This window comes from Mustelus asterias, chromosome 13 (assembly GCF_964213995.1).
Source record: "Mustelus asterias chromosome 13, sMusAst1.hap1.1, whole genome shotgun sequence".
Lineage (NCBI taxonomy): Eukaryota > Metazoa > Chordata > Chondrichthyes > Carcharhiniformes > Triakidae > Mustelus > Mustelus asterias.
In genome coordinates this window covers 41,989,349-42,061,437 of record NC_135813.1, presented here as the reverse complement: position 1 = coordinate 42,061,437, position 72,089 = coordinate 41,989,349, and the positions used below count along the sequence as shown (strand labels likewise).

Here is a 72,089-nt window from a genome sequence, read left to right as displayed (position 1 = left end):
AAATCTTGAGTGGATGAGCTTGTTCTCAGATGCAACATTAAACTGAAGCTCAACCAGATTGAGAAAAATAGGTGCCCTCCCGCTTCCATCCCCACCCCCCCATCCCCTCACCTCCTCAACCTCCCCCCCAAACCCCTTGTCCTGAACAATACAAGCCCCTCAGCCAGCATCATTAACACACTATATTAATGATCTGCCCATTATCACATTGCTTGTTGTGAAGAGCGCAAATTGGCTGCTGTTTTTCCCATATTACAATAGTTACACTTGAAAAAAGCACTTTAAGTTTAATGTTTATTTATTAGACGAAGATGATTGATGAGGGTAGGACAGTGGATGTTGTCTACATGGACCTCAGTAAGGTCTTTGACAAGGTCCCTCATGGCAGACTGGTGCAGAAGGTGAAGTCGCATGGGATCAGAGGTGAGCTGGCAAGGTGGATACAAAACTGGCTCGGTCAAAGAAGACAGAGGGTAGCAGTGGAAGGGTGCGTTTCTGAATAGAGGGCTGTGACAAGTGGTGTTCCTCAGGGATCAGTGCTGGGACCTTTGCTGTTTGTAATATATATAAATGATTTGGAGGAAAATGTAACTGGATTGATTAGTAAGTTTGCGGGCGACACAAAGGTTGGTGGATTTGCGGATAGCGATGAGGACCATCAGAGGATACAGCAGGATATAGATCAGTTGGAGACTTGGACGGAGAGATGGCAGATGGAGTTTAATCCGGACAAATGTGAGGTAATGCATTTTGAAAGGTCCAATACAGATAGGAAATATACAGTAAATGGCAGAACCCTTAAGAGTATTGATAGGCAAAGGGATCTGTGTGTACAGGCACACAGGTCACTGAAAGTGGCAATGCAGGTGGAGAAGGTAGTCAAGAAAGCATACGGCATCATAGAAATCATAGAAACCCTACAGTACAGAAAGAGGCCATTCGGCCCATCGAGTCTGCACCGACCACAATCCCACCCAGGCCCTACCCCTATATCCCTACATATTTTACCCACTAATCCCTCTAATCTACGCATCCCAGGACACTAAGGGGCAATTTTAGCATGGCCAATCAACCTAACCCGCACATCTTTGGACTGCTTGCCTTCATCGGCCGGGGCATTGAGTTTAAAAATTGGCAAGTCATGTTGCAGGTTTATAGAACCTTAGTTAGGCCGCACTTGGAATATAGTGTTCAATTCTGGTCGCCACACTACCAGAAGGATGTGGAGGCTTTGGAGAGGGTACAGAAAAGATTTACCAGGATGTTGCCTGGTATGGAGGGCATTAGCTATGAGGAGAGGTTGGAGAAGGTTGGTTTGTTCTCACTGCAGCGACAGAGGTTGAGGAGAGACCTGATGGTAGTCTACAAGATTATGAGAGGCATGGACAGAGTGGATAGTCAGAAGCTTTTCCCAGGGTGGAAGAGTCAATTACTAAGGGGGCATAGGTTTAAGATGCGAGGGGCAAGGTGTAAAGGAGATGTACATGGCTTTTTGTACAGAGAGTGGTGGGTGCCTGGAACGCGTTGCCGGGGGAGGTAGTGGAAGCGGATACTGTAGTGACTTTCAAGGGGCATCTTGACAAGTACATGAATAGGATGGGAGTAGAGGGATATGGTCCCGGAAGGGTAGGGGGCTTTAGTTAAGTCAGGCAGCATGGTCGGTGCAGGCTTGGAGGGCTGAAGGGCCTGTTCCTGTGCTGTAATTTTTTTGTTCTTTGTTCTAGTGTCATAAATAGACTTACATTCACACTGCAATGAAGTTACAGTGAAAATCCCCGAGTCGCCACACTCCGGCGCCTGTTCACGGGTTACACTGAGGGAGTATTTAGCATGGCCAATGCACCTAAACAGCACATTTTTCAGACTGTGGGAGGAAACCGGAGCACCCGGAGGAAACCCATGCAGACACGGGGAGAATGTGCAAACTCCACACAGACAGCAGCCCAAGCCGGGGATCGAACCCGGGTCCCTGGCGCAGTGAGGCAGCAGTGCTAAACACTGTGCCACCCCATCGTATGTGAGGTTACGAGGATAGGGCGTGGGTGGAATGCCCTGTCGGAGAGTCGGTGCAAGTGGTCTCCTTCTGCACTGTAGGATTATATTCTGTGATTTTATTACATAGCCGCTCATTTTAATCTCATTTTCTAGCTCCTGCTCTATGGCCTTGCAGATTACAGCATTTCTGATAGAGATCCAGGTACCTTTTAAATGAGCATTTCAACCAGCAATTCAGGCAGTGAATGCCCTCTAACCTTTCAGAGCTGTGTGATTCTTTATCGGATTTAGGGTTTTGTGATATTCCTGATTTCAGTTAAGGTCCTCTTAGTCACCTGTTCTATCATCAGCAGAAATTTGACAAGAACTGCACCAATGACCAATCTCCCCAAACTCCCACTGGCATCACCGACGGAGATCCAGAGGAAATTCACCCTAAAATGGGTTCTGGCTGTAACAATTTTTTAAAAATTAATTCATTGGACCTGGGTATCGCTGGCTGGCCACCATTTATTGCCCATCCCTAGCCGCCCAAAGGCAGTTGAGAGTCAACCACATTGCTGTGGCTCTGGAGTCACATTAGGCCAGACCAGGTAAGGGCAGCAGATTTCCTTCCCGAAAGGACATTAGTGAACCAGATGGGTTTTTCCGACAATTGACAATGGTTTCATGGTCATCAGTAGACTCTTAATTCCAGATATAATTTTTATTGAATTCAAATTCCACCATCTGCCGTGGTGGGATTTAAACCCGGGTCCCCAGAACATTAGCTGAGTTCTGGATTAATAGTCTCACGATAATACCACCAGGCCATCGCCTCTCCAATGATCTCATTTTGTAAAGAAAGGGTTGATTGGCAGGCTAAGAACAGTTGGAAAGAGAGCCTGGCATTTATGTACTGCCGGCACAATAGATCAGTTAGGACAACTAGTGTGTTTTCAATGCTGTGATCTCAGAACATCGATACAGCCAGTTCAGTGTATTTTGAAGTGTGGTCACTGCTATAATAAAGGAAACTTGGCAGCCAGTTTGCACACAGCAAGATCCCAGATACAGCAATGCACCCAGATAATTACTTTTTTTGATGTTGATTGAGGGACCAATATTGGGCAGGATAGCAGGTAAACTCATCTGGTCTTTGAAACAGTGCCATACAATCCATCAGAGATCAGGGGCCTCAGTTTGCCACCTCATCCAAAAGGAGGTACCTCCAACAGTGCCACACTGCCTCAGTACTGCATGGTGCTATCTGACTTGACTTTTGTGTTCAGCTACTGGATTGGAGCCAGTTGGCAACCGCGACAGTGCTGACACATCTGATACAATGCCTCTGCTGCAGGATCAATCCTTCTTCCAGTTCCAGATGTCTGATTTAATGAATTCTGTCAGACTAAAGACGTTGGTGCTTATCTGTGAAGACTTTTATAAAGACTTCTGTTTTTTTCTTCATAGCAGCTTACGTGACTTTTAAACTCATGTGATTATTAACCCTTTCAGAGGGAATTGGACACTCTCAGTCCAACTGTGCTGTAGTTCCTCCCGCGTTCCCCCCACCCCACCCCCCCCCGCGCCCCAAGATCTTTCTCCTCGGTTGCACTCTGTGATGCCCAGGGGATTAACCTTCAGTTCCCTGAGACCTGCTATCGTAGTGCTGGCTTCATTAATTGAACGGCTGTCGGGGAGGGTGTTTTGCATCAGACTATCAGTTTCAAACTGCAAGAAACCGCAATGGCAAACATTAAAGTTGTCAATCTTGTTCCACCACCCCCCCCCCCCGCCCCCCCTTCCCCCAACAGAGGCAGTCATACCAAGAGAGGAACAAGAGAGGAACACCCAGCAAGCAATCTCGATTGCAAAGCAGTGATTCAGACAAATAGATCGCAGCATCAATAAATCAACCGTTTGGCAAATCTGTTTCAGTTTCATATGCAAAATACACCATCTAAACGATCCAATTACAACAATGCCAGCATTGAAAGAATGGCTGTGCTTTATAAAATAGTTTGATGTTGCGATTGAAATGTTTCTCTGTGTGTTATGTGGAACGGAATCAGGAAATCAAACTGTGCAACAAACACATAAAGCACACAGACCTCTCGACCGAGAAGCACAGGATTAGTATGAGCTGCTGGGCACTTAGCACACTTGCATCATATTTCCTTATTCCATCATAGAATTCCTACAGTGCAGAAGAGACCATTCAGCCCATCAAGCCTGCACCAACAACAATCCCACCCAGCCTCTCGCCCTATCTTTGACACCCCACAGGTTTACCATCAGCAAGCTTTTTAAAATTCATTCATGGGACCTGGGTGTCATTGGGTGGCCAGCACTTATTGCCCATCTTGAGTTGCCCTTGTTCAGAGAGCGGTTGACAGGCAATCACATTGCTGTGGCTCAGGAGTCACATGTAGGCCAGGCCAGGTAAGGACGGCAGATTTCCTTTCCCAAAAGACAGTGGTGAACCAGATGAGTTTTTCCAACAACCGACAATGGTTTCATGATCATCAGAAGATTCTTAATTCCAGTTTTTTAAAATTGAATTCAAATTGCACCATCTGTTGTGACGGGATTCGAACCCGGGTCCCCAGAACAGTAGTGGAATTTCTGGATTAATAGTCTAGTGATAATACATACCACTAGGCCATCACCTCCCTGGCCCTGCCTGATGAAATAAAACAGGTGAGAGTGAGCTGGCTGCCCTTGTTACATGGAATGGGATGGAGATAACACTGGAGAGGGTAAAGCTGCTGATGTAGTGTCTATAGATTTCCAAAAGGTATTTGATACAGTGCCACACAACAGAATCTGGAGAAAATTCTAGCTCATAGAATAAAGAGGACATTAGGCACTTGGATAAGAAACTGGCTGAGTGACAGGAAACAGAGAATAGTGATGAATGTTGTTTTTCAGCTTGGAGGAGGGTTTATAGTGGAGTTCCTCAGGGGTCAGTGTTGGGACTCTTGCTCTTCCTGATGTATATTAATGACCTGGACTGTAGTGTTCAGGGCATGATTTCAAAATCTGCAGATGGTACAAATATTGGAATCATTGCCAACTGAATTGAGGATAGTCCTGAACTTCAAAAGGACATAGACATGTTGCTGGTTGGGCAGACAAGTGGCAGAAGAAGTTCAATGCACAGGAGTGTGAGATGATTCATTTTGACAGGAAGGATATGGAGTGACAGTACAAAATAAACGGAAAGTCTCTAAAGGAGGTGCAGGAACAGAAGAAGCTCAGTGTATATGTACATATGTCATTGAAGGGAGCAGTTGAGAGAGCAGTTAAAGCATATAGTACCCAAGGTTTTATTAATTGGGGCACTGAGTACAAGAGTAAGGAGATCACATTGAACTTGTATAAGACAATAGCTTAGGTCTCATCTGGAGTACTGCGTTCAGTTCTGGGCATCATATTAGAGGAAGGATGTGAAGGCATTGGAGAGAGTACAAAGGAAATTCACAAAAACGATTCCAGGGATAAAGCACTGTAACTATGAGGGTAAATTGGAGAGGTTGGGTCTGTTTTCCTTGGAGAAAAGAAGGCTAAGAGGAAATTTGATAGAAGGATTCAAGATCTTGAGGAGTATGGACCGGATAAATAGTGAGGAACTGTTCCCTCTCAAGAGAGCTAGAGGGCACAGAGTCAAAATAACCGGCAAAAGGAGTAAAAGTGATCTGAGGAAAAATTCTTTCACCCAGAGGGTGATTGGATTCGGGAAGGAACTTCCTGAGAAGGGGGTGGAGGCAGTTTCGATCAAAGTGTTCAAAAAGGAATTGGATTGCTGTCTGAAAAGAAAGAATACGTAGAGTTATGGGGATAAAGCAGGGGAGCGGGATTAGGTAGAATGCTCTTTCAATAAGCCAGTGCAGTTTTGATGGACCGAGTGGTCTCCTTCTGCACAGTAAAGATTCTGTGGTTCTGAGAGAATTGTAAAACGGGCAGGCAAGATCGACCTTAACACCTCTGCTAAAGTAAATGATAGAAAAATGCCACATAAATAAATGAACAGTGGATCCTATTATCAGCATCACTGTAGGCAAAATTATCTTACATGACCTTAATGCCCTGTCCTTCTGAGGAAAAATGACAGAATATATTTCAGTTACCAGTTGCTTGGGGTTAGGTAAGAAGCACCGTAATTTTGAGCTGATATTTTTGCAAATTCATTGAGTGTGAAGCCACATTGTTTTGAGAATCTCACTTGGAAAGAAGAAAAAATTGTACTTGGGGTAAGCAGCTTCATTCCGAGAAATCACTTTGCTTGCTGTAATACTGCTTTCTCAAGATGCTATGTTTTGAAACCACAAACTGAAGAGCTTCTGTCTTTACCTTTGCTTAATGCCTTTGGCAGGGTGTTCCCATCTCCATGGAGACTGGGAATGGTTCAAAAGAGAAATTTGTACTTCCAGTTATTAGCTAAAAGGATGCAATATCAAGATTTCACATTTCAAAACAACTTTTACTGCAATGACTAAACAGCAAATATTATTAACGAAGAATTATTTTTTTGACGGCAACTTATTTTTAGAAACATTGTTTTAGAGTCCCTACAGTGCTGAAGGAGGCCATTTGGCCCATCGAGCCTGCACCGACAACAATCTCACCCTGGCCTTGTCCCCATAACCCCATGTATTTACCCTGCTAATCCCCCTGACACTATGGGGCAATTTACCATAGCCAATCAACCTAACCCGCACATCTTTGGACTGTGGGAGGAAACTGGAATACCCGGAGGAAACCCACGCAGACACGGGGAGGATGTGCAAACTCCACACAGACAGTCACCGAGACTGGAATTGAACCCGGGTCCCTGGCACTTTGAGGCAGCAATGCTAACTACTGTGCCACCGTGCCACCCAAACTTATGATTTAAACTACCGAATAACACATACCCCTTTCTACTCTACAAACAAACAAAGATGCCAATTGTGTTCCGTTACTCTGTCTAGATGTTGGCTTGATCTTCACGCCTGTGTGAGGTGGATGTGGAATCCGTTCCTGGTAATGTTGCATTAACAAAGTGATTTCACACTGGCTGGCTAATTAGGGTCCACTCAGAGTGAGCGGTTGGGGTGCCTGGGCAGAGGTGGAGGCTGGTTGGGCGCCGGGATCAATGGTGACATGGCAGGGGTGTTTTAAAAAGCTCTCAACTCCCTGAAGGATGGTTGGAGTTGGGGAGGAGCCTGGGGGGGGTGGGGTCGGCTGTCCGGGAGGAGAATACCCTTCTCAGTAATCATGGCATCAGCACTCGGTGGGCATGGCAGGCGGGAGGGCAAGTTCGGTGGGCACCCTCTCTCCCATTCTTCAGATGAATTCCACTGAGGGCTGGTGGAGGGCATTTTGATGCCATGGAATGGCAGGAAGAGGGCACCACACCCGATCAATAAGGCCTGAGCTAATGCGGCAACCCAGGTCAGTGGCCAAGGTGTGGTCCAAGTGGCTCCGCACAGCTGCCAGTGATGGTGGGGGTGGGGATGGGGGCACTAAGACACAGCACTCGCAAATCTAAGTTTAAATTGCTGTGAGCACAAGAGGGACTTTTCACGGTTAATCTTCCATTCTGCAATAATTCATTACGTTGTTTACTGGTGTGACAGTTAACACCTTACAATGTTAAGTGTCATGTTCATTGTCTCTAAGTGCCAAGAGCTTATACATTTTGCTTTTGTGTTCACAGCCCGAGTATGTTTTCTCAGTGTAAGACACACCAGTGTCTCATGCTGGATGTGAAGGGCTGTAAACTTTATTGCACGGGGACTTCGGGCTCATTGGAATGAGGTCATTGGAAATGCCTGGTAGGGAGCTGGTGGCGAAAGCAGTGCCCTGGCAGCCGAGCTGAAGGTGCATTGAATCCAGTCCTCTCTGATGTCCCTGCTTCCCTAATGGTTCCACAAGACTGCCTCCACACCATCATCATGTTCTTCCCCAGGCCTCTCTTCTGATCCACAACTGCAGTCTTCTCCTATAGGGCTTGTGGAGCTGCTTCAATATCCACATCCTGTTGTGGGACCCCCTCATAGAGTCATAGAGTCATAGAGGTTTACAGCATGGAAACAGGCCCTTCGGCCTAACTTGTCCATGCAGACCTTTTTTTTTTATAAACCCGTAAGATAATCCCAATTGCCTGCATTTGACCCATATCCCTCTCTACCTATCTTACCCATGTGACTGTCTAAATGCTTTTTAAAAGACAAAATTGTACCCGCCTCTACTACTACCTCTGGCAGCTTGTTCCAGACACCACCCTCTGTGTGAAAAAATTGCCCCTCTGGACCATTTTGTATCTCTCCCCTCTCACTTTAAACCTATGCCCTCTAGTTTTAGACTCCCCTACCTTTGGGAAAAGATGTTGACTATCTAGCTGATCTATACCCCTCATTATTTTATAGACCTCTATAAGATCACCCCTCAGCCTTCTACACTCCAGAGAAAAAAAGTCCCAGTCTATCCAGCCTCTCCTTATAACTTAAACCATCAAGTCCGGATAGCATCCTAGTAAATCTTTTCTGCACTCGTTCTAGGTTAATAATATCCTTTCTATAATAGGGTGACCAGAATTGTGCACAGTATTCCAAGTGTGGCCTTACCAATGTCTTGTCAACTTCAACAAGACGTCCCAACTCCTGTATTCAATGTTCTGACCGATGAAACCAAGCATGCTGAATGCCTTCTTCACCACTCTGTTCACCTGTGACTCCACTTTCAAGGAGCTATGAACATATACCCCTAGATCTCTTTGTTCTGTAACTCTCCCCAACACCCTACCATTAACTGAGTTAAGTCCTGCCCTGGTTCAATCTACCAAAATGCATCACCTCACATTTATCTAAATTAAACTCCATCTGCCATTCGTCAGCCCACTAGCCCAACTGATCAAGATCCTGTTGCAATCGGAGATAACTTTCTTCACTGTCCACTATGCCACCACACTATGCTCACCACAGCTTGCCACAATTACCCTTAGGGGGGCATTTAAGAATCAACCAGATTGTTGTGGATATGGAGTCACATATAGGTCAGACCAGATATGATAGCAGATTTCCTTCCCTAAAGAACATTAGTGAACCAGATGGGTTTTTATGACAATGATTCATCGAGACTTTTAATTCCAGATAGTTTTTATTCAATTCAAATTTCACCATCTGCCGTGGTGGGATTCGAACCTAGGTCGCGGGAATACTCGTTGAGTGACAGTACCACTACACCTCTACCTCCCCAGCAGACTCTTTGGTCCACTGCACAGACATAGCTGTACTCAAATTTACCCACTAAATGGATCAAAAGGCCTCACCTCCCTCGGTTGTGTGTGCTATTGCCCTGAGATGAATTGTACCTGGTGCCTCAGGCTGTTGGTCACATTGGGGTGAATTTTTCTGTTCCGCCCGCCATGGGAATCGTAGTGGGAGAGGGGTGGGCCATGGAGAGGTCCGTTTTCCTCGGGTGGGAATTTCTGGTTTCATAATTGGCTTAGCGATAGGAGACAGAAGGTGGTGACAGACGTCTGCTTTAGTGACTGGAGGCCAGTGACCAATGATGTACCCCAGGGATCCGTGCTGGGCCCCCTATTATTTGTCATTTATATAAATGGCATTGATGACTATGTGGGGGATAGGATCAGTAAGTTTGCCAATGACACAAAGACTAGCCGGGTGGTTAACTATAAGGTTGAGTGTCTTGGGTTACAGGAAGATATAGACAAGATAGTCAAATGGGCGGATAAGTGGCAGATCGAATTTAACCTTGAAAAGTGTGCGGTGATGCACTTTGGAAGGAGTAATTGGACAAGGAAGTATACTATGAAAAGTCTGACACTGGGAAATTCCGAAGAACAAAGGGACCTTGGCGTGTTTGTCCATAGATCTCTGAAGACGGAAAGACAGGTTAATAAGGTCAGGAAAAAGGCATATGGTACACTCACCTTTATCAATCGGGGTATAGATTACAAAAGCAGAAAGGTCATGATGGAGTTGTATGGAACTTTGGTGAGGCCACAGCTGGAGCACCGTGTGCAGTTCTGGTCGCCTCATTATAGGAAGGATGTGAACGCACTGGAGCGGGTGCAGAGGAGATTCACCAGGATGCTGCCTGGGATGGAACATTTAAGCTATGAAGAGAGGCTGGATAGGCTTGGGTTGTTTTCATTGGAGCAGAGAAGACTGAGGGGCGACCTGATCGAGGTGTACAAGCTTATGAGGGGCATGGACAAGGCGGATAGGGAGCAGCTGTTCCCCTTAATTGAAGGGTCAGTTACGAGGGGACACGAGTTAAAAGTGAGGGGTAGGAGGTTTAGGGGGGATTTGAGGAAAAACGTTTTTACCCAGAAAGTGGCGACGGTCTGGAATGCACTGCCTGGGAGGGTGATGGAGGCGGGATGCCTCACATCCTTTAAATAGTACCTGGATAAGTACTTAGCACGCCATAACATTCAAGGCTATGGGCCAAGCGCTGGCAAGTGGGATTAGGTGGGCAAGTCAGGGCCTTTCATGCATCGGTGCAGACTCGATGGGTGGAAGGACCTCTTCTGCACTGTAGGATTCTGTGATTCAATTGGAGTTACCCATCCGATTCTGCAGGTAACAACGTTATAACAATGCTGCTTGTCTTTCAGCATTGAGGAACAGCAACTGAATGATCTCCATGTCCTCACTGCAGTGCTCACTGTAATAGATCACAGTAACATGGTTTGAGATGGGTTGTGCTTTTGGAAAGCAGATTTTGATCGCAAGCAGGATCACGCTTCCAACAAGGACATCAGCGGTGCAATTTTCACATTTTTCTGCAGAGTGGCACAGCGGGCAGGAAAGGTGGGTGGGAAGCCACATCGATTGTCATAAAAAACTCACCTGCTTCAGTGACATCCTGTAGGGGAGGAAATCCAGGGGAACTAGCAGGGGAATAGCATCTAATTAGGTAGCTTTTAGAGGAGCTAGTTTAGGTATGATGGATCAAATGACCACCTAGAATCATCAAATCCCTACAGTGCAGTTGGAGGCGATTCAGCCCATCGGGCCTGCACCAACAACAATCCCACCCAGGCCCTATCCTCATAACCCCATGTATTTACCCTATTAACCCCCTGACACCAAGGGACAATTTAGCATGGTCAATCCACCTAACTTGCACATCTTTGGAGTGTGGGAGGAAACTGGAGCACCCGGAGGAAACCCAGGAAATCACAGGAAGAATGTGCAAACTCCACACAGACACTGTCTCGAGGCCGGAATTGAACCCAGGTCCCTGGTGCTGTGAGGCAGCAGTGCTAATCATTGTGTAACCTGCTGCCGCTGTGCTGTACGAGTCTATAAACTTAATATATCATACAAACATATGAATTAGGAACAGAAGGAGGTCATTTGCCCTGAGTCTACTCCGCCATTGGATAAGACCATAGCTGATCTGATCGTGGCCTCTATGTCACTATCCTGCCTACCCTTGATAACCTTCGACCTCCTTCTTAGTCAGGAATCTACCTGCCTCTGCTTTGCAATGTTCAATGACGCTGTCTCCAGTGTGCTCTGGGGAAGTGAGCTCAATATGACCCTGAGAGGAAGAAATTCTCTTCATCTCTATCTTAAATAGGAGTCTCCTTATTTTTTAAACTGTGTCCCTTAGTTCTGTTCTCTTCCACAAAGGGAAATATCCTTTCAGCACCCACCCTGTCAAGACCCCCACCAGGAACCTTAAGTTTCAATAAGATCTTCTCTCATTTTTCTAAACTCTAATGAATACAGGTCCAACCTGTCCAATCTTTCCTGGTAAGATAGCATCCCCACACACCCCCCATCCCAGCTGACCTTCTCTGAACTGTTTCCCATACAATTATATCCTTTCTTACATAGGTGGCCAAAACTGTACACAGTACCCTCGATGTGGTCTCACCAATGCCCTGTACAATTATGGTAAGAATACCTTCTTTTATATCCCATTCCCCTTGCAATAAATAACATTCCATTTGCTTTCCGAGTCACTTTCTATACCTTCATGCTAACCTATTGCATCAACAACAGGACACCCAGATCCCTCTGCACCAGAGTTTTGCAAATCTCTCCTTTTAAATCATCTACTGCTTTTCTATTCTTCCTGCCAAAGTCGACAAGTTCCCATTTTTACACATGATACTTCATCTACCATGTTCGCCCACGCAATTAACCATTTGCAGCCTCCTTACATCCTGGTTATTTTCACAATTTATTTTCCTACCTTCCTTTGAGTCATCGGCAAATTTAACATCACACCCAATCACAATATCACCTGCTGAGAGTAATAAGGAGGGGAGATGGTGGGAACGGAGCAGGTGAGCCCCAAAACAGTGACGCACTGGGATGGCCGTGGGTCATAGAGATCATGGCTCAGTGAAATGGAAGATTCCAGAATCCCACCTATCTGATCGGATCCTCTACCAGGCCAATGGAATGGAAGCGGCTATTTCATGGCGGGAATCGTAGAATCTACAGCACGGAGACAGGCTCTTCAGTCCATGCCGACCAAAATGCCCATCTAAGCTAAACGCATTTGTCTGCATTTAGCCCATATCCCTCTAATCCTTTCCTATCCATGTATCTGTCCAAATGCCTTTTAAATGTTGTCAATGTCCCTGCCTCAACCACTTCCTCCAGCAGTTCATTCCCAGCTATGTGCTAGTTGCTGGGAGTCAACGTGGAAGCAATCAAGAGACTGCACAGATGTCAACAGGATCAGAGTTGGAACAGAAGTATTTTTTAAACTTACCGTGGCTTCCCCTGACCAGTGTGTCTGTACAGTGGTTCTGCTGCAGTGTGGTGCCACGGTGTTATCAGGCCTTGACATTTGAACGTCATGAAGTTGCTCCATCTGCTTTTAGTGGGACCCTTGGCCTACTTGACAATCTCAGGATGGAAAATCCACTCAGCCTAGCTTTAATCCCTGTGACACCCCATTCTGAGTGGGAGATGCATGTTAAAATCACATGCTGGCTACCGCACAAGTGGAATGCCGGTTATGGTTGATTTATGCTTAATAACCATTTTGAATGTTAGGTTGGGTGGTCAGTTTGGGAAGTGTTTCATTTGCAAGTGGGTTTTGTTGTGGTGGATGGGTTGCTATGGAAGCAGTGAATGCCGGGAGGGGTGATTCTGTGATCTGGCAGCCGCAGAGGGAAACACATTTCAGGAAATCCACCTATGAAAGTCATGAGCTCGGTCTGAGATTTCCTGAAAAACGCTCCTTGCAAACAGCAAACAGAACACAATTTCCAAGATGGCTCCCTCACATAAACGTATTCTACTTGTGAGTGTTAGAAGTGGCTAGTGTCAATGTTATGTTTACACTTCAAGCAGCAGTTATCCATTTTTTAAAATAATTGAGTTTTCTGGTCTTTAAGATGAGGTTTGGAAACACCTGGGGACTGCATCAATTTCCAATTCAGGCAACCCCAGAGTCTGCAGTCTCGGGGATTAGCTATCGGGCTTCCTCTACTCTGTCCCAATACTGTACCTCCGAGGAAGTCAGCTACATCATAAACATGGCCCTCTCGGCGAGGACAACAGGGGGCCCAACTCCGATGCTCCCTGAGGTTGAACAGCCGGCTTTCATCATGTCCGTTGACACATGAAAAATGGTCTCATTGAATCATAGAATCTCTACAGTGCAGAAGAGGCCATTTGGCGCTGTGACAGAGTATCTTACCCAGGCTTCTCCCCCGCCCTATGCCTGTAACCCCAAACATTTACCATGGTTAATCCATTTAGCCTACACATCTTGGGGCACTAAGGGCCAATCCACCTAACCTCCATATCTTTGGAGTGTGGGAGGAAACCGGAGCACCTGGAGACACAGGGAATACGTGCAAACTTCAGAGACGTCACCCGATGCTGGAATTGAACACGGGACTCTGAAGCTGAGAGGCAGCAGTGCTTACCACTGTGCCACCACCGTCTGGTGTGTGGGAGACATGTGAGGTATCTATGATGTGGAGATGCTGGCATTGGACTGGGGTAAACACAGTAAGAAGTCTCACAACACCAGGTTAAAGCCCAACAGGTTCATTTGGCAGCACAAGCTTTCGGAGTCTCAAGCTCCTTCATCAGGTGAGTGCAACAACTCTTCACTCACCTGATGAAGAAGCCTGAGACTCCGAAAGCTTGTCCTGCCAAATAAACCTGTTGAACTTTAACCTGGTGTTGTGAGACTTCTTAAGGTGTCCGTACCAGAGCAATGAGTACTGTGGAACGAGGGAGAGAGAGAATGAATGCCAACCAAGGGGAGAGATTATTATCTGACTCCACATGCATGTTGTGCACTATTGAGTTAACACCAAAATAAACATGATCAGTAAGTACTCTTCCAAATATATCATTTGTATATTTATTTATATGTGTTTTTTTAATTACAACTTTCATCCTAAACAAGATATTTAGCACTGAGTGAAATAATTGCACCACAAACATAGACAAAATCATTCCCAATGCGTCGGTGAGAGATGCCACCCGTGTGTAACACAAAATAGTGAGCACCAATCACTGATCCTCCGACATGCGCTGGCAAACACCAGATTTATCACGAGTAATACAAACTCAGAAACTTCCCTCCATATCAGCAGACTCTGAAAAGTGATCAGCAATAGCATTGGATTCTGTGTTTAAACTCCCCAGTTTTGCTGATAGGAAAAATTGCTGGGCTATGGGTGCTGGACCCTGGGTGCTGGACCCTGGGTGCTGGACTATGGGTGCTGGAGCATAGGTGCAGGTCTAGATGCTGGGCCATGAATGATGAGCATTTGTTGCCGCGGAGGGTGGTGGGACATGGGAACCATGGATGCTGAGTGTCGGTAGGTACACTGACCAAGTGGGCATTCCCCATAAATGATACTGGGGTTAATTACAAGTGAAAAATTCTGGGGACAGGTTACAGAATCTATTCTTCTCAGTATGGAAGGGAGAAACGATTTCCTCTGGTCAGGGAGGCAAAAGATTTTTTATTAATTTATGGGATGTGGGCATCGCTGGCTAAGCCAGCATTTATTGCCCATCCCTAATTGCCCTTGAGAAGATGGTGGTGAGCTGCCTTCTTGAACTGCTGCAGTCCCTGAGGTGCAGGTACACCCACGTATTGTTAGGGAAGGAGTTCCAGGATTTTGACCAAGCTACAGTGAATGAACGACGATATATTTCCAAGTCAGGATGGTGATGACTTGGAGGGGAACATCCAGGTGATGGTATTCCCATGTATCTTCTGCCCTTGTCCTTCTAAATGGCAGCGGTCATGGCTTTGGAAGGTGCTGCCTCAGGAGCCTTGGTGAGTTCCTGCAGTGAATCTTGTAGATGGTACGCACGGCTGCTACGGTGCGTTGGTGGAAGAAATGAATGTTTGTGGAAGGGGTAGCAGTCAAGTGGGCTGCTTTGTCCTGGATGGTGAGTGTTGAGTGTTGTTGGAGCACCCAAGCAAGTGGAGAGTGTTCCATCAAACACCTGACTTGTGCCTTGTAGATGGTGGACAGGCTTTGGGGAGTCAGGAAGTGAGTGATTGGCTGCAGGGTTCCTAGCCTTTGACCTGTTCTGGTAGCCACAATATTTATGTGGTAGACCATTCAGAGGTAAACTCCAGAAGGAACCACCTCTTTGTACAAAGGGGGGATTCTCTACCTTAAACACTGTCGAAGCAGGGAGCCAATTACAAATCTGAGGTTGATGATCTTTTGTCAGACAAGGATATTAAGAGTTATGGAAAGGTGGAGAAATTGGAATAAGTTACAGGTCAGGGCCTACTCCTGTTCCTATGAGTATTGACCATGGTGTGGACTTCATTCTCAACTCATACCCTGGTTTCTCCCTGGTCCATATGTTTCTGTAGCATGGCAAGGAGGGGGCGGTGGAGCGGAGTTGGGTTACGTGGCACGGTGAGGATGGTAGTGTGGTAACAGTGGGAGCAGTTATATTGGCTGCTTTGTTTTTTTTTAGTCAACCTCACTTCTCTATCTCAAGAGGCCCATGGCTAATTATAGCATTTCAATGGTGACTCAGATCAGCAGATGGTGGAGCCTTCCTATTCTGTGTAGATCAGCACTGCACAGGATAGCGCATCTATCATTGGTTGTGTGGGGGAGGTGGGACCATTCATGATGGCAGTGACAGTCAAAGGAATGAATTCGAGGTCAAGGGTTGAGGTCAGTGATGTCCTGACACGCACATGCTGCGAAGGACATTCGTCACTGGGAAACACTCGGGGGAAATTGACCCCTCATACATCTTGTAGTTTAGAATTCTTTGAAAAGTGACTATGTTGTACTCATTAAATTAGCAGGGAATGCCAACAGGGAAAAGGGCCACTTTCCCATTTTGATTAGTGCCAAGAGCTCCTAGGTCAGATACGTTAGCAGCTAGTAGCTGAGTAAATCCTCCTCGACCCTGCCTCAATCGAGTGCCTTGAGCCCAAGTATCAGGAAAGTATTAACCCCATCGAGAAGCTTTCATTCCCCCCCATTCTTGTTATCCCTCTCTTGAGACTGTGCAACATGACTGGCATTGAACTTGTAGACATTCACGCCAGCAGACCCCGGGGTAGATGAGATAAACAGGATAAGCGGATAAACCAAAGAGGATTTGAGGGAAATCCTTTTCACCCGGAGGGTGGTGGGAATCTGGAACTCACTGCCTGAAATGGTGGTAGAGGCGGGAACCAAAGCTTTCAGGTGAGCACTTGAAAAGCCTTAGCATACAAGGCCACAGACCAAGGGCTTGAAAATGGGATTAGAATAGAGAGGTGTCTAATTACTGGCACAGACACGATGGGCCAAAGGGCATGTTGCTGTGCTGTAAACTATGACTCTATCCCCCAATGCGGACAGGAGGTCTCAATGTGAGTTCTTGCGCAGAGGCCAGTGTGCTCTCAATCTTCACCTGCTAGTTAACAGAGGATCAGGATTTTCCGGTCGCGCTCGCCCCAGTGATGGAAAATGCCGCCCAAGATCAACGGACCTTTGCATGGTCCGTGTCCCGCTGCTATGATTCCTGTGGCAGGCGGGAGGGGAAAGTTCCCTCTGTTTCGGAAAATCTACCCTCCATAAATCCATGGCCAAAGAGGAGACTTGATGCTGCCAAGTTGGTTTCATTTCAAAGCCAAATCAGAGATAAGAGGGAGGGTTTCCTTGGACATTCTTTCAAAACATCCCAGCCCAGATAAGAAAATCTAACAAGCACCAAAAGTATATGTTCATACATTTTCATTTGCACCTTTAAAGAAAAAAAGTTGCAGAAAACACCGAATACAGGTTCAAGTTTGTAAAGTAACTCTGTCTCCATTGACCAGAGTAATTTACAGGGTCAGTTCTGAATTACATAATATGCAAATATCTATATTAATTTAAGCATGTTATTGCAAAAACTGCTTTAGCACAGCCAGCATTAGAATTTGTTACATTTCTCCAGTTATATTAACCAGTGAGATTTTAATTATTGTAAATGTTGATTATATGGGGATCTGTTAATGCTTTGATATGGTGATGATATGACATTTGAAGACAGTATTGTATTAAGACAGATGAAGTGAGAACAATGCCATTGTTATCTTTCACACCTTCTTATTCTAAAGCAGGATTTCAATGTCACCCACTTCCTGAAAGAGAATCATCCATTCCCCAGCCTTTCCTCGTAATGTTTCTCCCGTTCTGTCACCTGCAAGTGCTGATTCACATTGAGGTCTCGTTCCACATTGGGCGTTAACATCCGGCAGTTTCACACATTTGTCAAGCCCGAGCTTTCATTCTGAGTGCAGTCAGGTTGCTTAAACTTTTTTGTGGTCGGGTGGGAGGTCGTGACAACTCGGTCTAATCCAGCCACGAGCACTTTTCAGGAAAAAGCCTGGCTGATATACAATTGATAACAAACATTTATATGCTACCTGCTTCACCCAGCATTGAATTTGCATCAGTTTCTGAGGTGGGAAACGGATTCACTGGAAGGATCTCCACCTTTTAAATGCTGCCCAAAGCCCTATGTAAATTCCAGCATTTGGTCGTTCAATTGCCAAGCAGTGAGTTCTCGTTAGACTAATCGAATCTTGCAAAACGTTTGACCCATTTTGACCAGCCTGGCTCTTTGAGAGAGTTATTAGTCCTGTCTACTCTTTTCTCCACCCCTGTAATTTAAAGGGACATTTCCTCTTTTGAGGAAGTTATTGTTAAACCTACTTCCACTGCTCTTTCAGACAGGGCGTTCCAGATCGTAACACACTCACTCCATAAAAAGAACACTTTCTCCTCATCTCCATCGGTTCTTTAGTCAATTATCTTAAATCTGTATCCCTTTTCTGACCTTTGTGCTAAGTGAAACTATTCCTGCTGACCTGACCTTACCAAAGCCACATATAATTTTGAGCATGTCTGTAAAATCTTCCACTTAACCCTTTCCGCTCCGAGGCGAACAGTCACAAATTCTCCACTCACTAAAATTCCTCAATCCTGCAACCCTTCCAGTAAATCTCCTTCCAAGGAGAACAGTCTTGAGAGATTCCTGCTTAATCAACAGGAGGTAATGAACTAAAATATCAAAATAGTGACATTTCAGAATAACAACATTAATTGTGCTTTATATATATCTATACGATTTAAACAACTAACATGTTTTTCAATGAGGTAGATATTAAGATCAAATCACTGCTGATGAAACCAAGAATGTAAATTATGATATATTTTTTGCTGAGGAAGTTCATGAAATTTAGTGCAAATGTTACACAACCTCTCTGTCCATTCTGTGGAGATCTTGACCGTGTACGTTTTCCTCCAGTTGAAATACTGCTCGTATCGAGTTCTATTCGTCGATAGGGCAGTCAGGAAACTGGCCAGTTCTTCCGTAGAGGCAAAGTCATTCACGTGAATGAAGGAATCTGGTGGGACAAACCGTTCGTAGTTTTCCCGCGGAGGTCCCAGTACCACCGGGACAGACCCTGCAATGAAAGCATTTCTCCAAATCTTCTCCGTAATGTAGTCTTTGTGTATGGAGTTTTCGAAAGCCAGGTAAAAGGCGTAGCGGGAGATGGTCGGCAGTAGCCTTTCACTCGGGAGGAATGTTCCAGCTGCCCTTCCATACATTTGTATATCAATGTGCTTCGATAGATTGGCATGCACCTTTGCCCTCAGACTAGTTCTGCGGTAATTACTGACCACCCACGTCAAAAGGCCAGATTTCTTTGGAATGGAGAAATTAGATGGCTGGTCATTTTTTTTGAGGGCCCCATAAGGGAGAAAGATGTCAGAGTCAGCCTTGTAGGTCATGGTCCAATTGAAGCAGCCATTGTATTGATGAATCCTTTTTGTGTTAGTGGGTGACTCCATGGATACCCAGAGCCACTTCTGGTTGGGAGGTCTTGTCTGCTGTGGCAGGCTGGAGCGATTGGTTTGGAGCTCCCTATGGTGGAACACTACCACATCCGCACCATCAAACATGGACCTGTTGCGCGTGAGAATGCAGTTGTCAATTGCATGTAACTTCAGGCAAACGTCTTCTCTCGGAGTGAATTCTGTATGAAATGGCCAATGCCAAACCAACACGACGGTAGGCTCTGGAATCTTTGTATATTTTTTCTCCGTCCAGCTCTCCTGGCTGATAGAACCGTTCATCACAAGCTGTACGAAACACGCAGCTGCTAATAGCAATGCCAGGATTTTGCCAGTCTTCTGTGCCAACAGGTTTTGAAGCAAGAATGCCATGTGTTGCCTTGCCAGAGATTGGGAAGATACTGGAGCCTAAAACCTGTCGAAATCTTCGCGCAGACATCTGCTGAATGTGAACGACTTGTGAGCTCTCTCTGTAAGAACAAACACATCACGGGAGATAGTGGTTAATTTGTTGTGCCACACATGGCGTTTGAAGGTGCCAGTTTCACAGCACTTAGAGGAAGCGCCTGTGTTTTGCATAAGTCAGCCAGAGGTCAGACTGACTTGAAGGTTAATCAATCACTTTACGCAAAAAACATTTTTAGTTTTGCTCGCCTGTTTAAAGCTGTGCCCTTCAGCATGCCAATCAGGAAATAATTAAAAATTGTGGGGGGGGGGGGGGGTAACAAATAATTGAATTATGAAAAAAAGTGTTCAGCGTCCAACTCAATTGAGAATGGATGTTGAACGTTGCTCTGAAATATAGAGGATGGATAGAAATATAGCAATGTAGGTTCTCCCACTGCCTGTCTAAATAGTTCCCTCTTCCAACCACACATCTTGCCAAATCAGACTGGGATAGAGTTCCAAAGCATCCCAACTGTCCTCACACAAGATGCAATCTTCACATCAAAGCTTAAATTTATGAGTGTCAGTGAGATATTCCATCATGGGTGGCACAGTGGTTAGCACTGCTGCCTCACAGCAGTGATGATGTGGAGATGCCAGCGTTGGACTGGGGTAAGCACAGTAAGAAGTCTCACAACACCAGGTTAAAGTCCAACAGGTTTATTTGGTAGCAAATACCATAAGCTTTCGGAGCAATGCTTCTTCGTCAGATGGAGTGGTCTCTGTTCTCAAACAGGGTAAGAAGTTTAACAACACCAGGTTAAAGTCCAACAGGTTTATTTGGTAGCAAAAGCCACACTGTGGCTTTTGCTACCAAATAAACCTGTTGGACTTTAACCTGGTGTTGTTAAACTTCTTACTGTGTTTACCCCAGTCCAACGCCGGCATCTCCACACTCAAACAGGGCACAGACACAGAAATCAAATTACAGAATACTGATTAGAATGCAAACCTCTACAGCCAGCCAGGACAATCACCAGGCAAGACTGTTCTCTTCCTGTGGGGGAGCACTTCAGCAGTCACGGGCATTCAGCCTTGGATCTTCAGGTAAGCGTTCTCCAAGGCGGCCTTCACGACAAACGACAGCGCAGAGTCACTGAGCAGAAACTGATAGCCAAGTTCCGCACACATGAGGACGGTCTAAACTGGGATGTTGGATTTATGTCACGTTATCAGTAACCCCCACAGCTTGCCTCCTGGACTTGCACAATTTCACAAGCTGTACTGTCTGCAGACAATACACATCTCTTTAACCTGTGTTGAATGCTCCCTCCACCCACATTGTCTGTACATTTAAGACCTGGCTGGCTGTAGAGATTTGCATTCTAATCAGTATTCTGTAATTTGATTTCTGTGTCTGTGCTCTGTTTGAGAACAGAGACCACTCCATCTGACGAAGGAGCATTGCTCCGAAAGCTTATGGTATTTGCTACCAAATAAACCTGTTGGACTTTAACCTGGTGTTGTGAGACTTCTTACTGTGCTCACAGCAGTGACCCATGCTCAATTCCGGCCTCAGGTAACTGTCTTTGTGGAGTTTGCAAGTTCTCCCTGTGGGTTTCCTCCGAGTGCTCTGGTTTTCTCCCACAGTTCAAAGGTGTGCAGGTTAAGTTGACTGTCCATGCTAAATTGCCCCTTAGTGTCAGGTTAGCAAGGAAAATACATGGGGTTACAGGGATAAGGCCTGGGTGGGACTGTGGTTGGTGCAGGCTCGATGGGCCGAATGGCCTCCTTCTGCACTGTAGGGATTCTATGATCTTTTTTATTCATTCGTGGAACATGGGCGTTGCTGGCTAGGCCAGCATTTATTCTTATCCCTAGATGCTCTTGAGAAGGTGGTGGTGAACTGCCTTCTTGAGACTGATACAACTGAGTGGCTTGTTAGGCTTTTTCAGAGGGTAGTTGAGAGTCAACCACATTGATGTGGCTCTGGAATCACATGTAGGCCAGAATGAGTAAGGATGGCAGATTTCCTTCCTAGAGGACCTTAGTGAACCAGATGGGTTTTTCCGACAATCGACAATGGTCATCAGTAGATTCTTAATTCCAGATATTTTTTTTTGAATTCAAATTCCACCATCTGCCGTGGTGGGATTCGAACCAGAGTCCCCCAGAACATTAGCTGAGTTTCTGGATTAATACTCTAGCGATAATACCACTAGACCGTCACCTCCCCAGAGGCATCACTGCTGAGTTCAGTTCGCCCCGTGTCTGCGTGGGATCTTCCGGGTGCTCCAGTTTCCTCTCACACTTCAAAGATGTGCAGGTTAAATGGATTAGCCACGATAACGTACCTGTTATTGTCAGGGAGATCCAAGCAAAAGCATCGGGTAGGGGATGCTGAAGGAATCTGTAGTTCCTTTCAATTTTCCTTTCACAGTCCTGCCCCTGTGCACATCCTCAATAAACCCAGGTACCCGAACTGAGCTGACTGCAGCATCTTTCCCACTGTGCTGGCTGAGATCGATTTACTGGTGGCGTACGGCATGTGGAACCTGAGCAGTAATGTCGATGACTGAGCCTCTGAAGCAGCATTGCTCCAACTTGCTCAAACTAGCTCACTGGTGGTGGTGGTTACCTTTATTTCTTGACATTCTCACCTTCGATTATGTCCCTTTTTCTCTCTCAGCCTGCTCTCAGTGCATGAGTTTTAACTGTGTGGAGCTGAAATTGGTCTGTAGGCTAATGGAAGAGCAGGTTGTTAATTCACTGTGAACCTGTTCGGCTCATAGATTGGATACTGGCAGAGAGCAAGTTAACCCCTACCATATAGCTGGGTGGCCATTCCCTCCTTGAGATACAAGTCTCAGTTATGAGTGCAAGAGAATTAATAAATCCAGGCTGGCAATCTTCCTTCAGAATCACAGAATTGTTACAGCACAGGAGGCCATTTGGCCCATTGTGTTTGCACTGGCTCACCAAATAGGCATCATGACTTAGTGCCATTCCCCTACCTTTATCCCGTACCTCTGCACAGTTTTTTTTTACTTGTTCACCGGATGTGGGAGTTGCTGGCTGAGTCAACATCTATTACCCATCCCTAACTGCCCTCCATTTCAGTGGGCATTTGAGAATCAACCACATTGCTGCTGGTCTGGAGTCACATGTAAGCCAGACCAGGTAAGAAATGACAGATTTCCTTCCCTAAAGGCCAGTAGTGAACCAGATTTTACGACAATTAATATTGGTTTCATGGTCATGCATGGACTTTTAATACCAGATTTTTATTGAGTTCAAATTTCATCATCTGCCGTGGTGGGATTTGAACCTGGGTCCCCAGAACATTACTCTGGGACTCTGGATTACTAGTCCAGTGTCAACACCACTGGGCCACTGTCTACCCCTTCTAGTGAAGTAATCATCTAATGCCCTGCCTCCACCACACTTCCAGGCAGTGCCTTCCAGACCCAAACCACTCACTTTATGAAACAAATTTAATTGGAACTGCAATTTATCTTACTCTTTCAGACACCCTTGTTTTCAGTATCAGCTGTAGCCATGGTAGGAGCACTGCTGCCTCTGACACAAGAGGTTGAGGGTTTAAACTTTTACCCCAGTGATTTGAGAATGTAATCCAGGCTGACATTGCAGTGCAGCACTGTTGAAGATGCTGTCTTTCAGATGAAATGTTACACTGAGGCAATGTCTTCTTTCTCAGCTGGACTCTTTGGAAGAATAGCAGTGGAACTTTCTCTGGGTTTTGGTCAATATTTATCACAAAGACAGATCACCTGGTTATTATCACGTGTGGAGATGCCGGCGTTGGACTGGGGTGAACACAGTAAGAGTTTTAACAACACCAGGTTAAAGTCCAACAGGTTTATTTGGTAGCAAATACCATTAGCTTTCGGGGCGCTGCTCCTTTGTCAGATGGAGTGGAAATCTGCTCTCAAACAGGGCACAGAGACACAAATTCAAGTTACAGAATACTGATTAGAATGCGAATCCCTACAGCCAACCAGATCTTAAAGATACAGACAATGTGAGTGGAGCATTAAGCACAGGTTAAAGAGATGTGTATTGTCTCCAGACAGGACAGCCAGCAAGTCCAGGAGGCAAGCTGTGGGGGTTACTGATAATGTGACATGAATCCAACATCCCGGTTTAGGCCGTCCTCATGTGTGCGGAACTTGGCTATCAGTTTCTGCTCAGCGACTCTGCGCTGTCGTGTGTCGTGAAGGCCACCTTGGAGAACGCTTACCCAAAGATCAGAGGCTGAATGCCCGTGACCGCTGAAGTGCATCCCCACAGGAAGAGAACAGTCTTGCCTGGGGATTGTCAAGCAGTGTTCATTCATCCGTTGTCGTAGCGTCTGCATGGTTTCCCCAATGTACCATGCCTCGGGACATCCCGAGATGTCCCGGGATGTCTCGGGATGTCCATTGGGGAAACATAATTAACAGTGAATTGTACTCGAGTTAACAAAGTTAAATTTAACATTGAGCTAATCTGTTGAGATAACTTTTATATTTATATATATATCACATTTTTTTGCAATTTCAACTGACTTGTGGGGCTAACTATTTTAACTTGGCTGGAATTTTCCAGCCCCGCTCCAGCTGATCATGGGTGAGCTATTGACCGCTGGTGGGATCTTCCAGTCCAGCTGAAGTCATTGATAATTTGCATGGTTCGCTGGAGACCCCTCTGTGGGAGAGGTGGGAGGAAAAGGCGGGGGGGGGGGGGGGGGGGTGCGGGTAGGGGGATCAGATTTGCCAGGACCAGAAGATCCAGCCATGAGGAAGGGCTGGAAAATTCTGGCCCTTGGCCGGAAGCCTCTGGCCATTTATGCCACTCCGCTGCTGCCAGGGAGGACTGCTCAGCCAAATCTCCGTTCATGCAGCGGGACTGGAGAATCTCAGCTGCAGGCGAGGTTGGGGAATCTAGCCCCTATGAATTTGCCAATCAGTTGGCCTCTGCAATCATCAATCCCAGTATGCATTGTTACCAGGTTTGAAGGAGCAGCCACTCGACAAAACAAAACATTTTTGGAACTATGATCTGGGGACAGAGTCTGGACTGGGCTGTTGATTAGAAACTGCCTCATCGTTGAGACCCATGATAAAGAACGAGAACGCACGCCAAAGAAATAGGAAATTTTAAAAATATCTGACCTTCCTTCCTTTTCAGGCAAGGTATTGAATACAAAAGCAGGGATGTAATGCTGAAACTGTACAAATGCTGCTTAGGCCACAGCTGGAGTTTTGTGTACAGTCTGGTCACCATATTACAAGAATGATATAATTGCACTGGAGAGAAAGCAGAGGAGATTTACAAGAATGTTGCCAGGCCTCGAAAATTGCAGCTAATGAGGAGAGATTGGATAGGCTAGGGTTGATTTCCATAGAACAGAGGAGGCTACTGGGTGACCTAATTGAGGTCTACAAAGTGATGAGGGGCCAAGACAGACTGACATCGGGACCCACCTAGACTTCAAAGACTTGTTTCCCCCAGCTGAGGGGTCAACTACCAGACGACATAGATTTAAGGTAACAGAAACAGAAATTTCTGGATTAACTCAGTGGGGTCTGGCAGCATCCATGGAGCGAGAAACAAGAGGGTGCAATCTTACAATCTCGGCCCGACGAGGTGGTAAGATTGGGTGAGGGGCGAAAAATCAGAAACGTGCCTGGTTTCTCACCTCCCCCGATTGTACCGGTCCTGTTCTGCCAGTGAAATTGGGCTGCGCATGAAGCTGATTTAAATATTAATGGCATGTTTAGTATGTCATTAACGAGTCCAGGACGCTATCATCCAGGCTCAATTACCTTAACCACCTGGCTGGTCGAGGTTCTCCCGGTGAGAATCACAGCTGTCTCCACCGGTGGACACCAGATGTGATGGCTGCGCAGGGCCAGTCAGTGCCCATGGGGCAGTGCCAGCCCAGCACCCTGGCACTGCCCAGCTGGCACACTGGCAGTGACTGCCTGGCACCCTGGCACTGCCAACTGGGCACCCTGGCAGGGGAAGTGCCAAGGGGGTAGGGTCTGAGTGGAGGGGGGGGAGCGAAGCCTGATGGGGTGCAGCTATAACAGGGTGTAGGAAATGGGAACTCTGCAGGGGTGGGAGGGAAAGGGGAAACACTGCCGGGGGACGATCGGGATGGGAGAAAAATCTGGCGGGGGGAGAACAATTGATGAGGTGGGTCCCGATGTCTGTGGGGGGGGGGGGGGGGGGGGGGGGTGTCCAATGCTCATGGTGGTGGGGGGGGGGAGGTATCCCGATGTCCATGGTGGTGGTGGGATCCCAATGTCCATGGGTGTGGTCACAATGGGAGTGGGGCAGATGGGAGGGATGACAGGGCTCAGGCTCCACTCCCCCAGTGACCTTTCTACAGAACTGAAGCATGGTAGAAATGTAATGAATTATACAGTAGGAGAGGGGGTGGAGGAGGTGGGGCAGAATAGGATACATCGGAGCAAAGGAGAGATTGACAAAGATGGCTTGGACATAAAGACAGAGGGATTTAAGGTGATAGGTAGAAGGATTAGAGGACACATGAGGAAAAGCGTTTTCACCCAGAGGGTGGTGGCCATCTGGAACTGACTGCCTAAGTTGGTGGTCGAGGCCGGAACACTCAACTCATTTAAATGGTACCTGGATCTGCACCTGAAGAGCTGCAACCTGCAAGGCTACAGACCAGTGCTGGATTGTGCGATTAGAATGAGTTTCTTTTTTCTATTTTTTGGGTGGCGCATACACAATGGCTGAGTGGCCTCATTCTGCACCATAGCTTTTCTATGGTTCTAAGCTGGAAGTCTAGGCATTTGGTCACATTCCACTTCCACTTACTCGACTGTAAGGAAATCAAACTGTGCCGTTTGTGCAGAATGGAACAAGTGGAATGGGAGGTGGCTGCATGCAATACTCAAAACTGTACCTGCCACCAAGCCAGGAACTCTCAACTTAGGTTTGGGTTTCGTGTGTGTGTGTTCCTTTGAAAAAACACTTGCCCAACACATTGTACCTTCCTCATTGGCTGACAGGTAAAGGGAGCTGGCAGTCTGAACTGCCCCTGTTCAGAGCTTGTTCCCTGTCATTGATGAGAGAACTTAACTTGAGGGAAGCCTATAGCCCGAATTAGGACGACACCCTTTAGTACAATCCCTCCACCGGGACTCCCAACCCCCAGCATCATAGATACATGGATTGACACCAACCAACTGACACATGATAAGTGGGGGAGACAGTGGTTGTAGCACTGGACCAGTAATCCAGAAACTCAGGGTAATGCTCTGGGGACCTGGATTCAAATCTCACCACGGCAGATGCAGAAATTTGAATTCAACGAAAAGAAATTCTGGAATTGAAAGTCTAGTGTTAACCATTGAAATAGAAATGTCACTGGATTAGTAGTAATTTTGAGGCCCAGGCTAATGCTCTGAGTACATAAGTTCATATCCCACCACAGCAGCAAATTCAATTAATACATCTGGAAGATAAAGCTAATCTCAGTGATGGTGACCATGACAACTATCAGTGATTGTTGTGAAAATGTCCTTTCGGGAAGAAAATGTGGCCTACATGTGACTCCAGATCCACAGCAATGTGGCTGACTCTTAAATGTCCTCTGAAATGGCCCAGCAAGCCACTCAGTTCAGGGCAATTAGCCACGGGCAACAAATGCTGGCGAATCCCACATCCCACCAATGAAGAGTGTGGAATATAAACACTAACATTGACAAGTTTGGAAGAAATTCATGGCTGGGATTTTCCAGTCCACCCATCCCGTGGCAGGAACCGGCGCAGGCAGGAACGGAAAACTTGGAAAGGCAGCTAATCCCCTGGGACTGGAAAATCTAGCCCCATATTTCTGTTTAAGATTGATAGATTTTGCTGGGTACGGATACCGAGGGACCTGGAACAAGGTGGGTAGGTGGAACAGAGATACAGATCAGCCCCAATTTCCTTAAATGATGGAGCTTGAGTCAGGGGGTACTGAATGATCTACCTCTGTTTCTAAGGCACTGAAGAGAGCTGTATCATCACCCGGCTGGTGTTAACAAATTAGCAATTGATTTTCAAAGAACAAAGAACAATACAGCACAGGAACAGGCCCATCGACTCTCCAAGCCTGCGCCGCTCATGTGCCCACTAGACCATTCTTTTGTATCCCTCTATTCCCAGTCTGTCCATGTGGCTATCTAGATAAGTCTTAAACGATCCCAGCGTGTCCGCCTCAATCACCTTGCTTGGCAGTGCACTCCAGGCCCCCACCACCCTCTGTGTAAAATACGTCCCCCTGACATCTGTGTTGAACCTTGCCCCCCTCACCTTGAACCCGTGACCCATTGTGTTCATCACCTCCGACCTGGGAAAAAGCTTCCCACTGTTCACCCTATCTATGCCCTTCATAATTTTATACACCTCTATTAGGTCGCCCCCTCATCCTCCGTCTTTCCAAGGAGAACAACCCCAGTTTACCTAATCTCTCCTCATAGCTAAGACCCTCTAAATCCTGGTTTACCAGGCAACATCCTGGTAAACCTTCTCTGTACTCTCTCCAAAGCCTCCACGTCCTTCTGGTAGTGTGGCGACCAGAACTGGACGCAGTATTCCAAATGTGGCCTAACCATCGTTCTATACAGCTGCAACATCATATGCCAACTTTTATATTCTATGCCCCGCCCAATAAAGGCAAGCATGCCATATGCCTTCTTGACCACCCTCTCCACCTGTGCTGCCACCTTTAAGGATCTGTGGACTTGTACACCCAGGTCCCTCAGTGTGTCTATACTCCTGATGGTTCTGCCATTTATTGTATAGCTCCCCCTTACATTAGATCTACCAAAATGCATCACTTTGCATTTATCTGGATTAAATTCCATCTGCCATTTCTCCGCCCAATGTTCCAGCCTATCTATATCCTGCTGTATTCTCTAACAATGTTCATCACTATCCGCAACTCCAGCAATCTTCGTGTCGTCCGCAAACTTACTGATCACACCAGTTACATCTTCCTCCAAATCATTTATATATATCACAAACAGCAGAGGTCCCAGTACAGAGCCCTGTGGAACACCACTAGTCACAGACCTCCAACCGGAAAAAGACTCCTCCACTGCTACCCTCTGTCTTCTATGGCTAAGCCAGTTCTCCACCCATCTAGCTAGCTCACCTTTTATCCCGTGAGATTTAACCTTTTGCACCAGCCTGCCATGAGGGACCTTGTTAAACGCTTTACTAAAATCCATATAGACCACATCCACGGCCCTTCCTTCGTCAATCGTTTTTGTCACCTCCTCAAAAAACTCAACCAAATTTGTGAGGCATGACCTCCCTCGTACAAAACCATGCTGTCTATCGCTAATGAGATTATTCAGTTCTAAATGCGCATATATCCTATCTCTAAGAATCTTCTCCAAGAACTTCCCTACCACGGACGTCAAGCTCACCGGCCTATAATAACCCGGGTTATCCTTGTTACCCTTCTTAAATAACGGGACCACATTTGCTATCCTCCAATCCTCTGGGACCTCACCTATCATGATGTGGAGATGCCGGCGTTGGACTGGGGTAAACACAGTAAGAAGTTTAACAACACCAGGTTAAAGTCCAACAGGTTTATTTGGTAGCAAAAGCCACACAAGCTTTCGGAGCTCTAAGCCCCTTCTTCAGGTGAGTGGGAATTCTGTTCACAAACAGAGCTTATAAAGACACAGACTCAATTTTCATGAATAATGGTTGGAATGCGAATACCTTTTCACAAGTATTCGCATTCCAACCATTATTCATGTAAATTGAGTCTGTGTCTTTATAAGCTCTGTTTGTGAACAGAATTCCCACTCACCTGAAGAAGGGGCTTAGAGCTCCGAAAGCTTGTGTGGCTTTTGCTACCAAATAAACCTGTTGGACTTTAACCTGGTGTTGTTAAACTTCTTACTGACCTCACCTGTGTCCAGTGAAGAGACAAAGATTTCTGTTAGAGGCCCAGCAATTTCATCTCTTGCCTCCCTGAGGAGTCTAGGATAGAAGCCATCCGGCCCTGGGGATTTGTCTGTCTTAATGTTTCCTAAAAAACCTAACACTTCCTCCCTTGTAATTGAGATTTTTTCTAACGGGTTAACACATCTCTCTGAGACACTCCCAGTCAACATATCCCTCTCCTTTGTGAATACTGATGCAAAGTATTTGTTTAGGGTCTCACCTACTTCCTTTGGTTCTAAGCATAATTCTCCTCCTTTGTCCCTGAGAGGTCCGATTCTTTCCCTAAGAACCCTCTTGTTCCTAACGTATGTATAACATGCCTTAGAATTCTCCTTAATCCGTCTGCCAAGGACATTTTGTGACCCCTTTTTGCCCTTCTAAGTCCCTGTTTGAGTTCTTTTCTACTTTCTCTGTATTCCTCCAGTGCTCCATCTGTTTTTAGCTGCCTGGACCTTATGTATGCCTCTTTTTTCTTTTTGATTAGACCCACAATTTCACTGGTTATCCACGGCTCCCGAATCCTACCTTTCCTATCCTTCCTCTTTACAGGCACATGCCTGTCCTGCAGTCCTATCAACTGCTCCTTAAAAGACTCCCACATGCCAGATGTGGATTTACCCTCGAACAGCCTCTCCCAATCAACAGCTACCAAATCCTACCTAATCCGGCTGTAGTTAGCCTTCCCCAATTCAGTACCTTACCCATAGGACAACACTCATCTTTTTCCATTACTATCCTAAAGTTTACAGAACTATTTGCCACATGTTCCCCTACTGCAACTTTGATGACCTGACCGGGCTCATTCCCCAGTACTAGGTCCAGTATAGCCCCCTCTCTAGTTGGACTGTCAACATATTGTTCCAAAGAGCCTTCCTGTACGCATTTTATAAGTTCTTCCCCATCCAGGCCCCCAGCCCTAAGGGATTTGCAGTCTATATGAGGGAAATTAAAGTCTCCCACGACAACAACCCTATTTTTTCTGCACCTGTCCAGAATCTCCTTACATATCCGTTCCTCAACTTCCCGTGGGCAGTTGGGAGGCGTGTAGTATACCCCCAGCATAGTGACTGTGCCCTTCCTGTTTCTGAGCTCCACCCACAGTGACTCGTTACCTGACGCTTCCATATTGTCCACCCTCTGTACCGCTGTAATATGCTCCCTAACCAGCATTGCTACTCCCCCACCTCTCCTCGCCCCTCCTCTGTCTCGCCTAAAACACTTGTACCCCGGAATATTCAGCTGCCAGTCCTGTCCTTTTAACCAAGTCTCCGTCACTGCAACCACATCCAAGTTCTGCGCAAGCATTAAGGCTCTAAGCTCGTCTGTCTTGCCCGTAACGCTCCTTGCATTGAAGCAGATGCACTCCAGACCTCCAGGCCCACTGAGGTCATCCTCCCCCAGAAGGCTCTTTCTCTTAGATAGCCTTGTCTTGGCCCCAACCTCGTCCCCAGCCTCTATGCTTATTGACCTATTGTTCCATCTTCACCACAGCTTCCTCTTCTACAATGACTCCAGTGTTTGAAAGCTGCTTCTGCACCCAGCTCTCCAATCCCCAACTAACTATGCGACAGACCCACATTGTTTAATAAGGGGATGAAAAGTCAATTACAGCCACCACTCCCTTCACCATGAATCCAAGCTTGGTCATTGGAAGTTTGTGTAATTGTGTCTGCACCGTGCTCTTAATCAATGATTTGTGTATTCTTTCAGTTGAAAGAAAACAGGAAACCACTTTCACGTGGTCATGTCCTCCTGCAGCCACATACAGTCCTGTTTCACAATTAGAACCTGCTTTTGTGCCATCTGTCAATGTTGAGGTTGTGCCAGTTATGCCCGAGACAGGAGCAGGAGTAGAAGGCCCTTCAGCCCTTCGGTTTGATCTGGTACCTCAACTCCACCTTCCCAGATTCATTGCACTTTTACAGCACAGAAAGAGGCCACTTGGCCCATCATGTCTGTGCCAGCCTAGAAATGAGCCGCCCAGCCTAATCCTGATCTTTTGATTTGATTTGATTTGATTTATTGTTGTCACATTGTGGTGAACCATCGTTGGTTCCCACTAGATAGTACTGAGCCAGGGTCTGGCCAGTACTACAAGTATGTATATATGTTGCTGTTGGGGTTAGGGATGGGTTGTTCTACTTGTTGCTGTTGGGGTTAGGGTGGGGTTGTTACACCTTTGTATTGTAGTATTGTGGTACAACCCAGTCGGGCTCCGCCTCCTGGGAGAGGTATAAAGGTCCCTGCTCTGGCTGGGACCCCTCAGTCTGGGATCGTGTATATAATTGGTAGCTGCCTTGTTACAGCAAATAAAAGCCTTTATTTCCTGAGCATCAAGCCTCGTGTATGATAACGCGCATCACACATGTATTAACATATAGTGAAAAGTATTGTTTCTTGCGCGCTATGCAGACAAAGCATACCGTTCATAGAGAAGGAAACGAGAGAGTGCAGAATGTAGTGTTACAGTCATAGCTAGGGTGTCGAGAAAGATCAACTTAATGCAAGGTAAGTCCATTCAAAAGTCTGACAGCAGCAGGGAAGAAGCTGTTCTTGAGTCGGTTGGTACGTGACCTCAGACTTTTGTATCTTTTTCCCGAAGGAAGAAGGTGGAAGAGAGAATTTCCGGGGTGCATGGGGTCCTTAATTATGCTGGCTGCTTTGCCAAGGCAGCGGGAAGTGTAGATGAATTGGGCTACATTCACGACCTTTTGTAGTTCCTTGTGGTCTTGGGTAGAGCAAGAGCCATACCAAACTGTGATAGAACCAGAAAGAATGCTTTCTATGGTGCATCTGTAAAAGTTCCAGTATTTGGTCTGTATCCCTGCAGGTTACGGCACTTGAGGTGCAAATCCAGAGATCTTATAAATGAGTTGAGGGTTTCTGCCTCTGCTACCCTTTCAGACAGGGACTTCCTGAACTCCACAATCCTCTACATGAAAACATTTTCTTCATCCTCTCTCTAATCTTTCTACCAATCACTTTAAATCTATGTCCCCCAGTCACTTACCTCTCTGCTAAATTAAAGTTTAAAGTTTATTTATCAGTGTCACAAATAACCTTACATTAACACTGCAATGAAGTTAATGTGAAAATTGCCTAGCCAAAACACTCCAGCGCCTGTTCGGGTACACTGAGGGAGAATTTAGCATGGCCAATGCACATAACTGGCACGTCTTTCAGACTGTGGGAGGAAACCGGAGCACCCGGAGGAAACCCACGCAGACATGGGGAAAACGTGCAAACTCCACACAGACAGTGACCCAATCCGGGAATCGAACCCGGGTCCCTGGTGCTGTGAGGCAGCAGTGCTAACCACTGTGCCACCGTGCCGCCCTTTCATTAGCCAGGTCCTTCCCATCCACTCTATCCAGGCCCCTCAATTCAATACATCTTAATCAAATCTTCCCTCAGCCTCCTCTGTTCCAAAGAGAACGACACCGGCCTATCCAATCTTTCCTCGTAGCTACAGTTCTGTCAACTTCCTTGTAAATCCCCTCTGTGCCCTTTCTGGAGCAATAACATCCTTTCTGTAGTGAGGTGACTGGAACTGCACACTGCACTCAAATTGTAGCCTAACTAATAGTTCCATGCACTATAATTTAAGTCCAGATCACACTAAAAAGGGCAATACACCTAATACTGATTGGGGAGGGAAGTGGCGGGGGGGGGGGGGGGGGGAGGAGGAGGAGTAGGGGTGAGGGGGGAAGAAGAATGTCGGGGGAAGAAGAATGTCAGGATGGGGGTAGGAGGGGTGGGGGGTGGGGGGTGGGGGGAGGAGGAATTTGGGGAGGGGAGGAGTGGGGGGATGGAGGAGGAGGACGAGGGGGAGGAGGAAGAGGATGAGGGGGAGGAGTGGGGAGTGGGGGGAGGAGGAGGACAAGGGGGGAGGAGTGGGGGGAGATGGAGGACGAGGAGTGGGAGGTTGGGGGAAGAAGGAGGATGAGGAGGGAGAAGTGGGGGGGTTGGGGGACGAGGAGGAATGGGATGGGGAGGAGGAGGAGGAGTAGGGTGAGGGAGGAAGAAGAGTGGCGGGATGAGAGGAGGAGTGGGGGAGCAGGAGAAGGAATGGGGGTGGGGGGTGGAGGAAGAGGACGAGGGGGAGGAGTGAGGGGTGGGGGGAGGAGGAGGAGGACGAGGGGGGAGGAGTGGGGGGGATGGGGGAAAAGGAGGAATGGGGGGGAGGAGGAGGAGTGGGGGGAGCAGGAGGAGTGGGGGAGGAGTGGGGGTTTGGGGGAGGAAGAGGATGGGGGGAGGGACTGGGGAGAATGGAGGAGGAGGAGTGGGGGGTTGGGGGGAGGAGGAGGAGTGGAGGTGGGGAGAAGGAGCAGTAGGGGTGGGGAGAAGGAGCAGTAGGGGTGGGGAGGAGGAGGAGTGGGGAGGAGGTTGGTGGGGGAGGAGTGAGGGGTTGGGGGAAGAGGAATGGGGGGTGGGGAGGAAGAGGATGAGGAGAGGAGGAGGGGTGGGGGAGGAGTGGGTGTTTGGGGGAGGAAGAGGATGAGGAGAGGAGGAGGAGTGGGGGGAATACAGGGGTCAAATGTCCATTACTTTACTCTGGTTTGAAAAATATCTCTTAACCATGAATCCCTGATTTGTTGACTTTCTATCTGTGCTTTGCCACATTCCCTTTAATATTGTGGGCTACCAATAAGCTGAGGGCACCTTTCTGACCTTTCTGAAAATCTACAACATCCAGAGTGTTTCCTTCAACAATGCTACTTTTGAAAGAAATAGGACAAACACACATTGTTTTTTATAGATTGAATGCAGGCTGTTGTTAATCAAAGATTTCATCATGTTTCCAGGCGTTTATAGATATTTACTCACCTCTTACCGGTCTATAGATATCTGCTTGATTCCTTTGTCACTTTTGAATTAGGGATCTAGTTGTTCCTCCTTTGTCTCTTTTTCTAATAATCTCTGCAGTTTAACAGGGTTTTGCTCTGTTCCGCCCCGATTTTCAGTGAAAGAGGGGCCTGAGGCCTGTTGAGATCCCCTCTACCAAATCAGATTGCAGTGAGTGGGATACGCCTGCTTCACACAGATTTTCTATCGTCAAAAAAAACAAAGAAAACCCAATAAACTAACATTTCTTTCAAGGTAAAATATGCTAGAACACTAAACAGAAACAGAAAAGAAACAGGAAATTTGGCACGTCCGCTACAACTCTCACCAATTTTTACAGATGCACCATAGAAAGCATCCTTTCTGGTTGTATCACAGCTTGGTATGGCTCCAGCCCTGACCGATAGGGCAAGAAACTATAAAGGGTTGTGAATGTAGCCCAGTCCATCACATAAACCAGCCTCCCACCCATTGACTCTGTCTACACTTCCCGCTGCCTTGGAAACGCAGCCAGCAGAATCAAGAACCCCACGCACTCCGGACATTTTCTCTTCCACCTTCCTCCATTTTTAAAGATGCAAAAGTCTGAGATCACGTACCAACCGACTCAAGAACAGCTTCTTCCCTGCTGCCATCAGACTTTTGAATGAACCTACCATACATTAAACTGATCTTTCTCTACACCCTAGCTATGACTGTAACACTACATTCTGCACCCTATCCTTTCCATCTCCCCTATGTACTCTATGAATGGTGTGTTTTGTCTGTATTACATGCAAGAAACAATATTTTTACAATATATGTGACAATCATATGTGATAAATCTAATCAAACCAAAATTACTGCAAATATTAAACAGGCCAGGCAGCATCTGTGGAGAGAGAAAGAAGGCAGCTCATCTTCTCAGGGGCAACTACGGATGGGCAATAAATGCTGGCCTAATCAAACGATGCCCACATCTAGTATATGATTTTTAAAAATCACACAGAAACATTGTCATGGGCCTTCCTGGGTGCTGACTCTGCACACTGTGATTTAGCCCTGCCCCTCTAAATGTTTCAATGAAAAAATAAGCTCAACTCAACTCAGCAAAGATTCAGTGCTCTAATAAGCGTAGGGAAGAGAAGAGATACATTAAAAAAAGGTTGAAAAAGCAGAAAAACTGCAGGGGTTGCAGAGAACGTTCAGGTGCTCGGAAATTTCCTGCAGCATTGAAGGGCAGGTCAGAACTCGAGGATGTTATTTTCCTGTTTTGTCTGAAAGTGCATCTGATTAGATCTGTTACCGGCTCCGTTGTGGGCAAAGGTAGGGCTTAGCACCCCACCCATTTAATAAACCGATTGCCTCTGACAGTGCTGATGGTGGGTACAAGATTATCTTGCTGCAGAGGGTGGTGTTGTTGGTGTTCAGGGGGTCTGGCATGTGTGGGAGATGCAGGGCGTTTCTTCACATGTTTGACCCAGGTAAACAATTAAATGTACCTTTTACTGTTTACAGCACAGATTTTGCTATCAAAAGGTCAAATAATGTATGAACTGAAGAAAAGGTTAAATTAATCATGCACCCTCTTCTTTCTTTATCACATTTCTGCAACAATGCTTGTATTATCAAAATAAACTTTTAAATTCAGAGGTTTTTGTTCTATTCATTCGTGGGGTATTGGGCATCGCTGACTGGCCAGTATATATTGTCCATCCCTAGTTGCCCATGGGCAGTTGAGAGTCAACCACATTGCTGTGACTCTGGAGTCACATGTAGGCCAGACCAGGTAAGGACAGCAGATTTCCTTCCCTAAAGAACATTAGCGAACCAGATGACAATTGACAATGATTTCATGGTCATCAGTAGATTCTTAATTCCAGATATTTTTAATTGAATTCAAATTCCACCATCTGCTGTGGCGGGATTCAAACCCATTTTTATTCAGAACCTTCCTCACTGAGGGATATATTGGCCAGGACACTGGGCAGAACTCCCCTGTTCTTCTTTGTAATCGTGCAGTGCAATATTTCACATTCACCTGAGAGAGTAACAGAGCTTCGGTAAAAATATCTAATTTAAAAGAGAGTACAGTGCTCCCACAGCCCTGCACTGGAATGTCAGCATAGGCTTAATGTGAGAACTTGAACCAATAACCTTCTGACTCATTGTTGAGATCGAGTGTTCTAATGAACCGTGGCCATGTCAGTCGTTACGCTGTCATACATCAAAGCCAAGCTCCTCTCAACTTGGCTTTCCTTCTACTTTTCTCTGAAACCCCTTACAACTCCCCATTTCTCAGCCTTGACCACTCTCCCCTCTGACCAACTCACCAGCTCTCCAAAGCCCAATCCTTTCTTCCTCCTTGTTCCCCTCAAGTTTTATACTTCGCCAAGCCACACTTTCTGCTGTAATGCATTTAACGTCACGCTCACGTAACGAAGGTCAAGGTGATAGAGGTGCTCAAAATCATGATGCGTCTGGGCAGAGTGGATAGGGAGAAACCCTTCCCATTGGTGGAAGGATCGAGAGCCAGAGTATACCGATTTAAGGGATTGGCGAAAGACAAGGGGCGCAATCTTACCACCCATTCATGCCATGCTCCTGGCAAAGCAAAGATGGAGAATCTGGCAACAAACCAAATCTCCATTCACAGCAGTGGGATGGGAAGATGCCACTGGTGTGAATGGTCAGAAAATTCCGGCCAAGGAAACACTTTATTATGGGGTGAGTGGTTAGGATCTGGCAGGTACTGCCTGAGAGTGTGGAGGAGGCAGATTCAATCGCAGATTTCAAAAGGGAGATTTGTTCAATTCTTTCACAGGATGTGGTGTCGCTGGCTGGGCCAGTATTTATTATTACCCAGTATTTATTTATTACCCATTCCCAATTGCCCTTGAAAGGTCATTTAGGAGTAAGCCACATTGCTGTGGCTCTGGAGTCGCATGTAGGCCGGACCAGGTAAGGACAGCAGATTTCCTTCCCTAAAGGACATTAGTGAACCAGATGGGTTTTTATAACAATCAACAATGGTTTCATGGTCATCAGTAAACTTTTAACTTCAGATTTTTATTCAATTTAGATTTCACCATCTGCTGTGGTGGGATTCGAACCTGCGTCCTCAAAGCATTGCCCTGAGTCTAGAACCCCATGGAGTCCCTACAGAGTAGAAGGGGGGCCATTCAGCCATTGAGTCTGCACTGAATCTCCGAAAGAGCATCTTATCCAGGCCCAGTGTCCCCCGCCCCACCCTATTCCCATAGCACCGTGGATTTAGCATGGCCAATCCACCTAACCTGCACACCTTTGGAGTGTGGGAGGATACTGGAGCACCCGGAGGAAACCCACACAGACATGGGTAGAATGTGCACATTCCACACAGACAGTTACCCAAGGCCGGAATTGAACCCTGGTTCCTGGCGCTGTGAAGCAGCAGTGCTAACCACTGTGCCACTGTGCTGCCCTGGGATACTAGTCCAGTGACAATACCACTGTGCCACTGCCCCCACGAAGAGAAAATAAATTGCATCGTTATGAGGGTAAGACAGGGAAGTGGTACTCATTTGGTTGCACTTGCAGAGAGCTGGTGCAGATACAAGGGGCCGAAAGGTTGTTTCCTGTGCTGTAACCATTCTATAAACTGAGCCTCTTTGAAAATAACAAGAGTTCCATTTAAGCCCCAACTTCCTACTTTGTGACACACCCAGTTTGATATACCAACCAACACAAGCTTCATAGCCAACCTTCTCCTCACACAGTCAACGATGGGAAGATAACCTCATTTCATCAGATAAAATCTTTCAGTGTGCAAGCTCAACTCTTTTTGCAACATATTTGTTTCTGTGCATATCTTCCTGAAGATTCAGCCTATTTTACTATCAACCTTTTAGTCTCTGGCAGTATTTCCCTGATTCTCAAAAGCTGCAATATTTTGCTGAAAATGGTATTTGTATTAACTGTGGGTTGGTAATTTGTACCTTTACCTCTGAGTCAGAGACAAGTCTGACTCCAGAGGCTTCAGCAGATATATCGAGCGAGATTTTATGAGATTTTTTCAGCTGGCGTGAAAACAGAAGCGTTGCTGATCCATTTTTCAGGTGATTTTTCACTCTCAATTTTATGCACCTAGTCTTTGAAAACATGGGTTAGATTTCTAGCCGCCAGAGGCAGTGGGTGGGGCCTAATTCACCAGACAGCCAGCATCTCAGATCGGAACCACAAACTGCGCCTGCGCAGGAAAACCATGGGCCAGATACAGCCTCCTCCTGCCCCCTATGGACATCGGAGACACCCCAATATTACCGACCCCCTTACCCTCCCCCCTCCCCCAGACACCGTGGCATGTAGCCCCCCTCATCACCCACCCCCCCCCCCCCCCACCCCGATGGCGGAGTGACATGACCCTCTCTCTCCCCTGCCCCCGATCATCACAGAGGCACAAATTTCACCCTCCCCCCCGCTCCCCCCACCACCACCTGGATTCTTCACCGGGGCCTTGAGGGCGACATGGGTTCAGTCTATAGCCCCCTGCACATTTGGCATCCCTGCGATGGCCGTGAATCCGGCAGCCTGGGCTTCCTGCTGGGCCTGGTCCAGGTCAAATTTTATATACTGGCCAGCCCGGGCATACAGGGCATCCGGATCCTCCTTGACACATTTGTGGATGGTTGGGAAATGACACAAAGGTCTCCACTGGCGGTCAAGAAGGACCCAGTAGCGTAATAGTTTAAGACGGCCGGCACTTTCACAGCCACCGGGAGTGGGTGCCCACCCCCCCACCCCCGTGCCCTGAAGTGCCAAGTTCTGTAACAAATGGCATGTGTGTCACATTGTCTCCTTTCAGAGTCGGAGCCGCCGCAGAGCGCGATGTCCGACAATTGCTTGAAGGACATTGCGTGAGGAATTGCTGGGGTCTCCGTGTCCTCCTTCTCCTGCCCCCTCCCCACATCCCCACATCCTGCCTCTGGCAGCCGTCTCTCTCTACTCCTGCGAGTGGCAAGGCCTGGGCCTCCTCTGCCTGCAATTCATCCTTCTGCTCCTCCTCCTCAGCTCCAGCAGCAACCCAAAGAACAGCAAGATCAATCGGTTGCATTGCAAAAGCCATCTCGTCACTCGGAAGGGGGAGGGAATTTGGGGAAGGGGAGAGACAGATGGAGAGGATAAAGAACTCTGCTTACCCGCAGCCCAGCAAAACACATTTCCCATACCCCCCACAGATCCCAGAATGGCAACAGAGCCCCCCCATTCCCCCCCCCCCCCCTACTCACAAACATGCACCCAGAACCCATGCGTAAGTGGCCACAGACAGTGCTGCTTGGCAAGTCCTGAGGCTGCAGCACTGCCATTTCAGATATTTTCCAGCCCGTCCCCCAGCTGCAACAGTGCTTGTTGCTGCCTGCACTAGGACTCAGAGGCAGCGCTAAGATCCAAGATCAGCGCTCTGATCCAGGTCCGTGCTGAAAGTCCGAGGTTGGACCCCACTTGCAACAATAGCCCTCCACCACCCCCCCCCACACACTCACAGTGCCCCCCCCCCCGACCTGAAACACAACACAGACACTATGAAACAACCTCCTCTGAGCAGCACAGAGCAATTTGAGTGCGGAGACTTACCTCCCTCACTCACCCTCACTGATCAAGTGCCTGAATCTGACTTTTATACTTGAGGTATTTTCCTGACTGTCCTGGCTGCAGCGAATGAGGTGGATAAGGCAGGTGAACTGGGACGGTTGGGAGTGAAGCTCGCTAATTACATTGTGATGAATGCAAAAAATGCAAGTTGATATTTCTCTGTTTTGGGCAGACTCCCGATACCATCAATTTTTTTTAGTAAAATGGGAATGGGCGCCATTCCCACCAGTCGCATCGTGCCCGATTTTACAACATTTTCCTGCCACAAAACAGGCACGAGGAGATTGGAAAATTCCACCCAATGATTTTTTTAGGAGTAATTTATCTGACCAATGTACACCAATGGTTCTGGATAGTTTTTTTCTGAAATAATTTTTAGTTAGTTAAGATTGGATAACTCACAGGTGATGGACTGGGCACTTGTAGCACTGTCCTTCTGCACTGTAGGTTAGCACTGCTGCTTCATAGCTCCAGGGACCTGGGTTCGATTCCCGGCTTGGGTCACTGTCTGTGTGGAGTTTGCACATTCTCCTCGTGTCTGCGTGGGTTTCCTCCGGGTGCTCCGGTTTCCTCCCACAGTCCAAAGATGTGCGGGTTAGGTTGATTGGCCATGCTAAAAATTGCCCCTTAGAGTCCTGAGATGTGTAGGTTAGAGGGATTAGTGGGTAAATATGTAGGGATATGGGGGTAGGGCCTGGGTGGGATTGTGGTCGGTGCAGACTCGATGGGCCGAATGGCCTCCTTCTGCACTGTAGGGTTTCTATGATTCTTCTGATTCTTGTTAAAAATGCTTCTATTCTCTGATTCTCATCTGTATCTTAAAAGTTACAGTGAGTTACCATTCTTAAATAAATCGAGCAACATGCTTAGACTTAGAAGGCTTCCCATATGAAGCAGACAAAGCAACCACTCACATCTGTTTCCATAGCTGACACTTCCTTGAACAGGTCATTAACCTAAGGCTAAAGCTTGGTGCGGGCAGTGGGGGGTGGGGGGTGGGGGGGGGGGGGGGGGGGGGGGTTGTGGTGGGGGTGGGGGGGGGGTGGTGCAGGGTGCCACTCCACATCAAGCATGGCTGACCAGGAGACTCTCCTGCTGCTACCAGCCAGCATATTGGAAGAATTTGCAGTTGCAACTCAACCTATTTGGGCCTGGTATGGACTCATCATCCACCACCATCGAGTGCTGGAAGGGGACTCAAACCCAGAACGCCTGGCTCAAGGGGTAGGGATCCTGCCCATTGCTCCCAAGACCGACACGCTTAGCTACAATCTAAATTTAAAAATACATCCTCAAACGTGGTCAGATTCTATTCAGCAATATGCAAATGAGATGGAGCAGAAACTGGAGAAGGGAAAAACACACAAGGTCAATTTTCAGCAAACCTTGCAGCCAAATTGAAACCTCTGTGCAACATTGCTTCCTCATTGCAGGAATGGTTTATATTACTCATCTATAACAAACAGTTGCATTCTGTTGTGTTACTAATGCCGAGGCTTTGTTATCCCCCTACTCATTACTCTGTTCACCATTGATAGGATTCAAGGAGGGTCACATTGTGATTGTGTAGGACATGCTCACTGAGAGGCCACTCTCTATCTTTCAGTGAGGGAACGCTGAATGAGCAGTAGTCACACTGCTCGGGTTGCTGTGAATGCTGTCTTGTCTGTTTCCTCTTCCTGCAGCTGATACTGAACCCCTGGTGCTGCTACTATCTCAGTCTCCCCTCCCCCTTCCCTGCTATCCAGCTGAAGGCCTTACTACATTGTAAAGTTGAACAAGCTATGCCAATTAAAGTTTTAAAGTTTATTTATTCGTGTGACAAGTAGGCTTACATTAACACTGCAATGAAGTTATTGTGAAAATCCCCTAGTCGCCACACTCTGGCGCCTGTTGTGGTACATTAAGGGAGAATTTTGCATGGCCAATGCACCTAACCAGCACGTCTTTTGGACTGTGGGAGGAAACCGGAGCTCCCAGAGGAAACCCATGCAGACACGGGGAGAACATGCAATCTCTACACAGGCAGTGACCCAAGCCGGGAATCGAACCAGAGCCCCTGACGCTGTGAGGCAGTAGTGCTAACCACTGAGCCACCGTGCCGTCTGCCAATGCAGGGGTTTTTGGAAGGTCAGCCCCTCACCCTCCTATATCATCCTCCCACCTCATTCACTCTTATTCTTGTCTGATTTCAAGAAGAAATTAGATATAACCTTGGGCTAAAGGGATCAAGGGATAGAGGGGAAGGGGGTATCAGGATATTGAATTTGATAATCGGCCATGATCAAAATGAATGACAGAGCAGGCTTGCAGGGCCGAATGGCCTACTCCTGCTTCTAGATTCTACATTTTTATGTATCTCTTTCTCTTACACAATGGTGCCGCAAGCAATGGAGGAGAGAGTATTCCCTACCTCCATGCAATAATGCCAGGATTTAACCACTATTGGGCAGCACAATGGTTAGCACTGCTGCTTCACAGCTCCAGGGACCCAGGTTCAATTCTGGTGAGGATTCCCGGCTTCGGTCACTGTCTGTCTGGAGTTTGCATGTTCCCCATGACTGCGTGGGTTTCCTCCGGGTGCTCTGGTTTCCTCCCACACTTTAAAGATTAGGTTAGGTGGATTGGCCACGTTAAATTGCCCGCTCGTGTCCCAAGATGTGTAGGTTAGGGGGGGATTAGCCAGGGCAAATGTGTGGGGTTACAGTGATAGGGCGGTGTAGAGGGCCTGGGTAAGATACTTTGTCAGAGAGTCAGTGCAGACTTGATGGGTCAAATGGCCTCCTTCTGCACTGCTGGGATTCTATAACTATTGTGAAAGGTCGCAGCAATATTGGACTGTCCGAGTAAAACCGCTACGTGGCAGCCAGTGACAAGTGATGGAAGTGACTGGTACCTGGAATCACCTTTGGAGCAAATTCCTTTTCCCTTCATGGTGAGAACCATTGCTGTATAAAAGGAAAGTGTGACCTGCATTGATATAACGCCTTTCAAAGCTTCAGGATGCCCCAAAACACTTCATTTCACTTCCATTTAACCGTTTGCTCTAATTCAAACTCTCGGGGAGCCAAAACATATCCAGACAGACACTGGGCGTTAGGCATGGCACACCCAGGATGGGGCTCCAGTCCATCACAGGGCACACTTTGGGAGAGGAGATGACCCAGTGGTATTATCGCTGGACTATTCATCCAGAAACTCAGCTAATGTTCTGGGCACCCAGGGTTGAATGCTGCCACAGCAGATGGTGGAATTTGAATTCAATAAAAAATATCTGGAATTAAGAATCTACTGATGACCATGAAACCATTGTCGATTGTCAGAAGAACATATCTGGTTCACTAACATCTTTTAGGGAAGGAAATCTGCTGTCCTTGCCTGATCTGGCCTACATGTGACTCCAGAGCCACAGCAATGTGGTTGACTCTCAACTGCCCTCCAAGGGCAAACAGGAATGAGCAATAAATGCTGGCCAGCCAGCGATGCCCATGTCCCATGAATGAATTTAAAAAACTCACAAACAGGCAAACAAATTGAGGGGAAACTTAGCATGGCCAATCTACCAAATCTGTACATCTTTATACTGTGGGAGGGAATCAGAACGACCAGAGAAAACAACATTGGTTGCATGGTCATCATTTGACTTCTAATTCCAAATTTTTGTTGAATTCAAATTTCACCATTTGCTATGGAGAGCATTACCCTGGCTCCCTAGATTACTAGTCCAGTGATAGTTGCACTATTCGCCGCCTACCCTCATGCCTTAAACACTTTACAACAAATTAAGTATTCTTGACATGCTGTATCGGAGGAAATACAGCAGAACAATGAATGCAGCAAGGTCCCACAAACAGCAATGTGATAAATGACCAAGCATTTTGCTATTAGCAGTTTTGGCTGAGGGATAAATATGTGACTCTAATTCCACACTGATGTGATAGACTTTCTACTGACCTTTGAGGAGGCTGAGTTAGCAGCCCAATTGCATCAAATTGCTTCCAGAGGAAAGCTTGCTACCACCTTCTCGAGACAATGGGGGATCATAAGATCATTACAAATCGGAGCAGGAGTACAGCGTTCAGCCCCTTGAGCCTGCTGTGCTGTTTCAATCCTGTCAAGTACCTTCAGAACCTTATATGTTTCAATAAGATCACCTCTTATTCTTCTAAACTCAAATGAGTATAGCTCTAACCTATTCAACCATCCCTCATAAGCCAACCCCTCCATCCTAGGAATCAACAAAGTGAACCTTCTCTGAAGTCCAAAGATGTGTAGGTTAGGTGGATTAGCCACGGTAAATGGACAGGGTTACAGGGATAGAGTGGAGGAGGGAGCCTGGGTGGGTTGCTTTCTCAGAGAGTCAGTGCAAAGTCGATGGGCTGAATGGTCTTTTCCTGCACTATAGGGTTTCTATGGTTCTATGAACTGCTTTCAATCCTGTTATATGTGTCCATAAGTAGGGAGGCCAAAACGGTGCATAATAGTCTGGACGTTTCTCACCACGACCTTGTACAGCTGCAACCACACTTTCTCAATTTGATTTTCCATTCCCCTTGCATGATCGGCAATAACTGGCACAAAGCCCAAATTCTGAGAAGGAAGTGAAAACAAATGCTGCACATATAATTGTAGACCTTCGTCCATCTAGGAGGACGTAGAATGCATTGAACCCATCAGGGAGGGGTGCGTTGGAGCCGGCAATTTTACATGCCTTCATCTTGTAGCCTGTTATGCCTTGCAGACCTTGCCATAGTCGGTAGGGGTCGGTGTGGCTGGGACTCTAGCTTGGTCCGGTATTGTCTTTTGGCATCTTTGATGGATCTCCTTAGTTCGTATCTGGCTTTCTTGTATAGGTCAGTGTCACCTGACTTGAACGCCTCAGACCTGGACTTCAGCAAGCAGTGGATATCCCTGTTCACCCATGGTTTCCGGTTGGGGAACACACGGATTTGCTTCTTTGGCACACAGTCTTCTCTATGCTTACTAATGAAGTCTGTTGCTGTAGTGGCGTATTGATTCAGGCTGGTCGCAGACCTTTTAAATACTGACCAGTCCACTGACTCCAAGCAGCCCCGTAGGAGATCATCCGATTCCTCAGACCAACATTGCACAATTTTCTTTGATGGATTCTCCCGCTTCAGTTTTTGGTTGTAAACTGGGAGCAGGAGCACAGCCTTGTGGCCTGATTTGCCAAAGTGTGGGCGGGCGATAGAGCAGTAGCATGTTTGATATTTGTGTAGCAGTGGTCTAGACTGTTTGGGCCTCTGGTGGAGCAGGAGACGTGTTGGTGGTAACTCTGTACTCCTTGAGCTTGGCCTGATCGAAGTCCCCGGCCACGATGAACCAGGCCTCGGGATTTTTCGTCTCAAGGCTATTCGTAGGGTGTACATTTCGTCCAGCGCGATCTTCACATCTGCATGGGGTGGGATGTAAGCTGCCATCAGGATAACGGGGTGAACTCCCGCGGAAGGTAGTAGGGGCGGCATTTTAGCGTCAAGTATTCTAGGTCTGGGGAACAGAAAGTTGCCAGTGTTTCTACGCCTAGGCACCGCAAGGTGTTGATTAGGAAGCAGAACCCACCTCCCCTAGCCTTGCCTGAGGCCGCTGTACAGTCCATTCCATGGACTGTACAGGGCACTGTCCGGTGAAGCAGGAGTGAGCCATGTCTCCGTGAAACCCCAGGATGACCCCTGGTGACCCCCAGGATGTTAATAATGAGGGATTCAGCGATGGTAATGCCATTGAATGTCAAGGAGCGATGGTTAGATCCTCTCTTGTTGGAGATGGCCATTGCCTGGACTTGTGTGACACGAATGTCACTTGGCACTTGTCAGCCTAAGCCTGGATATTGTCCAGGTCATGCTGCATTTTGATACAGATTGTTTGAGTATCTGAGGAGTCCTAAATGATGCTGAACATTGTGCAGTCATCAGAAAACATCCCCACTTCTGACCTTATGATGGAAGGAAGGTCATTGATGAAACAGCTGAAGAGAGTTGGGCCTAGGGCACTACCCTGAGGAATTAGGGAACCGTCAGCCAAAAATCACTTGTAGAACAATCAAAACGAGGGGCCATAAACACAAGGGAGTTAATAATAAATCTGATGGGGAAATAAGGAGACATTTCTTTACTCAAAGTGTGGTTACAATGTGGAACTTGCTACCACAGGATGTGGTCAAAGGAAAAAACTTAGATGCTTTTGAAAGGAAAATAAAGTACAGAAATGTTGTACCTGCTAATTCTCAGATACTTTCAACCAGTTTACTTACTCCAAGGTTTTACCCTGGTGCCCTTATTTGCAACATGGACAAAGGACAAACACAAGTAAATGTTCAACAAGTTTATTAATAATAACACTATTAACCCTTAAATCACCCACATAAAACAAGAGGATACCCCAGCAGATTCAAGTATACTACCCGTAAAGATGGTTTGGTTGAACTGCAGGTCCGATTCTCTGAGTCCCTCTGGTCCGTCGTCACGAAGGTGAGTCTCGATGGCCGCTTCTTCCTTCCTTCCTTCTCTGGTCAGTCTTCCGAATGGTCACGGTCGTCTCCCCTGTCGCGTCTTGGCTGCTGTGTGTCTGAAGGTGTGTCCCTTTATCCCCCAGCCTGCTTGCCTTTCCAGAAACTTCTCTGGCTTCCAGCCAATGAGGTTCCAGGAGGGGGTTCCGATACCCAGTGGGTTTCTTGATGTCTGCCTGACAGGACACCAGGGTCCGCCCTCCAGGTGTCGATCTCCACGTTGTTGAACTTGTTATCAGATACGGTATCTACAGGAACTCTTGGTGACAGAAAGTCTGACTCGGTCTGCGCTTCTAACAATAGACCGATGCATTTCAATGAGGTGCCATGATCTCCTGCTCAGTCTCGATAGATTGTAACGACCTTTGATGGGTGGTTGATGGGTCAGGCGCAGACACGTTTGTGTATTTGTACAATTGGCCTGCCTGAGGTTTGACTGTGTTTGATTTCAATATGCCCAATTCTTTAATTTAGGATATCCAATTTTATCAGCCTTAAAACTAGGCCCTGTTTATATCACCACAGAAGAGACAGGGGAAATTTGCCCAGGGTCCCAACCTTGGTTGTATAGACCTCAGGACAAGCCCAGGATTGATCCTCAGTCTGACTGACAGGAGTAGGTGCTGCTATTGTCTCAGAGATTTGAATTACAAAGGTCTCTACAGTGATATCTGATTGAAACCACGCAGGTGAGATAATCGAATGAGGATGACATTGGGTTGGGATGAGACTGTCATTTTTACCTTACATGTCCACTCCCTCCACCATTAGCGCACTCTGGCTGCAGTGTATATTATCTACAGGATGCACGGCAGCAACTTGCCTACCGCTCTATCGCCCGCCTATGGCAGAAACTCAAACCTCAGTCCCCTAGAAGGACAAGGGCAGCAGGCCCATAGGAGCACAATCACTTACAGATTCCCCTCCATGTCACACACAATCCTCACGTGGAAATCACTATTGCTTCATCGTCATGAAGTCAAGGACCTGGATCTCACTTCAAAGGTGTACAGATTAGGTTGATTGGCCATGCTCAATTGCCCCTTTGTGTCAGATAGATTGGCAGGGTAAATACGTGGAGTTACGGGGATAGGGCCTGGGTGGGATTGTTGTCGGTTCAGACGCGATGGGCCGACTGACCTCCTTCTATACTGTAGGTATTCTCTGATTCTTCTATGATTCCCTAACATCATTGTAGATGCACTTACACCACATGAACTGCAACAGTTCAAAGGTGACTGCTCACAACCTCCTTCTCATGCAAACATGAGATGGGCAACAAATTCCAGGTTTTCCAGCATTGTTCATGTGCCAAGAATACATTTTTGACACCAGATGACCTCCACGATTGAATCACCCAACCAGCCCCCACTGGCAAAGGTCACAGGTGAAGAATTACCATGTTGGGGAACAGAGAGTATGACCTGTGCCCATGGTACTATACCCTATTATGGGTCAGTACCCTCAGGAAAGCTCTGATGAAGGACAGGACTGAGTTTGTCCTCACATAATATTCAAACTTTCTGATGTAGAAGGGAAAAAAAGTTACCAAGTCCAGCTGCACAATACCAGAAAGCGGATGTGTCATAATTGTGGTTTCATATAATGTAAGAATGAATCTTAGATTTAGCTTAATAGGCATGTGGGCTAATGAAAAAGGAAGAAACAAAACCAGAAAAAATACATACCCCAACCTGACGAAGTCCTAAACCCTTGAATAACGGCAGAATTTTATTCCTAGTGGAGCAGATTTCCTTCACTTCTTAGTTCTCAATGACATTGTAAACATTGTGTGAAGGTTTCCGGTAATTGTTATTTCTAGTAAAATTGTAAGTGTTCATTTAGAATGTATTTATGAATTTTGTCAGAAAAGTCAACAGACGGTCTTATTATGCTTGGCATGATGCTGCAGGCATGTGACAGCCTTGGGATACGATCTTCCAGAGGTGATATTGCCATGCAATAGAAATGAAACACAGGGTAGCTCTCTAAGTTAAAAAAACCAAGATGGCACCGGTACATGGTGACTACTTGCAAGCTGTGCCCAGCATACCTTCTAATTCTACCTTTTACTCTTGTTCTATGCTTCTCAAGCTTCATTCTAACTCTTTTAAACTCTCGAACAATGCTTTAATTCAATCTCTTACAGATATTGGGCCCTGGAGACGCCTGACCTGAAGCTGACCCGGACCAGCCAACCACATGGGACCTGCAGCTGGTGCAGTGCCAGAGTTGGACCTTTCCCTATACCGGCTACCACTGTCCAGGAAAATTCCCCAGAAGCCAGGGCTGTCATTCTGCAGACTCCCAGCAACCAGGGAAATGCCACCGAAGCCAGGGCCTTCACTCTGCTGGTCTCCAACGATCAGACCTGCATCCCTGGGACACAGACCCATCTATCGACTCAGGAACCACAAACAAGGCAACTAATCCTCCATCCACACACCGACCTGAGTGAAGAACCTTATTGGACCCACCCATACCCGTAACAGTGCATACTACTCTCACCGTCTCCCAGGCCCAAAAAGAAGCAGTCCCTCCAGGAAGCGTGGAAAATGTGCAGGCCTGCAGGTGAGAGTGAAACTACGCGGTCCCAAGGCCCCCCTCCCCAGTTTACTCCTGGCAAATGTCCAATCTCTGGAAAACAAACTAGACAAACTTAAAGCCATACTCACTTTTCAAAGAGAACTGAAGGACTGCTGTTTCACGAAGACGTGGCTCACTCCTGCTTCATTGGTCTGTGCCCTACAACCAAGCTTTTCAATCCACCAAATGGACCATACAGCGGCCTCAAGCAAGGCTAGGGAGGTGGGGTCTGCCTCTTAATCAACACCTCGTGGTGCCTAGATGCAGCAACACTGGCGAGTTTCTGCTCCCCAGACCTAGAATACCTGACGCTAAAATGCTGCCCCTACTACCTTCTGCGGGAGTTCTTTGTTATCCTGACAGCAGTTTACATCCCACCCCATGCAGACGTGAAGACCGCACTGGACGAAATGTACACCACCACAAAGAGCCTTGAGACGAAACATCCTGAGGCCTTGTTTATAGAACATAGAACATTACAGCGCAGTACAGGCCCTTCGGCCCTCGATGTTGCGCCGACCAGTGAAACCAATCTAAAGCCCATCTAACCGACACTATTCCAATATCATCCATATGTTTATCCAATAACCATTTGAATGCTCTTAATGTTGGCGAGTCTACTACTGCTGCAGGCAGGGCACTCCACGCCCTTACTACTCTCTGAGTAAAGAATCTACCTCTAACATCTGTCCTATATCTATCACCCCTCAATTTAAAGCTATGTCCCCTAGTGTTAGCCATCACCATCCGAGGAAAAAGGCTCTCACTATCCACCCTATCTAATCCTCTGATCATCTTGTATGCCTCTATTAAGTCACCTCTTAACCTTCTTCTCTCTAACGAAAATAACCTCAAGCCCCTCAGCCTTTCCTTATGCAATTTTCCCACCATACCAGGCAACATCCTGGTAAATCTCCTCTGCACCCTTTCCAACACTTCCACATCCTTCCTATAATGCGGTGACCAGAACTGCACGCAGTACTCCAAGTGCGGCCGCACCAGAGTTTTGTACAGTTGCAACATGACCTCCTGGCTCTGAAATTCAATCCCTCTACCAATAAAAGCTAACACACCGTACGCCTTCTTAACAACCCTATCAACCTGGGTGCCAACTTTCAGGGATCTATGCACATGGACACCCAGGTCCCTCTGTTCATCCACACTACCAAGTATCTTACCATTAGCCCAGTACTCTGTATTCCTGTTACTCCTTCCAAAGTGAATCACCTCACACTTTTTCGCATTAAACTCCATTTTCCACCTCTCAGCCCAGCTCTGCAGCTTACCTATGTCCCTCTGTAACCTGCCACTTCCCTCCGCACTGTCTACAACAGTGTTTATCGTGACCAGGGACTTCATTGACTCTGTCTACACTTCCCGCTGCCTCGGCAAAGCAGCCAGCATAAGTAAGGACCCCACGCACCCCAGACATTCCCTCTTCCACCTTCTTCCGTCAGGAAAAAGATACAAAAGTCTGAGGTCACGTACCAATCGACTCAAGAACAGCTTCTTCCCTGCTGCCGTCAGACTTTTGAATGAACCTACCTTGTATCAAGTTGATCTTTCTCGACACCCTAGCTATGGCTATAACACTACATTCTGCACTCTCTCGTTTTTTTCTCTATGAACGGTATGCTCTGTCTGTATAGTGCGCAAGAAACAATACTTTTCACACGTGACGATGATAAATCAAATCAAAAATCAATTAGGCCAAGCTCAAGGGCATCCTACCAAGATACCACCAACACACCTCCTGTTCCGCCAGAGGCCCAAACATCCTAGACCACTGCTACACAAATATTAAACATACCTATGCTCTATTGCCTGTCCACACTTTGGCAAATCAGACCACAAGGCTGTGCTCCTGCTCCCTGGTCTGAAGAATCGGTTGGTCTCCTACGGGACTGCTTAGAGTCAGTAGACTGGTCAGTTTTTAAAAAGCCTGCGACCAGCCTGAACGAGTATGCCACTACATTAACTGACTTCATCAGTAACTGTAGAAAACTGTGTGCCAAAGAAGCAAATCCACGTGTTTCCCAACCGGAAACCATGGATGAACAGGTGATATCCACTGATTGCTGAAGTCCAGGTCAGGCGTTCAGGTCAGGCGACCCTAACTTATACAAGAAAGCCAGATATGATCTAAGGAGATCCATCAAAGATGCCAAAAGACAGTACCGGACCAAGCTAGAGTCCCAGGCTAGCCACACTGTCCCCCGCCGACTATGGCAAGGTCTGCAAGACCTAACAGGCTGCAAGATGAAGACATGTAAAATCGCCGGCCCCAATGTACCCCTACCCGATGAGCTCAGTACATTCTATGCCCATTTTGAGCAAGAGGTCAGCGAGAACATGCCCTCTACCTTGGAAACCTCGGATGAACTTGTATCCGAGGTCACCATTGCAGACATCAGAGCAGCCTTCTTGAAGGTCAACCCACGGAAAGTGACTGGCCCGGATGGGGTACCTGGATGGGCACTCAGATCCTGCGCGGATCAGCTGGCGGGGGTATTCACAGACATCTTCAACCTCTCTTTACAACAATCTGAAGTCCGTGTTTGCTTCAAGAAGACGACCATCATGCCGGTATCAAAGAAAAGCCAAGCAGCGTGCCTTAATGACTATTGCCCAGTGGCTCTAATATCCATCATTATGAAGTGCTTCGAAACATTAGTCATGGCACGAATCAATATTGGCCTCCCAGACTACCTGGATCCACTACAGTTCACCTATCGCCCTAACAGGTCCACAGCAGACACCATCTCCCTGGCCCTGCACTCAAACCTGGAACACCTGGATAACAAGGACACCTATGTCAGACTCCTATTTATTGACTACAGCTCAGCCTTCAACACCATTAATCGTACAAAACTCATCTCCAAACTCCTTGACGTGGGCCTCGGCACCTCCCTCTGCAACTGGATCCTGAACTTCCTAACTCACAGACCGCAATCAGTAAGGATAGGCAACAACACCTCCTCCATGATCACCCTCAACACCAGTGCCCCACAAGGCTGTGAACTTAGCTCCTTACTATACTTCTTTTCCACCTATGACTGTGTGGCCAAATTCCCCTCCAACCTGATTTTCAAGTTTGCTGATGAAACCTCTGTAGTGGGTCGGATCTCAAACAATGATGAGATCGAGTACGGGCATGAGATAGATAATCTGGTGAGCTGGTGCGGCAACAATAATCTCTCCTTCAATGTCAAGGAGGAGATAGTCATCGACTTCAGGAAGTGTAGTGGAGGACATTCCCCTGTCTACATCAATGGGGACGAAGTAGACATGGTCGAGAGCTTCAAGTTTTTAGGTGCCCCGATCACCAACAAACTGTCCTGATCTCTCCATGCCAGCACTATAGTTAAGAAAGGCCACCAATGCCTCTACTTTCTCTGAAGACTAAGGAAGTTTGGCAGGTCCACTACAACTCTCACCAACATTTACAGATGCACCATAGAAAGCATTGTTCCTGGTTGTATCACAGCTTGGTATGGCTGCTGCTCTGCCCAAGACTACAAGAAATTACAAAGGGTCGTGAACAAAGCCTAGTCCATCACGCAAACCAGCCTCCAACCCATTGACTCTGTCTACACTTCCCGCTGCCTCGGCAAAGCAGCCGGTATAATCAAGGACCCCACGCACCCTGGACATTTTCTCTTCCACCTCCTTCCGTCGGGAAAAAGATTCAAAAGTCTGACATCACGTACCAACTGACTCAAGAACAGCTTCTTCCCTGCTGCTGTCAGACTTTTTAATGGACCTTTCTCATATTAAGTTGATCTTTCTCTACATCCCAGCTATGACTGTAACACTACATTCTGCACTCTCTCGTTTCCTTCTCTATGAACGGTACGCTTTGTCTGTAGAGCGTGCAAGAAACAATACTTTTCACTCTATGTTAATACATGTAACAATAATGAATCAAATCAAATCAAATCAAAGTATTTGATAAATGCATCTCTGGAAGGTGCAGCATTTCCACAGCGCTTTGGTTGGAAGAACATGGAGGGACAAAATAAAAATAAAGTATACAATTCTAAAGAAGGTGTAGGAAGTGATAGACCTGGGCTATGTGTGCATAAATCATTGAAGGTGATAGAGCAGGTTGAGTAAGTAATTAAAATGTGTAAGTGATTGTGGATTTATGAATAGAGGTATAGAATACAAAAGCAAGGATGTGATAGTGAAACTTCATGAAACTCTAACTTGGCCTCAAATGGAGTGTTAAATCCAATTCTGGGCAGCATACTTCATGAAGATTGTGAAGGCTTTAAGAGAAGGTCAAGTTATAGGGATTGGTTGGAGAAGTTGGGAATGTTCTCCTTCGGGAAGAGATGGTTGAGAGGAAGTTTGATGACATCAACAAGTTCCATCCCACCATCAGACTCACCATGGACTACTCTCCGGAATCGGTTGCATTCTTGGACACACGCATCTCCATTAAGCACGGTCACCTCAGCACCTCACTGTACCGCAAGCCCACGGATAACCTCACGATGCTCCACTTCTCCAGCTTCCACCCTAAACACGTTAAAGAAGCCATCTCCTACGGACAAGCCCTCCGTATACACAGGATCTGCTCGGATGAGGAGGATCGCAACAGACACCTCCAGACGCTGAAAGATGCCCTCATAAGAACAGGATATGGCGCTCGACTCATCGATCGACAGTTCCGACGCGCCACAGCGAAAAACCACACCGACCTTCTCAGAAGACAAACACGGGACACGGTGGACAGAGTACCCTTCATCATCCAGTACTTCCCTGGAGCGGAGAAGCTACGGCATCTCCTCTGGTGCCTTCAACATGTCATTGATGAAGACGAACATCTCGCCAAGGCCATCCCCCACACCCCCACTTCTTGCCTTCAAACAACCGCACAACCTCAAACAGACCATTGTCTGCAGCAAACTACCCAGCCTTCAGGAGAACAGTGACCACGACACCACACAACCCTGCCACAGCAACCGCTGCAAGACGTGCCGGATCATCGACACGGATGCCATCATCTCGCGTGAGAACACCATCTACCAGGTACACAGTACCTACTCTTGCAACTCGGCCAACGTTGTCTACCTGATACGCTGCAGGAAAGGATGTCCCGAGGCATGGTACATTGGGGAAACCATGCAGACGCTACGACAATGGATGAATGAACACCGCTCGACAATCACCAGGCGAGACTGTTCTCTTCCTGTGGGGGAGCACTTCAGTGGTCACGGGCATTCAGCCTCTGATCTTCGGGTAAGCATTCTCCAAGGCGGCCTTCGCGACACACGACGGCGCAGAGTCGCTGAGCAGAAACTGATAGCCAAGTTCCGCACACATGAGGACGGCCTAAACCGGGATGTTGGGTTTATGTCACACTATCAGTAACCCCCACAGCTTGCCTTCTGGACTTGCAGAATCTCACTGGCTGTCCTGTCTGGAGACAATACACATCTCTCTTTAACCTGTGCTTCATGCTCTCTCCACTCACATTGTCTGTATCTTTAAGACCTGGTTGGCTGTAGAGACTCGCATTCCAATCAGTATTCTGTAATTTGATTTTGTGTCTCTGTGCCCTGTTTGAGAGCAGATTTCCACTCCATCTGACGAAGGAGCGGCGCTCCGAAAGCTTATGGTATTTGCTACCAAATAAACCTGTTGGACTTTAACCTGGTGTTGTTAAAACTCTTACTATGTTTACCCCAGTCCAACGCTGGCATCTCCACATCGAGAGGAAGTTTGACAGAGTTATTCAATACACTGAGAGGTCTGGACAGTGTAGACAGAGAGACATTGTTCCCACTGGCAGAGGTGTTGAGTGCCTGAGGACACGGAATTAAGATGATTGGCAAAAGAAGCAAGTCAACATAAGAAAAGCCTTTTTGTTCGTGAAGGGTTAGGATCTGGAATGTACTGTCTGAAAATGTGATGTGATGGAGGCAGGAACATTTGAGGCTTTCAAAAGGGAATTAAATAAGCAACTGGATATGCAGGTGTATGGGTAAAGGTGAAGAAGTAAGACTAGTTGAATTACTCTTAGAGAGATGGATGCAGAAAGGACGTTCCCAATGGCAAGGGAGTCTAGAACCAGGGTCACAGTCTGAGGATGTGAGGCGAGGGGAAATTTCTTCACCCAGAGAGTGGTGAACCTGTGGAATTTGCTACCACAAAAAGCTGTTGACAACACTGTATGTTGTCAAGAAGGAGTTAGATATAGGTCTTGGGGCCAAAGGGTTCAAAGGCTATGGGGAGAAAGCAAGAACAGGTTATTGAGTTGGATTATCAGTCATGATCATATTGAATGGCAGATCAGGCCAAGTGGTCCAGTCCTGCTCATATTTTCTATGTTTCTATGAGCTGGCACAGAATCAATGGGCTGAATGGCATCCTTCTGTGCTGGAGCTATTCTATGAATTCTTTAATTCCATCCAAGGAAGAGGAAGATAAGATTGAGATTGAGGATTGTGAGCACATGGGGCTGCAACCTCTCTCACTCCCCCCACAAGATGATGACTGGAAATTCAGGGGCTTCCAGCAGCAGCAGGCATTGGAGATAGAGAAGACAATATTCCCGTGTCAGCTCGATGTTAGATCCCCCTTTCTGGAACACAGAATTCACGGCTGACACTACAGTGCAGTACCAGGGGAGTGCTGCAACGTCAGAGTTGCTGTCATTTGGGTGCATTGGTAAATGGAGGCCCCAGTTGTCTGCTTGGGTGGGTGTAAAAGACAGATGTCAGTGTTTTGAAGAAGAGCAGGGGGTGGGGGTGGGGTGGGGGGGGGGGAGCATTATCCCTCGTGTCTTGGCCAATACTTCTCTCCAAGCAACATCACAATAAAAGATTATCTGGTTATTATCACTTTGTTGGTTACAGGAGCTTGCTGTGTGTAAATTGAATATCACGTTTCCTACATTACCATAATGAATGAACTTCCAAACTACCTCATTGGTTGTAAGCACTTTGACACGTCTCCTAGCCATGAAAGGCGCTGTAAAAATACAAACCTTTGTCTTCCTTTAAATCTTTTAGGTCAGTATCGAGGGCAATACTATCTTCTGTAAGTAAGTGCCAAAGCATTCCTAATCATAGCGCTATTCCAATCCTGCACCCATGCCGCCCCTGCCCTCCCCACCAGACAATTCCCTATCTTCTCCAGAATCCCTGGGGTCGAGTGAAGGGACTGAAGCCTGAAGCCAATGGATAGGAAGCAAGGTCCATTAGGGAAGTGATGTATTCTTATGCACGGCTCTCTCACTTAGGGTTCAGAGTGCTGCGACATGGAGGTATGCCAGGTAGAGAACACATCCTTTCAGTGTTCTCTCTAGTTGCTGCTCCCCCTCCTTATTGTCCATTGCTGCCCAATAGAGGGGTTGCCCCACAATCAATGCCGCGCGGCAGATACGTGCCCAGTGATATCCAGGGGAAGGAGTGAGAAAAAGATCTAAAGAGAGAAATATCTCCACTGTGCCCAACAGAGACCCTGGACAAATGGTCTCATTCAGAAACTTTGCTTGACCTTTGTCCCCATCTCTCCTTATGGCAGTTTGCTAATACAGTATGTGAGAATTGCTGAAAAAAGAGACATGTCAAAGGTTTTCCCCTGGCACTCATCAGGACAGATTTACAAGAAGACGAAATTTCAATGGGAACAACAAATGGTACTGCATGTTAAGAGGTTGCTAATTGGTTGGCAAAGTGGACTCTGATGGGTTAGGGTGTTGCCATGGAGAATGCACCAGAGAACAATTAACTGCTAAGATTTTGTTTAAAATCAAACCAGGCAAATGGACTCTGATTGGCCAAGGCATTGCCATGTGGAATGAACCAGGGAATGGCACCCCCCCCACCCCCCCAACACACACCCCCACTCCCTCCCACCCCCCCAACCACCCCCCCAACACCCCCCCCCCAACAACCCCCCCCTCCCCCACCCCCCCAACACCCCCCCACCCCTCCCCCACCCCCCCAACACCCCCCCACCCCTCCCCCACCCCCCCACCCCTCCCCCACCCCCCCAACACCCTCCCCAACCCCACCCCCCCCAACACCCCCCCCCACCCCCCCCAACACCCCCCCACCCCCCCCCCCCCCCACCCCCGCAATCTTTTGTTAGTTGAAAAAGATGCAAAGCTGGGCATGTTCTTTCTGCTTGCCTGTGTGTGTGAATGTACATAGATTCTAGCACACATAACTGAACGACACTGTGAGCCTAACTGATAATCTTAAATTATTTGATAGCATAATTCTTAACACAACTGGGATTGCTTAGTCAGTGTTGTCCAATTACGGAATCACATCTAATATTGGGCACAATGTTTTACGTTTTGCAAGCACAGGCTGGTTGAGTACAGCTAGTACTTTACCTGTTGCGAACAGCTGTTGGGAGGCATTGATGGATTGTATCAAACAGGTGGATTGTATTCTTGTTATCTTGTCCTGATGAGTGCAAGATGAAAAACTTTTGACAGCCTGTATCTTTTTTTCAGCAATATCTCCTTGTGTAGTTCTGTGTAAGCTGGAGGCAGCAGAGAATGTGAAGGATGAAGTGGCAATGCCGAACAGACCTTACTCTGCCTCTCTCACATTTAACATCACTTCTGACAGAAAGTCAAACCCTCATATCCCTTCCCACATGACCACTGGCAGATGGCTTGGGTCTATGAAAGTGAATAACATATCCTAACATTCCTGGCACGGTTACAATAAAAAACATTTTCAATTCTTATTCTCATAATACTTATCACATACACATATCCAAAAAAACCAGTAAAGCAACAAAACAGATGTTAAAATGCATTGGCGATACTGGAAGAATCAGCCCACTGTAGCAGTGAGTTTATGTTCAACATTCAAACTCAGTTTAGTTTGTACTGACAAGGTGCACAATTGGGAGTTAGTGGTACGTGGGATTAAGACAGCTAATCAGACACTGAGTAGTCCTCTGGGATCATCTGCCAAGTGGCTATCACTGAGCCTGAAGTTAGCTGACATTTACTATGCAAAAGTGGAGTTAGGTTTAAGTTTATTTATTAATGTCACAAGTAGGCTTACTTTCTCAGCAAGAAGGAAGGTGGCATGTTAACATTGTGCAGAACTGCAATGTATCGAAATGGGATTCGGGTTCCGGTGAAATCAACAGGGAGTGGGGGGTGGGGAGGTGTTAGTGGGTGATTGAGCCAATCAGGCACCTGGATAAAAACATGCCCTTTCCATAATGTTTATGGATGCTCTGCCTTTTTAAAAAAAGTTTATTTATCAGTGCCACAAGTAGGTTTACATTAACACTGCAATGAAGTTACTGTGAAAATCCCCTAGTTGCCACACTCCGGCGCCTGTTTGGGTACACTGAGGGAGAATTTAGCATGGCCAATGCACCTAACCAGCACGTCTTTTGGACTGTGGGAGGAAACCGGAGCACCCGGAGGAAACCCACGCAAACGCGGGGGGGAATGTGCAAACTCCACACAGACAGTGACCCAAGACAGGAATCGAACCCGGGTCCCTGGTGCTGTGAGGCAGCAGTGCTAACCACTGTGCCACTGTGCACAGCTAAGGGTAATGCCAGTATCTGCACTCATTTCTTTTCCAATGAGAGTGATCGGAATGTGAAATTCTGGTCTCATTCCTTCCTCCGACCTATGTACCCTTACCTTGGGGCTGTTGAGAGAAACTGATAGCACGGAACGACAAATTCTACCGGAATTGGCTCAACAAGGCATGGACTGGGAATTGATGGCAAACACTTACCTGGTGTGCCACGGCTGTGTTCCGCACCATTGACTTGTTGAACAAACTATGCAATCTGATGAACTCCACTATTGCACCTAGATCTCATTAACCTCTTGACTCCTTACTGGGCCAGGCATCTTACAGAGTGCTGAATAAAGCAGAAAGCTAATTGGTGACACACTGGCATGGCCAGCCAGTCAGACAACGGCACAGCTGCACATTACTCTTTTCTGTTGCCACCGTGTTGCAGCTTCTGGTCAAGAGAGACTGTGACGCTGGTCGTGCTCCTCTGTCTAGCTGAAGTGTAGAAATATCTTGCAATGCTTCTCAGCGAGGAGGAAGGCAGTGTGTCGAAATCGTGCAGAACTGCAATGTATCGAAATGGGATTTGGGTTCCAGTGAAATCAACAGGGAGTGGGGGGTGGGGTGGGGCTGTAGTTAGTGGGTGATTGAGCCAATCAGGTACCTGGATAAAAACGTGCCCTTTCCATAAACATTATTAGTGTCACAAGTAGGCTTACATTAACATTGCAATGAAGTTACTGTGAAAATCCCCCAGCCACCACACTCTGGCGCCTGTTCGGGTACACTGAGGAAGAATTTAATATGGCCAATGCACCTAACCAGCACGTCTTTCGGCCTGTGGGAGAAAATCGAAGCAATGGGAGGAAACCCACGCAGACATGTGGAGAACATGCAGACCCCACACAGACAGTCACCCAAGCTGGGAATCGAACCCAGGTCCCTGGCGCTGTGAGGCAGCAGCGCTTGCCACTGTGCCACCCTTGTTTTGTAGTTGGAGGTGACACACAGAGAGAGGGTGAAGTTGGACATAGGTACAGTGGGGGCTGAACACAAACTTGAATTGCATCGGTTAGACAACATGCTGAGTTTCACTGAAGTCAAACAAACTGAATATTGAGCATGGTTCATATCAGGCAACCAGTGGAATAACATTGGCTTTGCACCTCTGCCCAACTCTGATATCTCCTGCAATGTGTATTGGTTTCTATATGCTTTAGATCATGGCAGTTCCATGTTGTTGAATTATATCTGTTTCTACTTTTTAAATCTTTTTAAAAGATTTAAAAAGAGGATGTGGGCCTCACTGGCTAGGCCAGTATTTATTGCCCAATACCTAATTGTCCTTGAAAGGTGGTAGTGAGGAGCCTTCCTGAACCGCTACAATCCCTATGATGTAGGTACATCCACAGTCCTGTTAGGGAGGAATTACAGGATTTTGAACCAGTGACAGTGAAGGAGCGGCGATATATTTCCAAGTCAGGGTGGTGAGTGACTTGGAGGGGAACCTCCAGGTGGTGGTGTTCCCATGTATCTGCTGCTCTTGTCCTTCTAGATGGTAGTGTTGTGGGTTTGGAAGGTGCTGCATTTTGGTCAGATGGGTTCAGAGATGGCTGATAAGGCCAATGAATGATTCTGCCATGTATAGGGGAGGTGGCGCTTGAAGGGTTGGGTAGATGAATTGCGTGGTGTTCTATACCCTCGATCTGACACCCCAACTTCGCCTCTGCGAGTTCCCGAAAAAGTCTCTTGCTGTGTTTGCTGCCTTCCTGAAGGAATCTTCTCCATTTTAGGGAGGAGCGGCCCAGTGGCACAGTGGTTAGCATTGCTGCCTCACAGCGCTAGGAACCCGGGTTCAATTCTGGCCTCGGGTGACTGTCTGTGTGGAGTTTGCACATTCTCCTGGTGTCTTTGTGTGGGTTTCCTCCGGGTGCTCCGGTTTCCTCACAGTCCAAATATGTGTAGGTTAGGTGGATTGGCCATGCTAAATTTCCCCTTAGTGTCCCAAAATGTGTAGGTTCGATGGATTAGCCATGGTAAATGTGTGAAGTTACGGGGGTTGGGGGGAGAGGGCCTGGGTAAGATACTCTGACGGAGAGTTGGTGCAGACTTGACGGGCTGAATGGCCTCTTTCTGCACTGTAGGGATTCTATGATTTTTGTTAGTCAGGCGCCAGGGACTCCCATCGTCAGTTGTTTGATCTCTTCATTTCCGTTGACCTCTTGCGAGCCTCGTCCCGTGCTTGCTTCAGGAGTCTGGTGTCAGGCATGCAAACAACATATCCTGCCCATTTGGAGCTGGGTTTGAGAGATCGGTTTAGTTTATTTTTTTTATTAGTGTCACAAGTAGGCTTACATTAACACCGCAATGAAGTTACTGTGAAAATCCCCTAGTCGCCACACTCCGGCGCCTGTTCGGGTACACTGAGGGACAATTTAGCATGGCCAAAGCACCTAACCAGCATGTCTTTTGGACTGTGGGAGGAAGCCGGAGCACCCGGAGGAAACCCATGCAGACACGGGGAGAATGTACAGACTCTGCACAGACAGTGACCCAAGTCGGGAATCGAACCCGGGTCCCTGGCGCTGGAAGGCAGCAGTGCTATCCACTGTGCCACTGTTCTCAGTGCTGGGCATGTTGGCTTTGGGAGGGGATGCTGCTGCGATGAGCGAGTTACCGTGATGAGCGCTCTACAGTTTAATTTCTCTTGCAGCAGAAATGCTTTACAGAGAAAGCGAAGAGTGAATCAGCTCCCTGATGTCTGGGTGTTTGCAATGCAGCCATTGGAAAATGCACATGAAATGATTCATCCTCCAGCTATCCTGACACTTAGCCAAACAAAATTGGAACAGAGGAACCGTGAGTGGCCATTTACCTCCTTGAGCCTGTTTTACCATTCAATGAGATCATAATTCATCTGAAACCCCCACTGTTTAAGTGACTAACATGCTGACACAAAGGGGTACTGTTCCGTTGCTGCCAACACTAAAATTTAAACAACAAATAATCAATTAGAGACTTTGAACCTTGTTGGTGATGTATGTACAATAATGATGCAAACTGGTGGAATCATTGGATATTACAGCACGGACAGAGGCCACTCTGCCCATTGTTCATGTGCCAGCTCTTTGAAAAGCAATCTAATTGCTGCCACTCCCCATCTTCTTCCCCATGATGCTGAATTTTCTTTTCCTTTTTTAAGCATGTCTCAAATTTCCTTTTGGAAGTTACGATTGAACCTGCTTCCATCACACTTTCAGACGCTGCATGGGTGGCACGGTGGCACAGTGGTTAGCACTGCTGTCTCACAGTGGCAGGGACGTAGGTTCGATTCCTCGCCTTGGGTCACTGTCTGTCTGGCATCCGCATGTTCTCCCCGTGTCTGTGTGGGTTTCTTCCGGGTGCTCCGGTTTCCTCCCACAGTCCAAAGATGTGTAGGTTAGGTGGATTGGCCATGCTAAATTGCTCCTTAGTATCTCAAGATGTATAGGTTAGGGGGGTTAGTGGGGTAAATACGTGGGGTTATGGGGATAGGGCCTGGGTATGATTCTCTGTCAGAGAGTCAGAGCAGACTCGATGGGCCGAATGGCCTGCTTCTGCACTGTAGGGATTCTATGATTCTATGTTCCCATGTGACAATAAGCTGAATCAAAATATTTCTCTTCGTCTGCTCACTGGTTTTCCATTTTCAATTCTCTTCCTGCACCTAGTGGTTTCATCTTTTTCCGTAGCTAGTACATAGAACATAGAACAGTACAGCACAGAACAGGCCCTTCGGCCCACGATGTTGTGCCGAGCTTTATCTGAAACCAAGATCAAGCTATCCCACTCCCTATCATCCTGGTGTGCTCCATGTGCCTATCCAATAACCGCTTAAATGTTCCGAAAGTGTCTGACTCCACTATCACTGCAGGCAGTCCATTCCACACCCCAACCACTCTCTGCGTAAAGAACCTACCTCTGATATCCTTCCTGTATCTCCCACCACGAACCCTATAGTTATGCCCCCTTGTAATAGCTCCATCCACCCGAGGAAATAGTCTTTGAACGTTCACTCTATCTATCCCCTTCATCATTTTATAAACCTCTATTAAGTCTCCCCTCAGCCTCCTCTGCTCCAGAGAGAACAGCCCTAGCTCCCGCAACCTTTCCTCATAAGACCTACCCTCCAAACCAGGCAGCATCCTGGTAAACCTCCTCTGCACTCTTTCCAGCGCTTCCACATCCTTCCTATAGTCAGGTGACCAGAACTGCACACAATATTCCAAATGTGGTCTCACCAAGGTCCTGTACAGTTGCAGCATAACCCCACGGCTCTTAAACTCCAACCCCCTGTTAATAAAAGCTAACACACTATAGGCCTTCTTCACAGCTCTATCCACTTGAGAGGCAACCTTTAGAGATCTGTGGATATGAACCCCAAGATCTCTCTGTTCCTCCACAGTCTTCAGAACCCTACCTTTGACCCTGTAATCCACATTTAAATTAGTCCTACCAAAATGAATCACCTCACATTTATCAGGGTTAAACTCCATTTGCCATAGTAATTCCCTGTACAGGTCACTAGTCTGTCACCAGAAGCTTATAGCTTGAGGGGCACCACTCTACATCAAGTGTGGCTGACCAGGAATCTCTCCCACTCTTATCGGCAGCCGTTGGCATGTTTGGAAGGATTTACAGGTTGACACATTCAACCTGTTTGGCCGCATTCTGAACGCACCTTCCTTGGACATCAAGACCTGGGGTGGGACTTGAACTCAGAGCTTCTGGCTTAGAGGCAAGGATGCTAAGTCACTTTGATACAAGACCTCCTTCAGCCTGGCGGCCTTATTGATTTAAATCTGTGTCCCCTGATTATCGACCCTCCTGCAAATGGAAACAGTTTCTCTGCTTATTTAAATTATGTTGCTTCTACTCATTATTCCTCTCAAAATGCATCACTTCACACAGCTTGGGATGAAATTGAATCAACCATTTCACCATTTCTGACTACATCCTGAAATATCACCCTCACTGCTTCCCATATTTCCGGGTTTTCTGGCGTAGAGTCTTTTAACTTGTAGATTACAGCACAGGAGGCCATTCGGCCCATCGTGGTCTGTGTCAGCTCACTATAAGTCAATCCGGTCAGCCTCATTCGTCACCCCATAGACCTGTCAGTTGATTTCCCTTGAGTACCTATTCAATTTATTTTTGAAATCATTCATCACCTCCTCTTCCACTACATTCATAGTTAGAGAGCTCCAGCTCCGAGTCCTTATGCCAACCAGTCTGAAAGGCTTTTTTCTACCTATCTGTTCTACTTTTACACCTGTATCAAAGTTCACCTCAATCTCCTTGGAACAAGTTCAGCTTCTTCAATCTAACCTTATAGCTAAAACATAGAAACTAGAAGCAGGAGTAGGCCATTCAGCCCTTCGAGCCTGCTCCGCCATTCATTTTGATCATTGAATTCAACATTCTGATTCCTCCCTTCCAGCCATATCCCTTGATCCCTTTAGCCCAAGAGCTATATCTAATTTCTTGAAATCACACAATGTTTTGGCCTCAACTACTTTCTGTGGTAGTGAATCCCACACATTCACCACCCTCTGGGTTAAGAAATTTCTCCTCACCTCAGTTCTAAAACGTTTCCCCTTATCCTCAAATTATAACCTCTGGTTCTGGACTCCCCCACCATCAGGAACGTTCTTTCTGAATCCACCCTGTCTAACCCTGTTAGAATTTTATATGAGATCCTTTCTCACTCTTCTAAATTCCAGTGAATATAATCCGAACCGATTTAGTCTCTCCTCATACGACAGACCTGCCATCCCAGGAATCAGCCTGATAAACCTTCGCAGTACTCTCTTTGTAGCAAGGACATCCTTCCTGAGATAAGGGCACCAAAGCTGCACACAATACTCCACGTAAGGCCTCACCAACGCCATATCCAATTGCAGTAAAACCCCTCATCCATACTGGTAAAAAAAATGCTTCTGCATTTACGTGAAGGTAGTCAATGGTGAGCCAACTCTGCGGCCGAAAAACATGCTATAGTGGTGGGGGTGGTGGCGGGGGGGGGGGTACGGGGGCGGGGGAGGGAGGTACGGGAGGGCCAAAAATCTTGGCCTGAATAGGGATGGCACAGTGGTGAGCACTGCTGCCTCACAGTGCCAGGCACCCGGAATCGATTAGGTGCATTGGCCATGGTAAATTCTCCCTCAGTGTACCCGAACAGGCGCTGGAGTGTGGCAACGAGGGGATTTTCACAGTTAAAAATAAATGGTTCCGGACCGTGGCGACTTCTTGCAAGCTGTGCCCAGCATACCTTCTAATTCTATCTTTTACTCTCGTTCTAAAACTTCATTCTAACTCTTCTCACTACATTCTGCACAGTAAGAAGTCTCACAACACCAGGTTAAAGTCCAACAGGTTTATTTGATAGCGTGAGCTTTCAGAGCGCTGCCCCTTCATCAGGTGAGTCCTGATCTGACGAGGGAGCAGCGCTCCGAAAGCTTATGCTACCAAATAAATCTGTTGGACTTTAACCCGGTGTTGTGAGACTTCTTACTGTGCCCACCCCAGTCCAACACTGGCAACTCCATACATTCTGCACCCTCTCCTTTCCTTCTCTATGTACGGCATGCTTTGTCTGTATAGCACACAAGAAACAACACTTTTCACTGTATACAAATGCATGTGACAATAATGACTAAAAATCAAAATGTAAGCCTAGTTGTGACACTAATACATAAACCTAACAATATTCAAATCATTTATATATATGTGTATATATAGCATAATGCTAGCATTGTACCTTAAGAAATGTCGTTGTCTATTACCATCCACGGTAGAGTAGGGTTTGACATGTCCCTGGGCGGCTGACCCAGGTGTCCGTTAACTCACTGCACGGTGATGCCGGCCGCACGCCATTTCAAGCGGCGGTTGGAAGGCGCGAATCGGGCATGCGCGAGCTCGAGGGGCGGCTGAGGGGATTAAACAGTTCTAACAGTGCCCACTCGGTATTAACCTGGTCGCACAGGCAACAAGAGCCAGGCCGGCGGCCCAACATGGGATTGATGTGTTTTTATCTCCCTGACCCGGTTACAAGGCCCCTGCTGAACAGTGGCTGAGGAGCCAGGCGTCTGTCGAGGTAAGGTAATATTCTGAGGTGTGGAAAAGAGGGTTTTGTGTTGCTGGCTTCATCCAGAGTGTGGAGCTCAGACCTGGTTTAAGTTTAGTTATTAGTGTCACAAGTAAGGCTTACATTAACACTGCAATGAAGTTACTGTGAAAATCCCCCTAGTCGCCACACTCCGGCGCCTGTTTGGGTACACTGAGGGAGAATTTAGCATGGCCAATGCACCCAACCAGCGCGTCATTTGGATTGTGGGAGGAATGGAGGAAACCCACGCAGACATGGGGAGAACATGCAGATTCCACACAGACAGTGACCCAAGCTAGGAATCGAACCAGGGTTCCTGGCGCTGTGAGGCAGCAGCGTTAACCACTGTGCCACCGTGCCGCCCCACTGGTCAAAAAGTGTCTTAAAGGAGCAGAGGAAAGTAAAGAAGTGGGAATGTTAAGGGAAGGAGGGAATACCCAGACTTTAGGGCCTAAGAGCCAAAGGAACAACCATCAATTGTGGAGTCATGAAAATTAGGGATGCATAGGAGAGGAGAATTGAGTTCAGATACCTCAAAGGGTATTAGCACTGGAAGAGATTATAGAGATGGAGGTGAAGCTATCGGGGATTTGAAAGCAAGGATGTGAGTTTTCAATCGAGATGCTGGCAGACCCAGAGACAGTGTCGGTTCTGCCTCCATAAAAGAGGCCCATTGATTAAAAACAACGTTCAGAGGATATGGGGGAAAAGGCAGGGAAATGGCACTGAGTCATGATGCTCATTTGGAGAGCTGATGCAGACAAATTGGGCCAAATGGCCACCTTCTGCACCATAATGATTCTGTGATGATCCTGTGACTAGTTGCAGGCCAGCAATTAAACTTCGACCAGCAGATGGATGAAGTGTTTGTTTTCATTGCTGCTTTCCTGTGCAGTAACTGGCTTCCCCATTGCCACAGTGACTATGCTTCAAAACCATTTCACTGGTTGTTAAACATGTCGGGATATCTTGCGGTTATGAAAGATGCTATATAAACACAAGTTCTTTCTCATTCTTACGTTTGTCGCAATTTCCTTTTTTGGTTTCATGTCATCATTAATTACGGTACATATAATTTCATCATTATTGAAACATTACTTCCAAGATTCTGAAACAGATTTATGTGCAACTACGACAAGAGTACCCATAATCTTCCTGTTCCTAACTACACAACTTACTGTGCCTCTCAACATTGTTATCATATACAGACTTGGATATACAGCTCTCATTTCCTTCAACCAAGTCAGTGCTTATAAACAACAGGAGATCTTTTGGCACAATGGGTAGTGTCCCTGCCTTTGAGCCAGAAGCTCTGGGTTCAAATCCCACTTTAGGGGTGGTATTCTCCAGCCCTTCCTGCTGGCGGGATCTTCCAGTCCCACTGAAGTTGACCACCACTACCACCACCACACAACCGCCCCCCCCGGCTCCCTGACAGCAGCCACGGGTGTGGAACGTAAACGCCATTGATGTACGTGGGATTGGATGATCCCACAGGTAGCCGGGCGGGGGCAGGGGGGCAGAGGGGACTTATTGGCCACTCACGGTGTAGTTCAAACAGATTAAGAGGCTGTTTGCTAATCCTTCTCTCAAAACAAATGAATTATATCCAGTGGAATGCTGATATCCCCATGCAAGTACTCGAATAACACCACTTGTCACACCCTCCCAGTCTGAGTATATTCCCTTTATCACTGCTATATGTTGTCTATCTCTCAAACAATGAACAACACACTCCAAAGAGTTACTTCCAATTCTGTGCGCCTTCCCTTTTACTAATTATCTCTTGTGCAACACATTATCAAAAACATTTCGAGAGCCACTTTAAACAAGGTCAATTAAGTTTCCCCTTTCATAGATACATCTCGGCTATGCTGTTCTCTGTCCTGTCCCTTCACGTTTTATTAAAAGGTAAAGAGAGCTCGCATTTATATCGCACTTTTACAAACTCAGGTCTTCCCAAAGTGATTTGGATCATGTGACGTTGGGAAACACAAACTTTTGCACAGCAAAGTTCCTGCAATGAGTTAATAATCACATCATCTGTTTCAGCGATGATCTTTAACATCTATCTGACAGGACATGTGAAGCCTCGTGCTAAGATCTCATCTCAAGGACGGCACCTCCGACAGTGCAGCAATCCAAGCATGGGCCCCGGAATGGAAATGTAAGGCCACAAGCCGTGACTAATACGGTGCTGTGCTACCAACAGGTCTCAGCTAACATCTGTGAAGCCAATGAAAGGGAGGGAAGCAAGATAGTGCATTCTTTCTCAACAGACTTACTTCTTAAGGCATGTTCAGTGGTCATCAGGATGATCGAGTTAGATATTCATCAATAAAGAGATCAGTGCTGAAGTTGGTCACGTACCGACACACCGAAAGCAGTAGAAGGGTCTTCAAGGGTCTTCACTGTGAGACAAGAAAAATGAACACCCTGAGAAAGTGGCTATGTTCATTTAACTGTGAGATGCATTGCAGCGCTGAAAGCACTGAGCTGATTCAAAGCAAAACTAGATTCTCAGTTCTGATAAGTGGATTCTAAGTGACTACCCTTTCCAATATAAATTGTCGGGTGGGGTGGGGGTGGGGAATCTGAGTTTCACCAGGAAGTTTATCTCTTGCTGTAATGTCAGGAAATGCAACATATCAAACTCCTTGGGTCTGTCAAATATAGACTGGAAATGCAACTGGTTTTATAGACTGTCTCCTCACACACAGTAAGAAGTCTCACAACACCAGGTTAAAGTCCAACAGGTTTATTTGGTAGCAAACGCCACTAGCTTTCGGAGCGCTGCTCCTTCGTCAGGTGAGTGGGAATTCTGTTCACAAACAGGGCACATAAAGACACAAACTCAATTTACAGAATAATGAATAATGATTGAAATGAGAGTCTTTACAAGTCTTAAAGGTACAGACAATGTGAGTGGAGAAAGCATTAGCACAGGTTAAAGAGATGTGTATTGTCTCCAGACAGGACAGCCAGTGAGACTTTGCAAGTCCAGGCAAGTTGTGGTGGTTACAGATAGTGTGACATGAACCCAAGATCCCGGTTGAGGCCGTACTCATGTGTGCGGGACCTGACTATCAGTCTCTGCTCAGCGACTCTGCGCTGTCGTGTGTTGTGAAGGCTGCCTTGGAGAATGCTTACCCGAATATCAGAGGCCGAGTGCCCGTGACCGCTGAAGTGCTCCCCAACAGGAAGAGAACAGCCTTGTCTGGTGATTGTCGAGCGGTGTTCATTCATCCGTTGTCGTAGCGTCTGCATGGTTTCCCCAATGTACCATGCCTCAGGACATCCTTTCCTGCAGCATATCAGGTAGACAATGTTGGCCGAGTTGCAAGAGTATGTACCGTGTACCTGGTGGATGATGTTCTCACGTGAGATGATGGCATCCGTGTCGATGATCCGGCATGTCTTGCAGAGGTTGCTGTGGCAGGGTTGTGTGGTGTCGTGGTCACTGTTCTCCTGAAGGCTGGGCAGTTTGCTGCGGACAATGGTCTGTTTGAGGTTGTGCGGTTGTTTGAAGGCAAGAAGTGGGGGTGTGGGGATGGCCTTGGCGAGATGTTCGTCTTCATCAATGACATGTTGAAGGCTCCGGAGGAGATGTCATAGCTTCTCCACTCCGGGGAAGTACTGGACGACGAAGGGTACTCTGTTCACCGTGTCCCGTGTTTGTCTTCTGAGGAGGTCAGTGCGGTCTTTCGCTGTGGCGCGCCGGAACTGTCGATCGATGAGTCGAGCGCCATATCTTGTTCTTATGAGAGCATCTTTCAGCATCTGGAGGTGTCTGTTGCGATCCTCCTCATCCGAACAGATCCTGTGTATACGGAGGGCTTGTCCGTAGGGGATGGCTTCTTTAATGTGTTTAGGGTGGAAGCTGGAGAAGTGGAGCATCGTGTGTCTGTACAGCTATGGGGACCAAATTTGCACTTCAATATGCCAACATCTTCATGCATAGGTTTGAACAAGACTTCTTCACTGCGCAGGACCTTCAACCGATGCTATACACTAGATACATCGATGACATTTTCTTCCTTTGGACTCATGGCGAACAATCACTGAAACAACTATATGATGACATCAACAAGTTCCATCCCACCATCAGACTCACCATGGACTACTTTCCGGAATCGGTTGCATTCTTGGACACGCGCATCTCCATTAAGGACGGTCACCTCAGCACCTCACTGTACCGCAAGCCCACGGATAACCTCGCGATGCTCCACTTCTCCAGTGGCGCTTGACTCATCGATCGACACCTGTTGTGATTCAGGTCGGTGTGAATGGGTGAATGGACAACATAATATGGGGGATGGAGTGGTGCAGGGGGGAATCTATCAGACATAATCACCTGATCATCGATAACCTTAAATTAATGCAAACGGAGATCCTGACTTTGAACGTTGGGATTCCTGTTACGTTATGGGCGGAGGGGAGGTGAGTGGGTGGGGAGGGGTGGGGGGAAAGAGTGTAGGGGGACAATCAAATAGGGAAGTCCCATTGACGTAAAAGCTGTTTTGGGACTCAAGTGCGATTTCCCGCCCCCTGAAAATGGGGGACCCCCCCTCCCCCTCCCCCCCGTACTCACCCAAAAATGGCTTTGGTGACCCCAAACTTTAGTGAGGAAACTCTGCTTTTCCAATACTGGAGGTCTGAGAAGCAGCATAAGAATTTGGAGGGAGTGGAGGGGCCGAGAGTGGTGCTGGTGAGGTTCAGCTGGGTGTCTCAGCGTACTGTCATTTTAGATACACTCTGCCTCTTGGTGATGCTAAGTGAGAAAGAGGAAGAGGTCAAAGATCGATCACCCATCACTAATATTATCTTCAGAACCATCCAATTCCTTTTTTTTGAAAGGTAACCATTGAATCTGCTTCCACTGCCTCTTCAAACAGTGTCCTCCAAGTCATAGCAACTTACCAAATAGAGAAATATTTCTGCATGTTGCTGCTGGTCCTGTTGCCAATCAGCTTAAATCTCCACCCTCTGGTTATTGACCCTCTTACTGGAAAGAGTTTCTCCTCATTTATTCCATCAAAACCCTTCACACTGTGAGCACCTCAATCAAATGTCTTCTTTATCCTTCTCTGTACTAAAGACCATTCAGTAAGAGTTTTAACAACACCAGGTTTATTGGCAGCAAATGCCATTAGCTTTCGAAGCCCTGCTCCTTCGTCAGATGGATTCCCAGTCCAACGCCGGCATCTCCACCTAAAGACCATTCACCATTGTTCTCTGTTTTCCGTCCCTCAGCCCAAGTTGACACTATCCCTTTAACCCACCTGCTTTAATTTTACTCACAAATCCATAAGGTGGTATTTTATCAACTACTTTTGCAAAGCTCAGATGCAGAATATCACTCTTCTCTGTTACTTCATCTTTACTGAGTACTGCAGGGCTCCTCCAGAATGATCCTGGCAGTGGTCGTGCGTTGTGTGTTGGTCGTGTACTGGACTCGCCACCATACCACCACTGGAATGCCTTTGTCACCCAGTTAACCTTCCGTGGCTCAATTACAGTGGCTCCATAGTGGATTGCTGCAGAATCAAACTCACCCTCCACTGTTTCCCCCACATCATCCTGACCTTTCACTCCCAGCCCTGATTGTCTGCAGTGCCAGGTCCAGACCACACCACCCATACTCCACAGCCTGTGTTCGTCAAGATTTTTTCCACCACCTACTTCAGCAGAAGGTGTTATTTCTCCTCAGAACGGAACACCCTAATCCTCGCCATTCTCTCCGATCCTCCAAGACCCCAAGTTCCCTGTTGTAACTGGGAGATCAACAGAACAGCGAGGGAAAGAATGATGAGCTGGTGTAACTCAGAGATCCCAAGATCTTCAACATGTTCTTGGGTGAATTGGGTGAGATGTGGGGAGAGGGGAGAGGGTTTCATGATCTCCTGCCAGTGTTGCAGCAGGAAAGTTGAAGAATCCCCACAGAATTTTATTATCCCAACCATCAAACTTCCTGTCAAGGGCATTCCATCACCTCATAACTCTGTCCCCCCTGCCACTTATTCAAAATCCTATCTTGCCCACGGTAGTTCAAGTCACAAATCACAAACTGTGTGAAGTTCTCATGACTCCCGCTCCCTCCTCATCCTCCTTGACACCTTTGCTCTTTTCCCTCCATCAGCCATCTTCAAGGCACTACTCTCACTGGGC

The 72,089-nt window shown here is 47.0% G+C and overlaps 1 protein-coding gene across 2 annotated transcripts; it reads right to left on the bottom strand.

Moving 5' to 3' along the window:
• Positions 1 to 15,195: 15,195 nt before the first annotated feature.
• On the bottom strand, positions 15,196 to 68,298 carry LOC144502566 (alpha-(1,3)-fucosyltransferase 7). 2 transcript variants are annotated; one of them, XM_078226668.1, is made up of 2 exons: positions 68,207 to 68,298; positions 15,196 to 19,779 (listed from the first exon to the last, which is right to left on the bottom strand). In XM_078226668.1, exon 2 carries the CDS (start codon positions 19,679 to 19,681, stop codon positions 18,626 to 18,628), a length of 1,056 nt encoding a protein of 351 aa, XP_078082794.1. In that variant the 5' UTR covers positions 19,682 to 19,779; positions 68,207 to 68,298; the 3' UTR covers positions 15,196 to 18,625. The 2 variants fall into 2 exon arrangements, with proteins under 2 accessions (XP_078082794.1, XP_078082795.1); XM_078226669.1 differs by lacking the exon at positions 68,207 to 68,298 and adding an exon at positions 34,511 to 34,629.
• Positions 68,299 to 72,089: the final 3,791 nt, after the last annotated feature.

Bases quoted from the DNA above. Each gene is read 5' to 3' on its own strand.
- LOC144502566 (XM_078226668.1), bottom strand. From the start codon at position 19,681: ATGGCATTCTTGCTTCAAAACCTGTTGGCACAGAAGACTGGCAAAATC.